General features: G+C 41.6%; 6 protein-coding genes across 6 annotated transcripts; all 6 read left to right on the top strand.

Annotated features, from left to right (window-relative positions):
* Positions 1-4,675: 4,675 nt before the first annotated feature.
* LOC125114993 (olfactory receptor 1A1-like) lies at positions 4,676-5,605 on the top strand. The gene has a single exon (XM_047758694.1). The coding sequence runs from the start codon at positions 4,676-4,678 to the stop codon at positions 5,603-5,605; it is 930 nt and encodes a 309-aa protein (XP_047614650.1).
* Positions 5,606-22,007: 16,402 nt separating this feature from the next.
* Positions 22,008-22,937, top strand: LOC125115095 (olfactory receptor 1A1-like). Its single transcript, XM_047758875.1, has one exon. The coding sequence runs from the start codon at positions 22,008-22,010 to the stop codon at positions 22,935-22,937; it is 930 nt and encodes a 309-aa protein (XP_047614831.1).
* Positions 22,938-37,394: 14,457 nt separating this feature from the next.
* Positions 37,395-38,333, top strand: LOC125114638 (olfactory receptor 1A1-like). The gene has a single exon (XM_047758031.1). It carries the CDS (start codon positions 37,395-37,397, stop codon positions 38,331-38,333), a length of 939 nt encoding a protein of 312 aa, XP_047613987.1.
* A 6,399-nt stretch (positions 38,334-44,732) lies between these two features.
* On the top strand, positions 44,733-45,668 carry LOC125114640 (olfactory receptor 1A1). Its single transcript, XM_047758032.1, has one exon. It carries the CDS (start codon positions 44,733-44,735, stop codon positions 45,666-45,668), a length of 936 nt encoding a protein of 311 aa, XP_047613988.1.
* Positions 45,669-60,797: 15,129 nt separating this feature from the next.
* Positions 60,798-61,847, top strand: LOC125114641 (olfactory receptor 1G1-like). Its single transcript, XM_047758033.1, has one exon. It carries the CDS (start codon positions 60,906-60,908, stop codon positions 61,845-61,847), a length of 942 nt encoding a protein of 313 aa, XP_047613989.1. The 5' UTR covers positions 60,798-60,905.
* An 8,843-nt stretch (positions 61,848-70,690) lies between these two features.
* On the top strand, positions 70,691-71,656 carry LOC125113892 (olfactory receptor 1D2-like). The gene has a single exon (XM_047756823.1). It carries the CDS (start codon positions 70,706-70,708, stop codon positions 71,654-71,656), a length of 951 nt encoding a protein of 316 aa, XP_047612779.1. The 5' UTR covers positions 70,691-70,705.
* Positions 71,657-72,089: the final 433 nt, after the last annotated feature.

Here is a 72,089-nt window from a genome sequence, read left to right as displayed (position 1 = left end):
ATGCTTTTTAGCTGTCATATAGAATTCATCAATGAAAAAGTCACAAATAGCTCGTCCATTTCTAAGCTTTCTGTGTGAAGTGTACATGCTTGAAATGTTTTCTGCAACACATGTGTTAGAGATTCTCTTAGGTCCAAGCAAGATGCGGTATTGCTGATTGAGTTAAAGCTGTGAGAGTTTTGCACTTTCCTAGGTATGGGATAATTGGTCTCCAAACGATCTTACTAAGTTTTCCATTTCTTCCCGACTATTTAACATTATCAGACCTTACACTCGCTCCAAGACTAAGCATATTACATTAAATTTTTTTTGATCTGGTTGAATATCTCCTCTTTGGCTTATTCATTCATACCAGTGTTTTCTATGACTTGCCCATTTAAGTCTGTTGTCCATTATTTCCCATGGGTATTGGTCTTCCTTTCAGTGGGCAGTAATCTTCTGTTTTCCGAATACAAATCCCCTACTACCATGTGCATAGCACATACTTCTTTAAGTCTGTGATGTGTCTTCCTCCTTCTTTACATTGTCTATTTAGCACAAACGTTTTAAATTCCAAAGAATCAAAATTTACAATACTTTCTGTGATGTTGTGTATTTTGTGCCTGGGTAAAGAAATAACTTCCTGGAGTTCTTGTCATGGCTCAGCTGGTTAAAGACCCAACATTGTCTCCTTGAGGATGCAGGTTTGATCCCTGGCCTTGCTCAGTGGCTTAAGGATCTGGCATTGCCATGAACTGTGGTGTAGATCACAGATGTGGCTTGGATCCCACGTTGCTGTGGCTGTGGTGTAGGCTGGCAGCTGTAGCTCTGATTAGACCCCTAGCCTGGGAACCTCCATATGCCACAGGTGCAGCCTGGAAAAAACAAAAAACAAAAAAAAACAAAACAAAAAACAAAAAACAAAACCACTAAATACATAAATTCGCGCCTATCATAAATGTATTTCCTTCTCAAGTTGTTGACATTTTGATTTCCACAATTAATCCATTAAGAATTGTTTTTCATATTTTTAAACATATCCAATTATCCTAGTGCTCCTTACTAAACAGTCAGTCCAACTGTACCCTGCTTACTTCTACACCAACCAGTGTCAGGCAACAATTTCTAATAAATAAACTCATGTGTTTGTAGGCTCTCTGGAGGGTCACATAGCTGTATTTGTCCGTCGCTATGTCAGTACTGATCTGCCACATTAAGTACCTGAAGAAACCACTTTCATACTTGATAGTGCTCTTCTTCCCTCTTTACCTTCCTAAAAATTGTCTTACGTCTCCTTGGCTCTTGGTGCTTCCACACGAGTTGTTGACTCAGTTGACTACATTCCATGCTTAAAAGAAACCTGTGGTATTTTGACTGGGATTGTGATGAGTTCATACCTCACCTGGAGGAGAATTCACCTTTTCACCACATCGTCTTTTTAATGTCTTGGGCCCTGGTTATTAGAATTGTCTCTGGATTCCTTAAATTCCTGTTCTTATTGAGAATAGGAAGTCTTTTAAAATGATAGTGTGCAATTTAGTGTACCAATATTATTGAGGTGTTTTGTTGTTGTTGTTGGGTTTGTTGTTGTCTTGTGCTTTCTAGGACCACACCCACGGCATATGGAAGTTCCCAGGCTAGAAGTCAAGTGGGAGCTGCAGCCGCCAGCCTGTGCCACAGCCACAGCCACGCAGGATCTGAGCTGTGTCTGCGACCTACACCACAGCTCGCGGCAACACCGGATCCTTGACCCACCGAGCAAAGCCAGGGATCAGACCCGCATCCTCATGGATCCTCGTCGGGTTGGTTAAACCCTCAGCCATGAAGGGAACTCCCACATTATTGTTTTAATATTGATTTATACCGAACAAACTTGCTGAACCCTCTTAGTTCATCTCAAGAGCCTGCTGGATTTCCTTTATGGACAACGTATTTTCTGTGAATTCTATCCATTTTGTTCTTTCATTTCCAATTCTTATATGGCAAAGATTGCTTCCAGTGCTCAGGTGCTATGCAGAAGGCTCAAAACAAATTCCCTGCTTCATTTGAATATGTAGCCACATCTCCCAGGGTCCACCACAGCATCACCTCTGGCTTACAACTCTGGCTCTGAGGGGGTTTTTCCTTTGTTTTTTCTCAAGTGTACGTGATTCCATTTCTTTCCTTTAGGTTGGCTATGTACTTTTTCTTTAATAATTTTTGTAGTATTTCTGTGTGTTTTAATACGAAGGGGACATGTCAATATCAGCTAAGTCTGCCATGTGGCTAAGCCTCGGTCTCTATTGTACTCTCTACTCTGTCAGCGAACCACAATTTCTAAGCCCTTCTGTTTACTGAACCTTCTCAACTCTGAGATACTATGATTCTGTGTATAAATGAAAAAGGGAATTTCAAGAGAGAAAAATTCATTCATTTAGGTGCAGAGATGGAAGAGAATACATCATATTTAGGGGAACGGTATTCTTACCTGCTTCCTCTGTGCCCAGCACATAATTCCAATGTGTACTACTGGAGACCCTGAGAATTGGTAGTTAACTTAATTACAAATAGAAGTAATTATTGAGTAGATGTCTCTCTAGAAAAAACAGTGAATTATTTAGGATGTTCTGGACTATAGTAACAAGTATGTGCACAGTATCTAATGCTTTAAACAGAATAAAGTGTATTTCTCTCTTATGTAATAGTCCTAGTGGGTGTCCTTGGTGGTGGGTGGCCTTCCTGGATGTAGAGGGCTAGGGACACAGGCTCATTCCACCCTGCGACTCCACCTTCCTATTCAGCCTGCTGGCCACTTGCATCCAGCTGGTGCAAGGGGAAAGGGAATTTAGAGGAAGACCAGAACTGGAACACATGAATGGATTGGCTAGGCTTCAGTCACGTGCCCACACCTCAGCACAAGGGAGGCTGGGAAATGTAGTCAAGCTGAGGATCCAGGAAGAAGGGAACAGAGTGTATTTGTGTGAGATGCTAGGAGTCTCAGTACAATTAGTACACTTCAGATTCAAGGTGGAAAAAGGAGGGCTCCAGAAGTAAAGTAGTTAAGAGAGCATTACAATAGTCAGGTAGAAAATGATGGTGGTCAAAGCTAAAGCACAGAGACATTAAGTAGGAAGTCTATGTTCGAATTATTCCAAATGAGGAATCAACAAGATCAGATCTAGAGGTGAGGGACAGGCTGTGTGGCAGTGCCTGATAGCCCCTGACATGTGGGGGGAGATGAAGTAAACATGGATATATTCAAACTACTGAGTGTAAATACATGGGTCCATAGAATGAAAACTACTCCAATCTCTGCACAGGAGATATAAATAGACAAGATATTCTTTTCTGTGGAAAGGTTCCTTTGTGCCATAAATTAGATTCCAGATATGAGTGATATCATATGGTATTTGTCTTTCTCTTCCTGACTTCACTGAGTATGAGAGTCTCTAGTTCCATCTGTGCAGCAATAGGAACTATATCCAGTCACTCATGATGGAGCATGATAAGGGGACAAAAAAGAATGTATACATGTAAGTGTAACTGGGTTACCCTGCTGTACAGTACAAATTTGACAGAACACTGTAAACCAGCTATACTTTAAAAAAATTAAAATTATATATATATATATATATATATATATATATATATATAAATAAACAAGATATGCTTCTCAAAAAAAGCTTGCAATCTGCTTAGGTTGAATGTTCAAAGTATGGCGCTTGGTCAGACATGTTGGCAGAATGACTGAATGACGAAATATGGGGAGGGGAGATCAAATCTACAGATACTGACCAGACCGTCTACTAAGCAGCAATTGAAACCACGATGGAACTGGATGAGTCCTCAAAGGAACTACTTAAAGAAGGTAAGGTAAGGTAAGGTCAAAGCAAAAAATATTATGATTTTATATATATATATGTATATTACACATTATTTATTACACAAAATACATATATATTTAAGTGTTTGAAATAGAGGTGAAATCTATCCAAAGAGGTGGTGATATCTTCTTTTAAAAAGGGACACCTAAAGTAAATACTGATCTTGTTTGGTTACAACCTAATCCCAATTATCTTTGTGACTTACAATCTTCTGAGGCCAGTCTAGACACGTTACCTACTGGGCTCTGGGCTCATTCTGAGTTTGGCCAGTGGAACAATTTCTACTGTCCAGGGGGCTCCTGGTACTAGCCATCCTTTGCACTAGAGTGTTTTTTAAAGACTCCAAAACACTATCCTTTCCTTTTCACAGGCAGTAAGATTAGCATGTGACTATGGCTTCTCCATGAAGTTGTAAGGTTTTTGAGAACAAAGACTATGCCATGGAGGAACAAATGGATGAAAAAACTGTATTTTCCCAAATTTATGATTTTGCCTCAAAGTCTAACAAAGTTTCTAGCACATCCAATTGAACGTAATTGTTAAATGATTGATCCCTAGGTGTTTGGGTGATGGGGCTGGGTTTGGAGAGGATGGGCATTTCTGATACACCCATTACTCACATTTTAGACGTGGGTGTCCATCACTAATTGTCAATTTGTTCCACTGACCAACAGGGATATTCTCCCCCCAATGTTCTGCCTGTCTTTGGCTTTAGGAAGCCCAGGTATAGACACAGCAACCACAGAAGTCCAAGGTGGTGGCTTAAGAAGGTCATTACGCACAGCAGTTTACAACTACTTCTGGATTCCTCTCCCTTTTCTGCTAAAGGATCCATGAGAGAAGACAACCAGTCCTCCAACCTGGATTTCATCCTTCTGGGAGCTAGTGGTCAGAAGGAACAGGAAAACTTCTTCTTCTTCCTTTTCCTGTTCATTTACCCCATCACATTAATTGGAAACCTGCTCATCATCTTGGCCATCTGCTCTGAGATTCGCCTTCACAACCCCATGTATTTTCTTCTCGCCAATCTCTCGCTTGTTGACATCTTTTTCTGCTCTGTAACCATCCCTAAGGCACTGGCCAATCATCTTGTAGGCAGCAAAGGCATCTCCTTTGGAGGATGCCTAACACAGATGTGTTTCATGTTAGCCTTAGGTAACACAGATAGCTACATCCTGGCTGCTATGGCATATGATCGTGCCATGGCCATCACCCGCCCACTTCATTACACAACAATCATGAGCCCACGGGCTTGTGTCCTGTTAGTTGTTGGGTCTTGGGTGATGGGAAATGCCAATGCTGTCCCCCACACCCTGCTCACGGCTCGTCTGTCCTTCTGTGCAAACAAGGAAGTGGCCAACTTCTACTGTGACATTGCCTCTTTGCTCAAGCTGTCCTGTTCTGACATCCACTTCAATGTGAAGATGATGTACCTAGGGGCTGGTGTTTTCTCCTTGCCATTACTATGCATCGTCATCTCCTATGTTCGGGTCTTTTCCACGGTCCTACGAGTTCCATCCACCAAGGGTGTGCGCAAAGCCTTCTCCACCTGTGGGTCCCACCTCACAGTTGTTTCTCTGTATTATGGGACAGTGATGGGCATGTACTTCCGCCCTCTGACGAGTTACAGCCTCAAGGATGCAGTGATAACTGTGATGTACATTGCTGTGACTCCAATGTTAAATCCTTTCATCTATAGTCTGAGAAACCGAGACATGAAGGCTGCCCTGGGGAAACTCTGCAGCAAGAGAATCTCCTCGTGAGCATGTGAGGCCACATTGGAGACTGCAGTCACTTGGAAGTCCATCCCCAATGTCCTCCCCCTTACCAGAAGCCCCCTTTCATCTCTCAGGGCAAGCCCACTCAGGTCTGCTGGCTTCCACTAGATCTTGTCATGTCCAAAAGCAGCCATGGTATCAGCAACACGTGGTTTCGCCCTTTCAAGCATCTGGTACGATGGTGCTACGAGGCAACATCATCTTTTGCTCTGTACCTTGTAACCAGTCAGGACCCTATGGGGTCCTCCCAAAGACAGACCCCGCAGGTCCCCCAAGTGCCTCTTGTGTGTAGAAGAAGCTTGGCTCCTCTGACTCCCTTTTGTATCTATCTCTTCTGCTCCTTTCAGCTCTGAGTCACATGCTTCTGCTGAGCCATGCACACAGACATGTTAACCACGAAAAGAATTCTGATTACTGCTTAACTTTATACAAATACCCCCTTATCCAAAACCTGTCTCCCACAGGGAGATAGGAGGTAGCAACAAAAGTAGCAACTGTCAAGATTTAGAGGAACATCGTGACCAGACTTATGTCAACTGACCAAGAACAAAGAGGTTCCACAACCCTCCTCAGACACTTGGTGGTGCCCAGGTGTCTGTGGTTGTCAGTCATCTTCTGACCTTAACCTCTTTGAGGGTCCCCCTTCCCTAGCATAGAAGAAGCTTGAACTCTACCCCAAATTGAAATGGTTCTTCGGGACATTGGTCCTCCCTCTTCTCCTTTCACTGCCTTCCTGAATAAAGTTGATTCTCCTTTCTACAACATCTTGTCTCGCAACTTACGGTTGACCATTGTGCAGCAAGGAGTGTGACCTTGGACGGGGTCACACCTCTTTCCAGGTGTTAATGTCATGTTGGATTCCCTCACTACATAATCAATGTGTTCATGCCTTCTTATCTGCTAATATTTCACCTTCCCTCTATCATACCCTAACGTACCCACCTTTGAAAGGGACATTAGGTTACGCCACTGTGTTGGTTCAGCTTGTAGAAAGCAACACTAGTGTAGCAAGTCCCTCCCCCTCAGTCCACTTCTATTCAGACAGGGTAAGGTTACATAGGCATAGAACGAGTGAGCTAGTCTGATCACTTAGACAATCCGTGTTGCCAGATCACAGTACAATCCACTCTATCAGACTCTTAGAAATCCTAACTTCAGACTTTAGCATGTAGTTGCTGGCACAGGAATTATCCCTGCCTCGGGGCCTGGTACTTGCAACCCTGGTCCTCGGACCACTTATCACGTTGGGGTGGGGGTGGGGGGAATCAAGGTAAGGTGGGAAAGAGAGAAAAAAGCATCATCATTGTACCAGAGTACACCTCCTTTGTCAAAAGCTGCCTAGGCATACTAGCTCACCTCCTGTTCCCCAGATCCACCAGGAAAGCAGAAACCTATCCAGCACCCACACTCCTCTAGCCCCATTCATTTTCACACTGAAGGCGAACACACACTCATGAGGGTGTATAAGCCAGCCCTTCAGCCCTTTATCTCCCCTCATTCTGGACAACCATTGCTTCAGCGGCCCATTCCAATTCTCCATGAACACAGCACTCCGAGAAGGACACCCCTCTGCCCATTGCTGAGCAGCATGGGCTGTGAAATGTGTTCATCCGTCTGAGGAAATAACAGCTGGCTGTCCAAAGTGGTGCTACAGCTTCTGGACCAGTCCTTTTATGACACGATGAATATTTGCCTCGATAACTGGGAAAGCAAATCCCAGACCGGACAGAGTCGGTGTCCACTCCTGTCAAGACTCAATGGTAGCCCCTCTCAGCTACCGGCATCAGGCTCACTTGCCAGCTAAGATCAGGACCTTCCCTTCAGGGACTCTACCACATAGCCATCTGCCGCCTCTGTCTCTTTTGCTGGCAGACAGAACAGATCTTCTTCACATTTTGTGCTTCAGGGGTGGGTGGGAGCAAGAGGAATATGTGGAGAGTCAACTCATTTCTGCATTGCCGCAGTATCCCATGTCCACTCATTTCACGGACCCAGATGGCCACATCAAGTGTGGTCTGTTTCTCTCTTCAGACCTCTTAGCATTTGCTTAATATATTTAGAAGCTCCAATGTTGGGTGCATGTATATTTATGACTGCTGTATCTTCTGGATAATTGACTTCCTCAGCAGCATGCAATCACCTTTTTCCTCCTGTTACCATTTTTGTCTTAAAGTCTATTTTTCTGTGTAAATGTATCTATCTCTGTTCTCTTTTGGTTTCCATTTGCAAGGAAGAGCTTGTGCATCCCTTCATGTGGAACCTATGCGTACTCTGAAAGTTGAAGTGGGTCTCAGCATACAGTTGAATCAGGTGTTTTTATCCACTCAGCGTCTCCTGGCTTTTTGACTGGAGAATGCAATCCATTTATATTTGGAGCAATTTTGATAGGTAAAGATTTATCATGGATTGTTTTCTGGCTATTTTGTAGTCCCCTTGTTCCTTTTTTCCTCTCTTGCTTCCTTCCGTTGTCAATTAATGATTTTCCATAGTGGTATACTGTTATCCCCTCCTCTTTATATCTTGTGAATTTACTATAGATTTTTACCATGTGGTTATCAAGGCCTACGTAAAACATCATACAGATATAAAATATATATAAATGTCTCTTTTACACTGATAACCATGTAACTTAAATCACATACAAAAACCTTGTTCTTTTACTCTGTCCCTTTATGTATTTGATGTCATAATTTCTCTCTTTTTAAATAATGTACCTATTAACAAATTATTTTGCCTATAGCTATTTTTAATACTTCTTTTGTTTTTTGTTTGTTTGTTTGTTTTTGTCTTTTAGGGCCACATGACCCACAGCATATGGAGGGTCCCAGGGTAGGGATCAAACCTGAGCTGTAGCCACTGGCCTACATCACAGCTCATGGCAATACCAGATCCTTAACCCACTGAGCAAGGCCAAGGATCAGACTGGTGTCCTCATGGATACTAGCCAGATTTGTTTCCACTGACCCATGATGGGAACTCCTATTTTTATTTTTAGTTTTATCTTTTGTCTTTTTTCCTTCTCTAGGGCCACTCCCACGACATATGGAGAAACAGGCTAGGGGTCTCATCAGAGCTATAGCCGCCGGCCTATGCCAGAGCCACAGCAATGCAGGATCTGAGCCACATCTGTCACCTACGCCACAGCTCACAGCAACTCCAGATCCTTAACCCACTGAGCAAGGCCAGGGACCGAACCCACAACCTCATGCTTCCTGGTCGGATTCGTTAACCACTGTGCCACGATGGGAACTCCCGGGAACTCCTATGTTCAATACCTCTGTCCTTTAACCAGCATTAAGTGGTTACCACACCACTGCATTACAGAATTAGAGGATTCTGAATCTGACTCTATGCTTACCAGTGTGTTATATATTTTCAGGTCACTACTTAGTGACCGTTCATTTCTGCTGGAAGAATTCCTCTCAGCATTTCTTGGAACGCAGGTTAGTGGTGATAGAATCTCTCAACTCAATGTTTGTTAGGGAAAGTCTTTATCTCACATTCACTTCTGAGGAACAAATTTGCTGAGGAAATTATTTTTGGTTGGCAGTTCTTTTTCATTCAGGCTTTGAGTATGTCATTCCCCTCTCTCCTAGCCTGCAAGGTCTCTGCTGATCAATCTGCTGATAGTCTTAGAGGAGTTCTCGTTCATGAGAAATGCTTATCCTTTTACTTTTCCTACAAATATATTTTTCTGATGTTAACTGTCTAAAAAAATGTCAATTGAAATCTCTTTATTTTGTGTGTGGGGGGTGTCTTTATTCATTTATGTCTCTGTGTCCAGGGCAGTTTCATTTTCATCTAAATTTTTGTCTGACTCACACTGTATTTTTCTTATAGTATCTTAAGAATGTGAAAGATAATTTATTTAAAAAAAATTGGGGGAGTTCCCATTGTGGCTCAGGAGTAACAAACCCAACTAGTATCCATGAGGACATGGGTTCGATCCTGGGTCCCTCTCGGTGGGTTAAGGATCTGGCGTTGCTGGGAGCTCCAGTGTAGGTCACAGATGCAGCTTGGATCTGGCATTGCTCTGGCTGTGGTGGAGGCCAGCAGCTGAAGCTCTGATTCAACCCCTCGCCTGCAAACTTCCATGTGCTGAGGGGGCAGCCCTAAAAAGACCAAAAAGAAATGCTGTTCACTTTCTTAGGTTATTTGCACAAACACATTTTTCTTCCAAACACTTGAGGTGTTGCTTTCTTTTCTTACTCTGAAAATATATTGTACCTATCATTTCTTCTTTCTAAAATGTCTTTAATGGAGAACATTACGGCAGTACCTTAGAAATCTATTCATAGAACTACCCTATGACCCAGCAATCCCACTCTTGAGCATATATCCGGACAAAATTCTCCTTCAAAAAGACGCATGCACCTGCAAGCTCATTGCAGCACTATTCAAAATAGCCAAGACATGGAAACAACCAAATGTCCATCGACAGACAATTGGATTAGGAAGATGTGGTGTATATATACACAATGGAATACCACTCAGCCATAAAAAGAACAAAATAATGCCATTGGCGGCAACATGGATGGAACTAGAGACTCTCATACTGAGTGAAAAAAGTCAGAAAGAGAAAGACAAATACCAGATGCTATCACTTATAATTGGAATCTAATACACAGCACAAATGAACATTTCCACAGAAAAGAAAATCATAGACTTGGAGAATGGACATGTGGCTGCCCAGGGGGAGAGGGAGGGAGTGGGAGGGATTGGGAGCTTGGGGTTAATGGATGCAAAGTATTGCTCTTGGAGTGGATTTACAGTGAGATCCGGCTGTGCAGCTATGAGATTGAGAACTATGTCTAGATACATACATCGCAACACAACAATGGGAGGAAAAAATATGTATACATGTAATATTCTTAGATAGATAGATATGTATGTATGTATGTATGTATAACTGAACCCCTGTGCTATACAGCAGAAATTAACACTGTGTCAACTACACTTCAAAAAAATGAATTTAAAAAATAAAATAATATGAAATGTCTTTAAAGGAGAAGGGATTTAGCCGTGATTAGAATTTTCCAATAGGCAGTTCAATTTAACCTCTCTTTCCATTCAGAGATTTTTTTTTCTTTTTGGGAGGAAAGGAATGGTCATATATCCCTTGGTAAGCTAAAGAAGCTGTAATCACTGGCCTTAGATAAGAGTTGCAAACATTTGAGGGTTAAAATATTCTCTTCCTATTTCTCATACATTACTCCACAATTCCTTGACCCCAATGGTACCAGTAAATAAAATTGGGAATAACAGTAAATTCCAAGAATGGCATCAAGAGCAAAATGTGGTTACTAAGAAGAAAGTACACCATGGGAAGTCATTTTATCCAAACACAAGAGCCCATGATGTGGACTTTGAAACACGATCGAAACACGGGGCGAGGAACAACAGAGCACCCAGGATGTATAACCTGAAACTTGTCTAAAAGGAAATGTAATTAAACAAAGCTCCTTTCAACATCTACAATGGGCAGCCTCGGATGAAGGAGTTTGGAGAGTTGTACCATTAGATGAATAAAGCCAGAATTAGTAAAATAGCAGTTGACATTTCCTAACTGCTACCTATGTGCTAGGCTTCATTTTAAAGACTTTTCAGATATTCCTTGGTTTGATCCTCATAACAACCTCATGAGGATGTTCTCGTTGCCACATTGTTACTCTCGTTATACAACGTACATTTAATAACGATCCAAAGTCAGTTGCAACCAACAAGAGGCAGAGCCAGAACGGGTACGCAGCCAGAAACCACAGGCCTCACCATGGCCCTCTGCAGAAACGTAGTGACCGCTCTGCCACAAGAGGGGCTAAGTCAGAGCATACGACCATCAATCAGGGTTCGTATAAAGGTGACAGGTACATGAAGCCGACTAGATAACATTTAGGTGTTTTCTAGCTCTAAGAATCTGAAAATGTAGCAGACCCACCATCCGCATGCTAGGTAAAATATAATGACCAGCATGACGCCCCTCTATCAAATGGTAGAGGAACGATAAAACACAAGTATTATTCCTTGCCACACTTAAAACCAGAAACACTTCCCAAGGGGTGGTTCCAAGTTTGTGCTGAAGCAGAGAAAGGCCCACATTCTAACAAATGAGATAGAATAGCCCCGCCCAGCACATGGACCCTGGAGGCCTAGTCTCTGGGACACCACCTCGCCCAGCTTTCCTTCAAGGAGAACTCTAGGCACAATCACTCTTGAGAGCCACTCTGTCCCCTCAGGCACAGCTACAGCTCTCACCAGTTTTCTGACTTTGGCCTGAATATAAGGACCTGCAGGAGTCATGTCTCAGGACTTTATAACCTGGGAAATAATCACATCATTTTCTCTGCTAAAACACACTCTACTTCCAGGAAGCTAGAGGCCTCAACTTGAAGCCCCGTCTGGGACAGACCCTTCTGCCTTTTCTGCTCTACCCCTGGGAAAACTTGGACTCTTCTCTGCAAACCATCCCAGTCCTGGCTCCCCTGCCTCAGGGACACAGAGCCAAAGACTTGCTCTCTAGGCCGTTGACTAGCACTTTTCCCAGCACGCCTGCCCTCCAAAAGGCATGCTCACAAATGCTACATCAGACGCCGTTAAGTTTCCCATTCATGGAAGAGGCATGAAGGCCACAGAACCAGGACTCTTTTGGACAGCATCTGCGTGGACTCCCCAGTAGGAGCTGCATGTGTTGGGGAACAGACTCTATGTCAGACACATCAAGAGACAGATAGCCAGCAACAAACACAACAGGCATCTTCTTTTCTGACCCTCACAAAATTTCCAAGAGGTAAGTAGAATTATTGTCATGTTATCACTTGGAAAATGGTGAACTGAATCGCCTGAGATCACACACAGAGATTGGCAAAACTAGGACTCCAGCTTGGCCTGAATCCAGAATGTAAGGTTCTAAGATCAGAAAGTCAAAAGGCAGGGAAGAGAAGAGAGAGAGACAGAAAAAATCCCTTCTTTTCTGATACGTTGTTATCCGGGTTCTTGTCCATGAAAATAGGATCAGAAAGGGGTACTTCTGATTTGGTGTTCTCAGGTCTGAGCTCTTCCTAATTCCTGAACTCTGTGTGTGTGTGTGTATGTGTGTGTATATGTGTGTCTGTGTGTACACAAGTCTTAGAGAGGAGTTACCAAACCAACTTACACTTCCACAGTCAGTGGTGCATGCTAACAGGCCCCTGTACAAAATGATGTTATTTTATTGTCTAAGCACAGATGGCTTCGACTCTTAGGGAGGGAATCTGGAAACACTCAGAGGACATTTTTTTGGCCTTGTCTGTTCCCTTCATGCCATAGGGTGGCTTTCTGTACTTGTGTCCCTGAAAAACTGTCTCAACTCCTGCAACGGATATCGCAGAGCACCAGCACTTCCCAGGAAGGCTGTGTTAGTGGCCAGCACAGCCTGGGACCCCTGGCTTCTCTCCCGTAAACGCGAGGCTCTCATCCTGTCCCTAGCATGTACGTCGATGCACCTCCTGCTCCTCTTCTCGGAAGGATAAGTTTTCCCCACCTCTTTCTTCGGGGTTTCTAGAGAAATCATCTCTCCTCATCATGACGCCCTATATCTCACACTTCCTATCCGCGAGGCCCTCTGCTCAGAAACCTCTCCTCTCTGGTTCTCTTTCTTCACTTCTGCAAGTATTACACCAACCTCATTTCATTTTCTGGTGCTACATTTTTTTGCATTCTTCTTTTATCATTTCATAAGATTTAACAGGTGGCGATTACCAGAAGGAGCTGAAAGATTGGGGAACATTTATGAATGACCAAAAGATCTACGATATTTACTAGCTAATGATGGAAACGCTGGTGCTGAGGTAGAAAGTGGGGGCAGAAAATACCACAGCTGAAAGAGGGGTGGAGTTTTATCGCAGAGGAAACGGAAGAAAATAAGGGTGTGAATATACGGACGCATCGACACTGCTCTTCTCAGGTTTTGGAGGAAAAGAACAGGATGGAAGTAGGTGTATTGAAGCGATGTCCTGGGGCAGATGTTGAGGGAGGATTCTCTCTCTCTCGTGCGGGTTTGTTTCTCAGTGAACAGGGACATGACGCCTAGGTTTCTCAGAGAGTATTGGTGTAGGAGGTATGGTGGATTTGAGGGGAATGGCAAAGATTTTGATAAACTGCCATGGATAAGGGGGAGAGTGAGGCTTGTCAAAATGTGTTGAGGATCCAAAAGGAATTGATCATCATAACTTCTAGCCTACATTTGTATGATTCCTCCACTGCCCTGGCTATGCAGGAAGAGGGAAATTAAAACATGGACAGATTTTCTCAGGGTTGAGGTTGTGTTGGCAGCCTGCAATGCCTTGGATGCCTGCTGGTGCGAGAGGAGAGTACCCAAACTAGGCTGACAACGTGAAATGCAAGACAGAGCTTAGAGGCTGGAGATGACCCTTGGATCAAAGAGCAGTTATACACAAAATGAGTGAGCTGGGAGGGGCATGGACAATTAAATAATATGAGCAAAAACAGTGTGAATTAAAGTAGCTTAAACAAAGCCTATTTGCATCCACTAAGTTTTGCTTCCTCTAGCCTGAATCTTTTCTCCATTGCATTTTTGTTCTCTCCCAGCATGATATATTGCCCAAGGAACACTCTTCCTAGTGTAAATGCCGGCTTCTTTCCTCAACCCATTTACACACAAGACTTTATCTCCTCCCCTTAGTGAAAATGGACTTGACCCACCCAGGCCCATTGCCACATTCTGTACACAGTTATCTCCAGACCTTGAAATCTTTATGTTAAATTTAATTCTTTATTTTAACATTGTTAAAAGTCAGAGAGACAAGGAAAATAATGTACCAAGAAGTCTTCCTCTAGATTTAACAGGATAATATATGCTCCACATTTCTTAAGGAAATAATACACTTGAAACTCTTCTGGTGCCTATCCAAAATCTTCTTTTTCCCACTATCCTCCCAGAGACAACAGCCATGCTAGAATGCGTAATATACTCCCATTCGGGATGTAAACTTTTACCACATAGACATGCATTATTTTATATGCTAAAATGTACTTGTACTGTGTGATGCACCTTACGTTTTATAGCAACTTTTTTCCCATCACATTGTGATTTTTAAAAATTATTCCATGTTCACAATCATTTTAATCGTTGTACAGAATTCATTCATAAGACAACTCCACAGTGATTATTTTTTTCTAAGTTTTCTGTGTGACAATATATATCCTTCTGGAATGCATGTGTTAGAGGCCTCTAGGGCCAAACACGAAGTAGAATGTAAGAATTGTCAACTTACCTAGATATGGGATAACTGTTCTCCTAATGGTAACAGAAAAATTTCCATTTCTTCCCTAACATTTGCAACTGTCCGACTTTTTATCTGCTCCAGAGGTAAAGGGTTTTTTTTATTTCCCCAATACATTATTTTTTTCCTACTGTACAGCATGGTGACCCAGTTACACATACATGTATACAGGATTTTTAACTGAATTTTGTTTTAATTTGGTTGAACATCTCTTCTGTTGGTTACTGTTCATCCTAGTTCCTTCTTCTGTGACTTGGCTATTCAAGCCTGCTTCCTATTATTTCCTTCTGGATTTTTTGTCTTTCCTTATTAGTGTGTAGGAAGCTTCTGTACTCTGAATACTAAGGCTTTTTTATGTGATTATGTGAGCAGCACATACTCCTTCCAATCCACGATTTGTCTCTCCCCTTTCTTTACCCTCTGTTTCACACAAATGCTTTCAAGTTGTCAAATTTTACATTTTTGCTTCTGTGTTGTAAATTTTGTGCCTGGTTAAAAAAATCATATTCTATCCTGATACTATAAACACTTTTCTTCTAAAACTTCTGAAGTTTTGCTTTTTACATTTATTAGAAATGTTTCTGTATTATTCTTATGTATTGGTGTCTAAGAGTCCCAACTCTCTTTACCAAATAGCCAGTCCAACCGTGCCCTAGCTATTTCGAAATCGACCCATGTCAAGTATCAAATTCTAATAAATAGAAATGTATTTATATGGATATTTCAAATTTCTATTTGTAATAGAATTTTGTTTATAGGCTCTCCAGAATGTTACATAGATGTATTTGTCAGTTCCTGTGTTAGTACTAATCCAATGTAGGAAGGGCCAGAGTAAGTCATTCCCCCTTAATAGCACTATTGAGTATAAAAATGACTTACTCTGGCCCTTCCTACATTGGATTCTTTTCCCAATGTATTCTTTTTCCTCAAAGTGTCTTAGCTCTTCTTGACTCTTTATGCTCCCATACGAATTTTACTAAGCTTACTAAGTTCCATGCTTGGAAAAAACTTCTGGTGTTGTATTTAGGATCACAATGATTTCCTAGATTAATAGACTGGTGGAGAGTTGACATTTTTATAATACTGAGTTCTCCATTAATATTGCTCACCTCCACATTTCCTAGGTATTCTCTCTGCCACTCAGTAACATTTAGTCATTTTTTCTAGCTTTATTGATATCAGTTGCCCTACAGCACTGCATAAGTTTAAGCTATACGGCATAACGATTTGAGTTACATGTATTGTGAAATGATGATTTTACAATATTTAAAGTCAGTCTTGGACCTCGTTTGTTAGGGGTACTTCTAGATTTCTAAATGTCTGCTGGCACTGGGAATAGAGAGTCTTTTTTTTTTTTTCCTTTTCTTTTTGCCATTTCTTGGGCCACTCCCGAGACACATGGAGGTTCCCAGGCTAGGGGTCTAATCGGAGCTGTAGCTGCCAGCCTATGCCACAGCCACAGCAACGCAGGATCGAGCCACGTCTGCAACCTACACCACAGCTCACGGCAACGCCAGATCCCTAACCCACTGAGCAAGGCCAGGGATGGAACCCGCAACCTCATGGTTCCTAGTTGGATTCGTTAACCACTGCACCACGACGGGAACGCCTAGAGAGTCTTTTTTAAAATCAATTTATTTTTTCTTGATATAGGAACATTATGGATTTTTTAATATCAATTTATATCACACATATATGCTCAAACTTCTGAATGATCTAGAAAGTGTCTTTGATTTTCTTTGAAAGCAATCACATTTTCAATGAATTCTATCCACTTTGTTCTTTCCTTTCCAAATCTTACATGGCCATTTTTTGGTGCTATTTTCATAAAGAGGATCATGCTTTAACTGTTTTACATGGGGATTCAAATCAAATTTCCTGCTTCATGCAGATTTGTGGCCACATTTTATCCATGGGTCATTAACACCCCAGATCCCAGCCTTTGGACCTAATTCCTACTTGAAACCCCAAGAGTCCATCACAGCATCAGCTCTGGTTTACAGCTCTTGTTCTGAGTGTTCTTTTTGTTTCTCATACCTGCATAGTCCCATTTCTTTCTTTTAGGTTTAGGTATGCATTTTTAATTAGTTATCACATTTATTCATAATTTCTATGTGTTTTAATTGGAATGGGACCTGGTGGCATTAGCTAAGGCTGCCATGTTGCCAGAAGCCCCTCCTCTAAAATATTTCATTACCATATGAGCTAACCATAGTCTCTGAACCCTCTGGTTTTACTGAACCCTCTCAACTCTGAGAGATTATGATTTCACGTGGACACAGGGAAAGTCATTCAAGAGAGAAAATCAAACTCATCTAGGTACAGAGATGAAAAAGTGTATCATATTTGAGGGAAATATAATTTTATCTGCTTTCCCTGCACCTAGCGTATAATTCCCACATGTACTATAAAAAAACACTCGGAGTTGGTGAGTGAATATTACACACTGAATCAATTATCGAGTAGAGGTCTTTGTAGAAAAATTAGTGAATTGCTTGGGATAGCCCAGACTACAGTAACAAATAATGACAAAGTGCACAAGGGTTTAGGAGTTCCTGTCATCACTCAGCGGAAACAAATCCGACTAGGAACCATGAGGTTGCAGGTTCGGTCCCTGGCCTCGCTCAGTGGGTTAAGGATCCAATGCTGCCATGAGCTATGGTGTAGGTCGCAGATGTGGCTTGGATCTGATGTGGCTGTGGCTATGGCTATGGCATAGGCCAGCAGCTACAGCTTGGATTCGACCCCTAGCCTGGGAACCTCCATGTGTCATGGGTGCAGCCCTTAAAAACAAAAAAGAAAAAATAAGTGCACAAGGGGTTAAATAGGGTAAATTTTGTTTCTTTCTTATGTAAGAGCAGGTATCCTTGGTGGATGATGGTTCTCCTGAGGACACAAGCTCATTCCACCATGAGACTTTGAATGGGTAACTCCACCATCCCATTCAAAGTCTCCTGGACATTTCATTCAGTTAGCACGACAAGAAATGGTGTGGAGGAAGCCTGGTACCATAAACATAATCTCCATCTAAGTTTTCTGAACTTTGGTCTTCACAATTCATCCTTTAAAATTATTTTCCTCTATTTTCACAGAGAGGAATCCAGCTGTCTTAGCACTCTGTCCCAAACATACAGTCTATCCTTTTCCTGCCTAGTACTAAACCATCATGTCATATACGAATTTCTGATAAATCTTTGATCTGTTTCTAAGCACTCTAGTCTGCTATATGGACCTATTTGCTTGCCCCCATGCCAGGACCACTCCACTCTCCTCCTTATTCTCATTCCTAACACTATCTTCTTGGTTCTTTATTCTCCTACATGAAGTTTTGGATCAGTTTACTAAGTATCATCTTTTAAGGAAATATGTGGTATTTTGAATAGCATTGCATTGAATTCATAAAATAATTTTAGGTGAATTGATGTTTCTATAATATTATCTCCCTGGTTTTAGGTACTTATTTTTTGTTCAGTAAAATTTTGTTATTTTTGCAACCAGACTGGACGTTTTAAAAAAGAATTATTTCCATATTTCTTAAAATTTATCTTGCTCTTGTGGATGGGGATTCTTTATTTATTTGTCTTTTGGTCTTTCCTAGGGCTGCGCCCGCGGCACATGGAGGTTCCCAGGCTAGGGGTGTAATCTGAGCTGCAGCTGCCGGCCTGCACCACAGCACAGCAACACAGGATCAGAGCTGCATCTGTGACCTACACCACAGCTCACGGTAATGCCAGATCCTTAACCCACTGAGCAAGGCCAGGGATCAAACCCGCAAGCAACCCATGGTTCCTAGTCGGATTCGATAACCACTGCACGATGACCGGAACTCCCAGGGATCCTTTTGTTAAATTATAATTTCTAATTTATTATTGCTTAAGTATTAGACAGTATTGATAGTTTAATACTGACTCCTATTCAACTAACTGGCCTAAATCTTTTAGTTTATCTAGAGGGTCTCTTGAAATTTCTTTGAAAACAACTCTGTGAATTCTATCCACTTTGTTCTTTCTATTCTTTTTTTTTTTTTTTTTTGTCTTTTTAGGGCTGCACTTGTGGCATATGGAGGTTCCCAGGCTAGGAGTCAAATCAGACCTACAGCTGCTGGCCACAGCCACAGCCACAGTAATGCCAGATCCAAGCCACGTCTGTGAACTACACCATAGCTCACGGCAATGCCAGACCCTCAACCCACTGAGAGAGGTCAGAGATCGAACCTGCATCCTCGTGGATTCTGGCCAGATTTGTTTTCACCGAGCCACGACGGGAACTCCTATCCATTTCTTTTATGGTAAAATATTTTCTAGTGTTCTTTTAACAAATAAAGCAACACTTCGAGTGTTTTGGGCAGAGGGCTCAGGATGAGCTCCCTACTTGATGCAGATCTGTGTCCACATCTCATGAACAAAGGGCCGTTATCACCCCAGACTCCATCCATTAGGACCTCATTCTTGGTTGTGAACATCAAGGGGCCACCAGAGCATCAGCTTTGCTTGACAACAATTTCTTTCAGCTTTTTAAAAATTTCTCATATCGAGGTATTCCCATTTCTTTCTTTGATGTTTGGGCACATGCATTTTTTTATTTTGCCTTTATAAACTTAGAAAAAATTTTTTAATGGCCATACCCATGGCATATGGAAGTTCCCAGGCCAGGGAGCGAACCCACACCTCCACAGTAACCCAAGCCGCTGCAATTAGATTCTTAACCCACTGTACCACAGCAGGAATGCCAAACTTCAGAATGTTTATGTATTTTAACAATAACGTGGCCCGTCTTTGTCAGCTTAGTTGACCATGTTCCCAAGAGCACTCCTCTTAATTTTCACTGCCTTACCAGATGAGCTAACCAGAGTCTCTAAGTCCTCCAGGTTTCTGGAACAATCTCAATTCCACCATATTATGATTCTTTGGCAATATAGGGAAAGGCATGTCAAGAGAGAAAACCAAATTTATTTAGGTGTAGAGATGAAAAAGCAAATTATATTTCGAAGGAAAATAATTTTACCTGCATTTCCTGTGCCTTGGATATAATTCCTAAGAAACTACAGGAGACATTGGTGGTGGAATGAGTTAAGTCATTCTTTGAGTCAATTCTACTCAAGAATTAGTGAATTACTTAGAAAATCCTGGACTACGGTAATATACAGGACAAAATACGTAATGCCTGAAAAAAGAATAAAAGTTTATTTCTCCCCTGTGTAACAGTCCCAGTGTGTCTTCCTAGTGTGTGGTGGCTGTCCTGGACGTGGAAAACAGGGGACACAGGCTCATTCCACCACGTGACCCCACCATTCCATTTAGCTTCCAAGCCTTTTGCATCCAGCTGACAAGACCTGGAAAAGAGGGCAGAGGAAGCCCAGAACTGGAACACAAGGATGGATTGGCTGAATTCAGTCACATGACAACATCCCAGGGCATGGAACTTTGGCAAATGGAGTCTAGATGAGTGCACAGGAAAAGAACAATATGGATTTTCATGAGCAGCTAGTAGTCTCTGCCACAAATAATACGCATCAAGATAGATCAAAGAGTAGGAACCATTATTGTGAAGGAAGCATCACAATATTTTGTGTAGAAAGTAACAGCAGTCAAAACTAAAGCACTGAAACAATAAGTAGGTCATTTATATACAAATTACTTTAAATTGAGTCAATAAGAACAGATATAGAGGTGAGAATAAACTGAGTGTGCCTATGAGTATCCTACATGTGGGAAACCCTTAAAATAAACCTGAATATAATTCAAGAACTGGGAGTTCCCATTCACAGCACAAATGAATCTAACTAGAAACCATGAGGTGGCAGGCTTGATCCGTTGCCTTGCTCAGTGGGTTAAGGATCTGGCATTGCCATGAGCTGTGGTGTAATTCACAGACGTGGCTCAGAATCGTCATTGCTGTGGCTGTGGTATAGGCCAGCAGCTGTAGCTCCGATTCAACCCCTAGCCTGGGAGCCTCCATATGCCACAGGAGCAGCTCCCCGCCCCAAAAAAAAATCAAGAACAATTGACTCTGTGTGTGTGTGTGTGTGTGTGTGTGTGTGTACCCACATATACATATAAGGAATAATATTCCAAAATAGTCCCTCTCGAAGAGATAATAAATAAACACGCTATCGTTCTCCTCCTCACAAAAGGGTGTAATCTACTTAGATTGGATGTGCAGGGTGTGAGGTTTGGTCAGATATGTTTGCATGATGACGAATGAGGAAATTGAGGAAAAAGAGATCAAGTCAACAGACATAGACCTTAGATTCTACTAAGCCACAGTGAAATTGGGTGAGTCACTGTAGGAGATATTTTTTCTAACATAAGGTGAGATCAAAGAGAAAAACATCATGATTATACATATTTCAGAGTTGGGAATGTAGATGAAGCCTATCAAACGTGACTGTTTACCTAAAAAATGAGATACCCAGCAAGGAAACTCACTGTTATCATTTTGCTATAACCCAACCTCAGTGGTCTTTATAATTGGCAATCTTCTGACACCAGTCTAGACAACTATTAACATTCTGGACTCTGGGTTCATTCTGAGTTTTGTCCGTGGAACAATTTCTAATTGTCCAGGGTGTTCCTTGTGCTAACTATCCTTGGCACTGGAGTTTTTCTCAAAGACTCCAAACTACTGTCCTTTCCTTTTCATATTTAATAAGATTAGCATGTGATTGGAGCTTCTCTGTGAAGTTGTAAGGTGCTTGAGAGTAGACGTTGCCGTATTTGAATAAATGAATGCATACATTGTATTTTCCCATACTTATGACTTTGTGTCAAGGTCTAACAAAGCTTCTAGTGTGTCAAATATGGACTTTAACTATTTGTAAAATAATTATACCGTAGGTGTTTGGGGGATGGTGCTAGGGTTGGGTAGGATGGGCACCTATGATTCAAGATTCTTCACCTCTTCGAAAGAGTGTCTAGAGCTAACTGCCGATTATTCCCCATGACCTCTAGGGATTTTTTTAGCCCAAATGTATTGCCTACCTCAGGATTTAGTAAACCCCGGATTGACACAGCAACAACAGGAATGAAAAATGGTGGCTTAAGAAGATCATTCTACACAGTACTGCACTACTCATGCTGGATTCCTCTCCCCTTCCTGCTCAAAGATCCATGGGAGAAGGCAACCAGTCCTCCAACCTGGATTTCATCCTCCTGGGAGTTAGTGGTCAGAAGGAACAGGAAAACCTCTTCTTCGTCCTCCTCCTATTCATCTACCCCATCACACTGATCGGAAACCTGCTCATCATCTTGGCCATTCACTGTGACTTTCGCCTTCACAACCCCATGTATTTTCTCCTGGTCAACCTCTCCTTTGTCGACATCTTCTTTTCCTCTGTAACCATCCCAAAGGCTCTCGCCAACCATCTCTTAGGTACCAAAGCCATCTCCTTTGGGGGATGCCTAGCACAGATGTATTTCATGCTGGCCTTGGTGAACACAGATAGCTACATCCTGGCTGCTATGGCATATGATCGTGCCGTGGCCATCACCCGCCCACTTCATTACACAACAATCATGAGCCCAAAGACTTGTGTCCTCTTAGTTGTTGGGTCTTGGGTGATGGGAAATGCCAATGCTGTCCCCCACACCCTGCTCACGGCTCGTCTGTCCTTCTGTGCAAACAAGGAAGTGGCCAACTTCTACTGTGACATTGCCTCTTTGCTCAAGCTGTCCTGTTCTGACATCCACTTCAATGTGAAGATGATGTACCTAGGGGCTAGTGTTTTCTCCTTGCCATTACTATGCATCATCATCTCTTACATTGGGGTCTTTTCCACGGTCTTACAAGTTCCATCCACCAAGGGTGTGCGCAAAGCCTTCTCCACCTGTGGGTCCCACCTCACAGTTGTTTCTCTGTATTATGGGACAGTCATGGGCATGTATTTCCGCCCTCTGACGAGTTACAGCCTCAAGGATGCAATGATAACTGTGATGTACACGGCCGTGACCCCAATGTTAAATCCTTTCATCTACAGTCTGAGGAACCGAGACATGAAGGCTGCCCTGGGGAAACTCTTTAGCAAGAGAATCTCCTCGTGATCAATGAGAGGTCATATTAGAGATTGCAGGTACCAATTAGGATACAATCAATATCGATCCCTAATGTCTTCCCCCTCCAAGAAGCCACTTATTGTTTACAGCCATTAAATTCCCCTTCTCAGAAATCTTGTGAATTGGATACACACAACTCATGCAGTACAATGTACCAAAAAAAATTAAAAATAAGCAGAAGATCTAAATAGAAATTACTCCAAATAACACATATGGATGGCAAAAAAAAAAAAACCCACATGAAAAGATATTCAACATCACTAATTGTTAGAGAAATGCAAATCAAAACTACTATAAGGTACCACCTTACACCACCAGAATGGTCATCTTCAAAAATTCTACAAACAATACATGCTGGAGACAGTGCGGAGAAAAGGGAACCCTCCTACACTATTTGTGGCAATGTAAATTGGTACAACCACTAGTTAGAAACACTGGGAAAGTTTATCAAAAAACTGAAAATAGCACTACCATATGATCCAGCAATCCCACTCCTTAGCATCTATCCAGAGAAAACCATAATTGGAAAAGACATACCCACTCCTATGTTCATTGCAGCACTATTTATACATCAAGACAACTTGAAAACATGAAAAATAGGGAGTTCCCATCATGGTGCAATGGAAACAAATATGACTAGGAATGATGAGGTTGCAGGTTCTATCCCTGGCCTCGCTCAGTGGGTTAAGGATCCTGCACATCCATGAGCTGTGGTGTAGGTCACAGACGTGGCTCGGATCTAGTGTTGCTGTGGCTGTGGTGTAGGCCAGCAGCTACAGCTCTGATTGGACACCTAGCCTGGGAACCTCCAAATGCTGCGGGTGTGCGGACGTTAAAAAAAAAAAAGGAGTTCCCGTCGTGGCGCAGTGGTTAACGAATCCGACTAGGAACCATGAGGTTGCGGGTTAGGTCCCTGCCCTTGCTCAGTGGGTTAACGATCCGGGGTTGCCGTGAGCTGTGGTGTAGGTTGCAGACACGGCTTGGATCCTGCGTTGCTGTGGCTCTGGCGTAGGCCGGCGGCTACACCTCCGATTCAACCCCTAGCCTGGGAACCTCCATATGCCGCAGGAGCGGCCCAAGAAATAGCAACAATAACAACAACAACAATAAAAGACAAAAAAATAAAAAATAGATAAATCATGAAAAATAAACCTTATGAGTTAGAAGACATTCTATCATCAAAAAAAAGACAAAAAAATAAAAAATAGATAAATCATGAAAAATAAACCTTATGAGTTAGAAGACATTCTATCATCAATTCATACACATCACTTCTCCCTGTGGCAAAGTGGCAGCAAAGTTGTTGGGTTCCTGTCCCAACTACGCTGCTGACGGGCAGAGTCAAGCTGAGAATGTCTGAGCCATGGTTTTTACATTTACATAATGGAAAGAAAAAACTGTCTGCCTTGTTGCTGTCAGAGAGGGTGAGGATCATCGTACTTCATACTTTGAAGTCTATAAATCACTACCTGAATGTCAACTTGGGGCATTTTTATATCGCCGGTACTTTGCTTGCAAACCTTGAGGGCAAGAGTTGTCCTAATGCTTCACTCGACTTCTACCAATGCTGGTCATTGAGGTGCAATCAATAAGTATTGGTGAAGGGAGAAGGAATGAATGTAAGTGAATAAGTGTGATCTGATAATGATGAGACAGGAACAGACTTGATTTTATTTCCCACCCATCCCACACCCGGTATGTTACAAGTCATTTTGGAACCATTCAGGAAATAGAAATTTTAATGAAGATACACAGACACAAAGGTGTACACTGAAAGTGGCTTAGAGGATAAAAGATAAATGCTGGAGTTCCTGTCATGGCTCAGTGGTAACACTTGACTAGTATCCATGAGGACACAGGTTCAACCCCTGTGGTGTAAGCCAGCAGCTCCAGCTCCACATTGGAACCCTAGCCTGGGAACTTCCATATGCCATGAGTTCAGCCCTAATAAGATCAAAAAAAAAAAAAAAAAAAAGATGAATGCTGCTGTAACTCAAAAGTTTTTAACTGCAAAAAGAAGTTACTTTCACTAGGGCTGGAGGAACGAAAGGGAAACGTGGTGGTACCAGAACCTAGGAATTCAGAAGAGGGATGATCACACATCTGAAGCTCAGATGTCTGAGAGGAGCTGCCAAGATGCTTCTACTTGGTCCCCACATACTGAAGTGATGCAAACGGTCATTCCTCGGGGGCTTGGGATGCTCAACAATTCTGCCTATTTTTTTTTTTTTGGTTGATGTTATTTTTATGAATCTTTCCTATTGGACATGGAAACACAAACGTATCCCAGAAGTAGTTGTAGGCATGGGTCCTCCTGGAAGCCCTTTTTGTATTATCAGTAGAATGTCCTAATTGAGCTCAGTCACTCTACCCAGGAAAGAAATCCTTTTTTTTTTTTTAATTTCCCTGAATGGCCCAGAGAGTTATGGTACAATTTGGTTGATCTTATCATAATAATATTAGCTGAAAATGTGTAAATTCCCAAAGATTATTATTGATAACTTTTTCATAAGATTATAAACAACCACAAACAACCACAAAATACATGTCGGGGAACAGAAGTAGATGCCATAAAAGTACATTAAAAATAAAGCACGACAAAAAAAATAAAAGCAAGAGAAAGATGAACATAGGATTCAGGCTGAGAGGATATGGAAGAAGAAAGACTCAAGGGGATGGAAATGGGGTACCATGTATTTGATATGGATTATCCCCAAAGTCCTAATTTTCAGGTTGGGTGGTGGATCAATGGGAACCTACAACATTTTCCCTTATGAATAGATAAATAGTGATGACAGGTTGGCACACAGGTAGAAATCTATAGGTAAAAATAAGGAGCTCTTTATGAAGCAACAACACATGTTTTTCTTTAATGAAGGATTGGACAGAGACACCAGTAAGAGACAGAAGGGATTGGTGAGACCAGCAGTTTAATTAGGTACACCAGAAAAATCTAGCGAGGGAGTGAGTGAAAATATAGACAAAGAGATTCGGTGTAAAAGAATGTGGATGTACAAACAATAGAATATAGTAATTTTTATGATAATAAATGACACCTTTATTAGTGACAACGGAGAAGAGAGTAATTTACGAAGAGTAGTTCCATCTTGGGCAGATTTTAAAAGTTCCCGTGGCACACTCTCATGGAAGAGAGTATTTAACCATAAGGATATGAAACTTGGCAGCAAAATTAACAGAGCTGATAAGTACAGTTTGGAGAAGATGAAATCATCCAAGAACGTCTGCAGAATGACTAAATTTCGAGAACGGGGGCCAGAGTGGAGAATGCGGATTCTGGTAAGGGATGGGAGGAACCTGGCAATACTGACCTGACGTCCCTGTGAGTCAAGCTATGTGTCTCTCTCCGTTTTCTATCCACCAAAGCTCACAGCACAGTGTGTTTTTTCTGTACTGTCATAACACTGTGGAGTGGGCATGCAAACACTTGTTTCGGAAAAAAATGGAACGATGGCCACACAAGGAAGAAAGTCCTGAGCACTAGAAAGGAAGTTCCAAATGTGCCACACAGTTTCAGAGAAAGTCGGTATTTCATTACCTATCAAATATGCATGTGTGTACTTCACGTGCTTTTACTGCATCACATTCATTACGATCGCTTTTAATGTTGAAAAGAGCCCGGCAGAACAGACAATAGTAACCCTCTTTTCCAGACGAGAAAATAAACTCTCCAAAATGTGAAGTCACGTATTTCACGTGGTTCAATTAGAAAGAGGCACGTGAGGATTTGAGCTCAGTTCTCTTCACGCCCAACGCATTCCCCTCACCTGACAGGAGATATCAGCACACAGGAGATATAAAATAACAGGCAGATAGCTAGGTAAACTGGAAGTGTGAACTAGCAGAAGACATGGCTAGAATTTTTACAAACAGTGAGGGCACTCCGGTGCTGGTAATAGGTGAGCTATGGGACACAGGTGGGAAACATGGGCATAGACGTTGCTGAATTTTAAAGGAGGAAGGAGACGTGATCTTTCCTTTCATTGCCCAATCTCTTCACTATCATTCAGTCCAAGATCCAAGTAGCCCTTGTCACTGAAGAGAATTCCAATTCCAAAAGGAAAAAATGGTAGTAACAAATCCCAGCTCTCTTGCTCCATTTATGCCTCTGGTTTCCCAGGAAGTCATGAAAATTGTTCAATGATGTGGTACTGGGCCACAGGTTTGGGGAAAATAGGAGCAGAGAGAGTATTTCTTCTCTAAAATGGTGCTCTCCCAGGAGGACGTGGTCCAAAGGGGCAGCAGAGGAAGATGCTCCCAGCTCTGAAAATTGAGACTTAGCATTAAGGTGCTAGAAAAGGAAAGTCTAATTTTCACTCTAACCTTTGTTGACATAAAACAAATAGACCACCAGTTATTTCTCCAGGAAATAAAAGGGAAGCAGGCTATTCAGGATCAACAACGAATTATGACTCTGAGTCTGCAAACTCGTTAAGCCACAGTGCAGATGCCCCAGGCAGCAAGAAGAGGAGAACGATGTTAAAGAAGGGGCGAGGGGAGCTAAGAGGGCTATAGGAAACAAACAGTCCTTTGGAGGAAGTGAGATTTCAGTGGTGGCATCTCATTGGCTGAGCTGTGACAATCTCTCACTGGCTGAGCCTTTGCCAGGTACCAAGAGAAAGTCTGCTTGCTGGGCTCTGCTATTGCAGTGGAGTGACAGGGATACCCCTTCTGGCCTCTTGATGCTGTCTTAATTGAGGGTTTTGTGTATTAATTTCTACACTTTCCTAGGTAGAATTCTAGGGAAAGAGGAAATAGAATTATTTTCACTTTCCGCAGTTAACACCAGAAAGACTTCCCTGCAGGCTGTAATCGAGATGAGGCGCTTGATTGTACCCCAGGCTTTGAAGCTCCCGAGGGCTGGGCCCACTTTGTGCGGAATCAGATAGGGGTCCACATTCCAACAAAGAGGCCAGAATAGGTCAGCCCAGACCTTGGACCCTGGAGATGTACTCTGGGAAGCTTTCGTCCCCCTTTCCTTCTAGAGAAGAATTCTGAGAATAATTACTCTTGAGAACCATCGTGTTTCCACAGAGCATAGCTGGAGCAGCATGTACTGAGTGTCAACAATTACTCCGACTATACTCTGAATGAAGTCCTGGGGGAGTCATGTTTCAAGAGACGGCATAACTTGGGGAATAATTCCAAATGTTCGCTTTGCCATGACCACCTCGCTTCCTTAAAGAGGGAACTAGAATCCTCATCTTCAGGCCCCATCCAGGCAGCTCTTTCCACCCCTTCTGCTCCACAGTTGGGAAACTTTGGGCTTTTCTTTCCAAACCATCCCAAGCCTATCACCTTTCATGCAGGAACGGAGAATCCGCTCTCCCAAACTACTGCTGGCACTTTCTCCAGCACACCTACTTCCCAAGAGGCATTTTAATATGCACTAGACCAGCTGATTATAAACATCCCTTTGTGGAAGAGGCCAGAAGGTCACAGGAGCAAGTTCCTTTTTGACAGCATCTGAGCCACCTCCCCAGGTACCGGAGAAGAGACTGTGACAGTGACATCAAGAGATAAATAACGAGCAACTGCACTGCACACATTACCCCCTTTAACCGCCACAAGACCTCAAGAGGTAAGCAGAATTACTACATGCTTTTATCAGATGGAAAACAATAATTAACTGAATTGCTTAAAGTCAAAGAGAGAGGGTGGCAAAACTAGGACTCAAAACCTTGGCTTCAGAACCCAAGTTCTCAAGATCTGATGGGTGACAGTCTCTCTCCTTCACACACACACAAACAGAGAAAGAGAGAGAGAGACTCTTCCCTTCTGATAATTGTTCCCCTTGGGCTTTGTCTGGAAAAAAAAAAAAAAAAAAAACAGGATGAGGAAGGGATAATTCTGATTTGGTTTTCTCAATCCTGAGCTCTCCACCTTCCAAAGAAATATTGGTTGGGAGTTCCCATTGTGGCTCAGTGGTTAACAAACCCGACCAATATCCATGAGGATGTAGGTTCGATCCCTGGCTTTACTCAGTGGGTTAAGGATCTGGTGTTGCTGTGAGCTGTGGTGTAGGTTGCAGATGTGGCTGGGCTCCTGCGTTGCTGTGACTGTGGAGTAGGCTGGCAGCTGTAGCTCTGATTCCACCCCTAGCCTGGGATCCTCCATATGCAATGGGTACAGCTCAAAAAAGAGAAAAAAAAAAAGAAGAAGAAGAAAGAAAAAAAGACATATTGTTTGACTGGGCACATTAGCAGTCATGCAAGTGCATTATTTAAGAAATGGGCTGAGGACATTCCTCCCTCCACTTCCACAGTCAATGGTGCAAGCTAAGAGGCTCCTTCAGGAAATTATGCTCTTTCATTGGCAAGGCACTGATGAGCTGACCTATGGGAGGGCCTCAAAGCACTCAGAGGATGTCTTTTTGGTATGTCTGCTGACTCAGATGACAAGGGGAGACATGTGGCCTCTCTTGTCTTCAGCAACATCACACTCAGGTGACGGCTGTCTCAGAGCACTGCCACTTCCCACAAAAGTGGGTTTTAGTGGCCAGCATTTCCTAGGACTCTGGTTTAACTCAGCAAACTCAAGACTCTTACTCTGCCCCCAGCATTCATGCTGGCGCCCCTCCTGGCTCCTCTCCTTGGGGGCACATGGTTCTTCAGCTCTTTCTCAGGGTTTTTGCAGAAATCACTTCTTCCCATGAGGACACTTGACATCCAGCACTGAGGGTCTCCAACCTCAGCCCCTATGCTCAGAAACCTCTCTTCTCTCGTCTCCTGTTTCTTTGGTTCCCGCATTGATTATACCTACCACTTCTTTCCTGGTGTTATTCTCACACTAATTACTTATCTTTTTCTTTCCTTGTGGTTGTTCTCGCACCAGATTAGCATTCAGAACGTTGCCTTATGGATCAGCCATTTAATATACATGCTCAGATATCTATGCTTATATGAAACGAAAGGTTCCATATCTGCATTATCAGCAAAGGTTAGTTCTGCTCAGATCCACTCTACCACCTTCGAACCAAGGTGGTGGTTGGTCAAAACCCACCACCAAATTACCCACAACTTCCTTTCCTGAGTGAATTCCTCCTATTCCCCTGCCTGTATCCTCAGCTTCTGATAAAGGTAAATGACACATTTCTGCCTGGAGTTACCCTCCATTTTCTGAACAATTTGTCCTTGAGTTTTCCCTCCGTTCTAAGGAACTTGGACTTCATCTTTTAGGTGATGGGTAGACAAGGCGTAAATTTAGAGAGACAGACACAATCACATTTGCATTTTATAAATACAATTTGGGCTCCAGTAAGCAGACATCTCTATAAATAAGTCTAGATGAGCATTGTATTTGGCCTCTGGATCCCCCTTCCCGGTGTAAATAGCTTCCTGTTTTTTTGTAACCTCTTCACAAGGAACACTCTCTTTATCTCCTGCATTCAGTGAAAAATGTACCTGCGTCATCCAACTCCATGGCCACTCTCTAGACCAAATATCACTCCACATGTGAAATATTAATTTTAAATTAAATTTGCTGATGATAGTACTAAAACATCAGAATGACAAAGAGCGTAACATAACCAAAACTCATCATCTAGATTTTAAAAATATAAGATTTGGTCGAATTAGCTCCACACATTTTTAAAAGAAATCAATATTACAGATGCATTCGAAACTACTTTTGTTTCCATCCAAACTTACATTTTTCTCCCTCACAGTCCAGAGATAACTGCAATCTCTTGGGTGGACAGTATATTCCCATTTAGGATTTAGTTTTTACCACATATGCGTGTGTGGTATTTTTATGTATTAAAGTGTGTATATATTGTGTGATGTGGACTATATCTTCCAGTAACTTGCTTTGTTCCATCCTATTTTTAAAATTTGTCTATATGAATTCACTCGCTTTCACTATATGAATTCATTTAGTCTTTACTGCTGTACAGAATTCATTAACAAGAAATGGGCACAATTTACTTAACCATTTCTTTGTGCATAGGCCACATCTAAGTTTCCTATATGATAATACTCATCCTTTTCTCCTTGAACACATATGTCGGAGTTTCTCTAGGGTCTCATCTAGACGTGGAATTGCTGGATCACGGGTGTATGAAGTCCAACTCTTCCAGAGATGGGCTAATTGTTCCTGAAATGGCAATACTAATTCTTCCATTTCTTCCCAACACTTAAAATTATACTTGTATACACTCTGAATGAACAATTTAAATTGATTTTTAATTTAGTTGAATATCCTTTTTGTTTGTTTGCTTATTGACCACATCAGCTTCCCCTTCTATGACTTGCCTGTTCTCATCTTTGCCCGTGATTTCCTACTATATTTTTGGTTCCTTTCTTCCTAGATTATAGGACTCGTGCATATTCCAAATACTAATCCTTTACTGATATATGTGGAGCAAATAACTTGTTCAACCCATGATCTGTCTTTCCCCCTCTTTTGGGTTGTGTTTTCATACAAATGCTTTGGTTTGAAGGTAATTAAATTTTACAGTATTGTCTCATGTTTTGTGTTCAGTATAAACACGTTTTCTCTTTTTTCTTCTACAATTTTGAGGATTTGTTCCTTCAATGAATTCTCTAGATACTATTTTTCAGTATTATTTTTATAAATGGGTATCCAGTCATCCCACAACTCTCTGCTAAAGACACAGTCCATCCTTTTCCTGCTCATATCTAAACCACCCTGTGTCATACAGCAGTTTCTCATAAATGCTGGGTCTGTGCTGAGCTCCCTAGTCTGTTACATAGTCTATTTTTCAGTCCTTCTAACAGGATAACTGTACTGTTTGTATTATCAGAGTAAATCATGTTTATACCTGATAAGGTAGTTCCATTCTTCTTATTCCTTCTTGTCTGAAATTGATTTAGCTCTTCTTGGATCCTCATTCCTCTACACAAATTTTAGGATAAGTTTGGTATATCCTATGTGGAAAGGAAAACTGTGGTGTTTTGATTGGATTGCACCAAATCCACAGATTAACTGGACAGCTGACATTTTTACCACATCAAGTTTTCCTGTTAACAGTGCTTATCTCCACATTACTTTAGGTATTTTTTTCCTTCATTAAATGGAGTTTTGTAATATTTGACACCACTTTTTTTGTTGTTGTCTTTTTGCCTTTTCTAGGGCTGCTCCCATGGCATATGGAGGTTCCCAGGCTAGGGGTCGAATCAGAGCTGTAGCTGACAAGCCTACGCCAGAGCCATAGCAACATGGGATCTGAGCCATGTCTACCACCTACACCACAGCTCAAGGCAATGCCAGATCCTTAACCCACTGAGCAAGGCCAGGGATTGAACTCACAACCTCATGGTTTTTTGTTTTGTTTTTTTTTTAGTAAGCATTAGATATTTATTTTATTTTATTTTATTTTCCCACTGTACAGCAAGGGGGTCAGGTTATCCTTACATGTATAGATTACAATTACATTTTTCCCCCCACCCTTTCTTCTGTTGCAACATGAGTATCTAGACAAAGTTCTCAATGCTATTCAGGATCTCCTTGTAAATCTATTCTAAGTTGTGTCTGATAAGCCCAAGCTCCCGATCCCTTCCACTCCCTCCCCCTCCTATCAGGCAGCCACAAGTCTTTTCTCCAAGTCCATGATTTTCTTTTCTGAGGAGCTGTTCATTTGTGCTGGATATTAGATTCCAGTTATAAGTGATATCATATGGTATTTGTCTTTGTCTTTCTGGCTCATTTCACTCAGGATGAGATTCTCTAGCTCCATCCATGTTGCTGCAAATGGCATTATGTCATTCTTTTTTATGGCTGAGTAGTATTCCATTGTGTATATATACCACCTCTTCCGAATCCAATCATCTGTTGATGGACATTTGGGTTGTTTCCATGTCCTGGCTATTGTGAATAGTGCTGCAATGAACATGCGGGTGCACGTGTCTCTTTTAAGTAGAGTTTTGTCCGGATAGATGCCCAAGAGTGGGATTGCAGGGCCATATGGAAGTTCTATGTATAGATTTCTAAGGTATCTCCAAACTGTTCTCCATAGTGGCTGTACCAGTTTACATTCCCACCAACAGTGTAGGAGGGTTCCCTTTTCTCCACAGCCCCTCCAGCACTTGTTATTTGTGGATTTATTAATGATGGCCATTCTGACGGGTGTGAGGTGATATCTCATGGTAGTTTTGATTTGCATTTCTCTTATAATCAGCGATGTTGAGCATTTTTTCATGTGTTTGTTGGCCATCTGTATATCTTCTTTGGAGAAATGTCTATTCAGGTCTTTTGCCCATTTTTCCATTGATTGATTGGATTTTTTGCTGTTGGGTTGTATAAGTTGTTTATATATTCTAGAGATTAAGCCCTTGTCGGTTGCATCATTTGAAACTATTTTCTCCCATTCTGTAAGTTGTCTTTTTGTTTTCTTTTGGGTTTCCTTTGCTGTGCAAAAGCTTTTCAGTTTGATGAGGTCCCATGGGTTTATTTTTGCTCTAATTTCGATTGCTTTGGGAGACTGGCCTGAGAAAATGTTCATGAGGTTGATGTCAGAGAGTGTTTTGCCTATGTTTTCTTCTAGGAGTTTGATGGTGTCCTGTCGTCTATTTAAGTCTTTCAGCCATTTGGAGTGTATTTTTGTGCATGGTGTGAGGGTGTGTTCTAGTTTCATTGCTTTGCATGCAGCTGTCCAGGTTTCCCAGCAATGCTTGCTGAATAGACTCTTTTTCCCATTTTCTGTTCTTGCCTCCCTTGTCAAAGATTAATTGACCATAGGTGTCAGGGTTTATTTCCGGGTTCTCTATTCTGTTCCATTGGTCTGTCTGTCTGTTTTGATACCAGTACCACACTGTTTTGATGACTGTGGCTTTGTAGTATTTCTTGAAGTCTGGGAGAGTGATGCCTCCTGCTTGGTTTTTGTTCCTCAGGATTGCTTTGGCGATTCTGGGTCTTTTGTGGTTCCATATAAATGTTTGGATTGTTTGTTCTAGTTCTGTGAAAAATGTCCTGGGTAATTTGATAGGGATTGCATTGAATCTGTAGATTGCTTTGGGTAGTATGGCCATTTTTACAATATTGATTTTCCCAATCCAGGAACATGGAATATCTTTCCATTTCTTTACATCTTCTTTGATTTCTTTGATGAAAGTTTTATAGTTCTTGGCATATAGGTCCTTTACCTCCTTGGTCAGGTGTATTCCGAGGTATTTGATTTTGTGAGGTGCAATTTTAAAAGGTATCGTATTTTTGTATTCCTTTTCTAATAGTTCATTGCTGGTATAGAGAAATGCAACTGACTTCTGAATGTTGATCTTATATCCTGCTACTTTGCTGAATTTATGAATCAGTTCAAGTAGTTTTGGGGTTGAGTCCTTAGGGTTTTCTATGTATAGTATCATGTCATCTGCATACAGTGACAGTTTGATCTCTTCTCTTCCTATATGGATGCCTTTTATTTCTCTGGTTTGTCTAATTGCTGTGGCTAGGACTTCCAAAACTATGTTGAAGAGCAGTGGTGAGAGTGGGCATCCCTGTCTTGTTCCAGATTTGAGGGAGAAGGCTTTCAGTTTTTCCCCATTGAGTATTATATTTGCTGTGGGTTTATCATAAATGGCTTTGATTATATTCAGGAATGTTCCCTCTATACCCACTTTGGCGAGGGTCTTGATCATGAATGGATGTTGGACTTTGTCAAATGCACAACCTCATGGTTCTTAGTCGGATTTGTTAACCACTGAGCCACGACGGGAACTCCTATTTCACACCACTCTTGAAGCGCTTTTGTTAGAATTATTCTAAGAATCTAAAATTTCTCTTACTACTGTGGATAGGGATTTTCTGAAATTATAATTTCTAATTCATTGTTACCGAAGTATTGGAACAGGATTGATGATGATGATGATGATGATTTGTCTTTTTGCCATTTCTTGGGCCGCTCCTGCAGCATATGGAGGTTCCCGGGCTAGGGGTCGAATCGCAGCCATAGCCGCTGGCCTTCGCCAGAACCACAACAGCGCAGGATTTGAGCCGCATCTGCGACCTACACCACAGCTCACCGCAACGCCGGAACGTCAACCCACTGAGCAAGGGCAGGGATCGAACCTGCAACCTCATGGTTCCCAGTCAGATTCGTCAACCACTGCACTCACTGCACTCCAGGATTGATTATTTTTAATATTGATTTATATATAGCTAACTTCCTGAAATGAATTAGTTTACCCATGTATTCCCTTATATTTTCATTGTAGACAACCATAATTTCTGTGCATTTGCTCCATTTTGCTCTTTGCTTTCCACTTCCTACATGACAAAGAAAAAATGTTTATAGTGCTCTGTTGAACAGGGCAACTCTTCAGGTGTTTTATGCAGGGGGCTTAAGGGCATTTCAAGGAAATGAGAAAATTAAATTCCTTTGGGTGCAAAGGTGAAAAAGCACATCACACTTGGGGGAAAGTTAGTTCGATCTGCATCCCAAGTCCTCCCATATCATTCATATATACAGTGGGAAACAATGAGAATTAGTGATGGAATTAGTTAGAGATTGAATTCATTGCTGAGTAGCGGTTCTTTAGAAAAATGTGAATTACTTGGACCTAATGGACTACAATAACAAATGGATAAAAAAAAAATGTGTAAGGGGAGTTCCCGTCATGGCTCAGCAGAAATGGATCTGACTGGCATCCATGAGGATGCAGGTTCGATCCCTGGCCTTGCTCAGTGGGTTAAGGATCCAGCTTTACTGTGAGCTGTGGTGTAGGTAGCAGACGTGGCTCCCATCCTGTGCTGCTGTGGCATAGGCTGGCAGCTGTAGCTCCAATCCAACCCCTAGCCTGGGCACCTCCATATACCACAGCTGTAGCCCTAAAAAGACAACAACAACAAAAAAATGTGTAATGGTTTAAAAGAATAAAAGCTTATTTCCCTCCTAGGTGACAATTCCAGTAGGTGTCTTCTTGGTGAGTCATGGCTCTCCCGGATGTAGAGAACTAAAGACACAGGCTTATTCCACCCTGTGACCCCCAACATTCATTCAGCCTCCTGGCCATTTTAATTCAACTGACACGAGGGCAAAGAGAGTATGGAGCAAGCCCAGAACCGGAACACACAGGTAAACTGGCTAGAACTCAATTACATGTCCACAACTTAGAGGCCAGGAAATAGAGTCTAGCTGAGTGCCCAGTAAGCAAACCCAGGAGATTCGGGTGAGCAGCTAGCAGTCTCTCCAACACTTAGCAAGGCCACAAAGTGCAAGATACCAAAGAGGAGGGAACCAGGAGTGTAGCTGGTAAGGCAGCATTTCAATATTTCAGAGAGAAAATGATGGTGGTCAAAACTACAGCACTGAGACAGAAAGTGGAAAAGCTGAGATAGATACAAATTATTTTAAATGAAGAAATCAAGAAGACAGGATGTAGAAGTGAAGGATGAGAGTGCCTGAGCGCACCTCACATGTGGGAAGCCCATATGGTAAACCTGGATATAATTCAAGAAATACTGAGTACAAGCTGATTGGTACACAAAATGAACAGTACTTCACAAGAGCCTCTCTGCAGGAGATGAAAATAAACAAGGTATAGCTTTCCTCTTCAACAAACCTGCCAACTATTTAGGTTGGGTGTGCAGTGGATGGGGTTCGGTTGGGCATGTTAGAGTGTGACAAATGTGGAATGAGAGGAACGAGAGGTTGCATTGACAGATGGAGACCTGACTAAGCAGCAGCTGAAGACATCATAGAACTGAATGACTCCTTCGAGGAAATAATGAAGCCAAGGAAGGGAAAAACCAAAGAGAAAAGCATTCCACTTACATATACCTAAGGGCTTAGAAAAGACACATAGTAAAAAGACACTTTGAAAACACGATACGTGGGGAGGAATGTGACTAGGCTTGCTTTGCTAGAATCCATTCCCAGTTTTCTCTCTGATTAACAATCGTATAACTCCAGTGTAGACACCTAATACTTCTGGGATCAGTCAGTAGAACAACCGAATTCTCCAGGATGCTCCATGCATAACACATTCTCTGTAACAAAGTGCCTTCTTCAAATACTCCAAAATGCTGTCTTTTCCCTATGATGCATAAAAAAAATTAGTGTGAGAACCCGGTTTCGTCATAGCAGAGACTATGACATAGATATTGAATAAATGAATACACAAACTGTATTTTTGATATGTTCATGGTTTTCGCATGAGGCCTAACAACGTATCTAACACTTGCAAATTTAAATTTAATTATCTGTTAAATACTTAAATCCAAGGTGTCTGGCCTCTGGAGGATGGGCACTTCTGATTCACAATGACCATGTTGTAGACATGGGTAAATGGCTTTCTGACAGTGAGTCCAACTGATGAACAGAGATGCTTTTCCACCAGTATTAGCTGTCTTTGGATGCAGCATGTCCAAGTATAAACACAGATGACCTAATGTGGTGAATACAGAAGGTGTTAGACACAGCACGTCACTAATAATTCTGGATTCTTCTCCTCCCTTCTTCACAAAGGAGCGATGACGGAAGAAAATCAATCCTCTGCCCTGGATTTCATCCTGCTGGGAGTCAGTGGTCATCAGGAACAGGAAACCCTCTTCCTCATCCTCTTCCTGTTCATGTACCCCATCACGTTGATCGGAAACCTGCTCATCATCCTGGCCATCTGCTGCAACAGTCGCCTTCACAACCCCATGTATCTTCTCCTGGCCAACCTCTCCTTTGTCGACATCTTCTTATCCTCTGTAACCATCCCTAAGACACTGGTTAATTATCTCTTGCACAGCAAGGCCATCTCCTTTGGGGGATGCCTAACACAGATGCATTTCATGATTGCCTTGGCTAACACGGATAGCTACATCCTGGCTGCTATGGCATATGATCGTGCCATGGCCATTACCTGCCCACTTCATTACACAACAATCATGAGCCCACGGGCTTGTGTCCTGTTAGTTGTTGGGTCTTGGGTGATGGGAAATGCCAATGCTGTCCCCCACACCCTGCTCACGGCTCGTCTGTCCTTCTGTGCAAACAAGGAAGTGGCCAACTTCTACTGCGATGCTGTCCCTTTGCTCAAGCTGTCCTGTTCTGATACCCACTTCAACGTGAAGATGATGTACGTGGGGGTTGGTGTGTTCTCCGTGCCATTACTATGTATCATCATCTCCTATGTTCGGGTCTTTTCCGTGGTCTTACGAGTTCCATCCACCAAGGGTGTGCGCAAAGCCTTCTCCACCTGTGGGTCCCACCTCACAGTTGTTTCTCTGTATTATGGGACAGTCATGGGCATGTACCTCCGCCCTCTGACGAGTTACAGCCTCAAGGATGCGGTGATGACTGTGATGTACACGGCCGTGACCCCGATGGTAAATCCCTTTATCTACACTCTGAGAAACGGGGACATGAAGGCTGCCCTGGGGAAACTCTGCAGCAAGAGAATCTCCTTAAAACCAACATGAAGTCATCCATTGGAGGCTACAGTCCCCAATTAGGATGCGCTTGGAAATGCACCCCCAATGTCATCCCCCTCCAAAAAGCTGCCTTCGCACTTTCCAGCGAGAAATTCCTCTTCTCAGAAATCTTATAACAACTATGAGTCATGTTAGTGAAATTACCACTTTGCACACATTGTTTTGTTTTGGCAGGAATATGGGGTTCATCGCCCAGCTAAGCAAGTGACTGTTACAAGAAAGCTGAGAAGGACTGAAGCTCAGCTTCTACACCCACATATTAAAGATAATACCTGCTCTGCTAGTGTCATAAGGATCACAATGGTTCAGGCTATTAAAGCTAGAAATCACTACTCAAATGTCATTTTTACTGGACGCCTATGTTTAAAATGGCATGCCTGTTAAGTCAGGAGCTGTCTTAACATGTTACCGTACCTTTCACAGTCGTGGTCAAATAAAGTGCACCCAATGAATACTGGTGGAAAGCAAAATGAAGATATGAAAATATTAGTCTCTAAACTGTAATAGATCATGACTATGCATAACCATACTGGATATGACATCTATTACATACCTGGAATGTCAATAAGGACCCACTCCAGAAACAGACATTACGACAGGTATGCTTAAATCAAGAAGATTTAACATAGGGAATTAGATATATAGGTATATCCCCCAAGAGAAAAGGGGGAAATAAAAGGTGAAAAAAGATTCTGAGATAACCCAGAGACTAAAGACTTCAGAAAGAAGTTACATCCTCTCAACTAGGGGAACAAAAGGCAAAAGGAGGTGTTGCCTGAACACTGGAGCTCAGAGGAGGGATGACCACATATTTGATGCTTAGATCTCTGGGAGAGCTGTCAGATCACTGGCATTGGTCTCCACCTAGTAAGACTACCCACATTCTCATTCCTGAGGAGTCTGAGTTCTCACTAGTGTTGCCTTTTTAAAAAATTGCTGTGCTCTCTACTCATCTCTGGTACGGGCAGGGAAATACTAAGTTCACCCCAGACATAGTCAGACATAGTCTTCCTTGCCCTCATGGTGTAGCTGAAACACAACGTCCTTGCTAATTAAAATCTCTCACTCCAGTGGGTAAAGAATTCCCTTTTTCTGAGAGGGCCACAGAGACGTGCTACAATGTGGCTGACCATTAGCAACATAATATTAACTACAAATACCATGTGATACCATTTACATGTGGAATCTACAATAGGGCACAAATGAGCCTGTTTACAAAACAGAAACAGACTCACAGACATAGAGCACAGACTTGTGGTTGCCCAGGGGGAAGGGGGAGGGAGTGCGATGGATGGGGAGCTTGGGGTTGGTAGATGCAAATTATTACATTTAGGATGGATAAGCAATGAGGTCCTACGCTAAAGTGCAAGGAACTCTATCCAAGTTCCTGGGATAGAATATGATGGAAAATAGTACAAGAAGAATGTATATATGTATGTATGACTAGGTCACTATGCTGTACAGAAGAAATTGGCATAACACTGTAAATCAACTATAATAAACACACACACACACACACACACACACACACACACACACAAACTACTAACTATAGCCAGTAAGAGGCAGAGTCTGGACTGAAACCCAACCAGAGCTTTCCGTCTTCACCATGTTTCTCTATAGAAACACAGTAACCTCCACTAGAGCAGGGGCTACGTCCTAGCATAATGACCATTAATCCGGGCTGTTTTGAAGGTGCACATACATGAGGTGGACTAGATCAAGGTCCTTTTCTTCTCTAAGAATCTAAAACATTCAGAGACTTACGATCAAAAGACTAGAAAAAATAAAGTGTAACTTCCACCATAACTTTCCCCAAGACAAATCACAGACCAAAGATAAAATAGAATTCTTCTTCTTCTTTCGACATTGAACACTATACAGGCTTCATCATAGCCTAGAATAAAGACCAGGAGCTCAATTTTACCACAGTTCTTACAGCCCAAGGGTTGGCTTCAGTTGGTGCTAAAGCAAAGGACAGGGGCCCACATTCCGGCAAAGAGGCCAGAATAGTCAGCCTAGGGCTTGGACCCTGGACACACCCTCTCTGGGAAATGCTGTGGACCATTCTTCCTTCTAGAAAAGATCTCTGAGGACAATTTCTCTTGAGAAAATCTCTATCCCCTCAGGGCACAGCATCGCAGTCTCTAATGAGTCTCAGCAAGTACATGTTTCAAGAGACTTTATAACCTGGTGAAGAAGCCACCATTTCCTCTATCCTATGACCCATTCTGCTTCCTTGAGAAGAACGCTAGAGTCCTCGTCTTCAGGCCCCATCCAGCTCAGCTCCTTCTGCCCCTTCTGCTCCATGATTGGAAAATTCGGAGCTCCTCTTATCAAACCATCCCTGTCCTGTCTCTTCTGCCGCAGGAACACAGGACCGGAGACCCACGCTCCGGGACTACTACTGGCACCTTCTCCAGCATGCCTGCCTCCCCCCCAAAACAATGCTAACAGGTGCTAGACCTGCTGGTGGTAGCATCTGAGCTGACTCCCCAGGTAGGAGCTGTGGATGCTGGAGAAGAGACACTTATGACAGCGACATCAAGGGGCAGACAGCCAGTAACGATCCTACAGGCATCACCTTCTTTGACCCTCACAACACCCAACAGGTAAGTTATTTTGTGAGATTAAAAATAATGGTGGATCGAACGGCCTACAGTCACACAGAGAGGTGGCAAAACAAGAACTCAAACCTCGGCCTGAATCCAGAACACAAGATCTCAAGACTGGATGATGGACAAAACAGAATGGGGGTGGGGGGAGAGAGAGAGACTCTCCATCTGACAAGGGGACAGTGGTTATTCTTATTCTTGGGCCCTTATCCATGAAAATAGGATGAAGAAGGGGTAGTATTGATTTAGTAATAAGAGTCCTCAGCTCCCTACTTCCTGAAATAATATGGTGTGTGTGTGTGTGTGTGTGTGTATGTGTGCGTGCGCGCACAGCACATGTGCTCACATAAGCCTGCTGTCTTTTTTTTTCTTTTTCTGTCTTTTTGCCTTTTCTAGGGCCGCTCCTATGGCATATGGAGGTTCCCAGGCAAGGGGTCTAATCGGAGCTGTTGCCACCAGCCTACACCAGAGCCACAGCAACGCAGGATCCTTAACCCACTGAGCAAGGCCAGGGATCAAACCCGAAACCTCATCGTTCCTAGTCAGATTCGTTAACCACTGCGCCACAATGGGAACTCCAAACCCGTTTTCATAGAGAGGAGCTACAAATCCACCTTGCAAACAGACCCCTTCAGAAAATTATGTCATTGTCAAAGAGCCCATGGGTCAAGGCACTTAGAGGACATTTCTTTGGCCTTGACAGCCACCCCTGATGCCAAAGGGAAGCATTTGGCCTCTTCTGCAAAACTATACTCAGTACCATCATACTCATAAGACCAATACCTCAGAATATAAACACTTTCTGGGAATATGGATTTTAGCAGCCCAGCTTTACCTGGAACTCTGGTTTAATAGTGATTCAAGGCTCTCCCTCCACCTGTAGCATTCATGCTGATACACCTCCCAGCTCCTCTCTCTGGGGGCCTATGGTTCTTGTAATTCCCCCTCCAGGTTTCAGCAGAAATCATCTCTTCCTGTGATGCTGCGTTAACACCTAATACTGCAGATGCTGAAGTCCCAGTGCTCAGAAGCGTCTCTCTTCTAGTTCCCTGTGTCTTCAGGTTTCACCTTGAGTATACCAAACACATACCCCTTTCTTGTGCAGCTTTTTCTTAAAATCTTTAACTTCTTTTCAATCAACTTGTTGTTGTCCTCACATCAAATCATCACTTTAAATGTTGTTTTCATCATCAGTCATTTCATATGCCCAAATACCAATATTCATCTTGAACAAACAATTGCCTATCTCTATTATCAGAAGGGGTAGTGCAATCCACATCCACCATACTAATTTTGAGTATGCAGTGAATGAAGCACAAAGGCCTTATGTATGTTCAAAGTTCTCCAAAATATAACCCCAGATTTCTTTTCTGGGCTGATTTGCCACATTTGTGTGATTTCTCCACTATTCCTTGACTATGTAGGATGAGGGACGTAAATGTATAGACACACTATCTGAGAGTAGAAGTTTTCTGGAAGGGTGTATGGCCATGGGATGCATGCTGGTGAGAGACAGAAGTGCCAGAACTGCTGGGCTTTCTACCTGAAAGGCAATAGAGCGGTTAAGAGGCTGGAGATCACCTTTGGGTCAAAGAGCAGGTATACATAAAATGAATTAGCGGGGGTGGGGGTGGGCAGCACCGAACAATTAAATAACGTTAGCAAAACAGGGTTAAAATCCATCCCCACTTGCATCTACTAACTGCTTTGCTTCCTCTAACGTGAAGCATTTTTCCAGTGTAGCCTTCATTCTTAAGCATCATATATGACCCCTGGATCCATCTCCCAGTGTAAACTCCTCTCTCCAGTGTAAATTCTCAGCCTATTCCCAGGCAACACTCTACCTCTTATCTTCAGTGAAATGGACTTCAGCCACCTTGCTCCATGGCCACAGCTATACAAATCTTTGAAATCTTTATTTTAAAGTATATTTATTTGTTTTGATTAAAATATCAGAATGGCAAAGAGAACAACAAAAACCCACTATCAAATTTAACAAATGGAAACTTTGGTCATTTTTTTCTTCAAAATTTTTTTCTTGCCTTTCATGGCCACACCTGCAGAATATGGAAGTTCCCAGGCTAGGGGGTGGAATCGGAGCTGCAGCTGCCAACCTATTCCACAGCCACAGCAATGCCAGATCGGAGCTACATCTGTGACCTCCACCACAGCTCACAGTTGGATCCTTAACCCACTGAGCAAGGCCAGGGACAGAACCCGCATCCTCATGGATACTAGTTGGGTGGGTTACTGCTGCGCCACAATAGGAACTCCATGTATAAATTATTTTAAATGAAGAATTAACCGGATCAGATGTAGAAGTAATGGATAAACTGGGTGAGTGTGCCTGGAAGCATCCCACATGGGGGGACCCCAAGAAATAAACCCTGATTTAACTCAAAAGATATTAGTACACATTTACTGGTTCATAAATAAACACTATTCCATAATGATCTCTCTGGGGGTGACTAAAATATTGTTTTCCGGAGTTCCCGTCGTGGCGCAGTGGTTAACAAATCCGACTAGGAACCATGAGGTTACGGGTTCGATCCCTGCCCTTGCTCAGTGGGTTAACGATCCGGCATTGCCGTGAGCTGTGGTGTAGGTCGCAGACGTGGCTCGGATCCCGCGTTGCTGTGGCACTGGTATAGGCCGGTGGCTACAGCTCCAATTCGACCCCTAGCCTGGGAACCTCCATATGCTGCCAGAGCGGCCCAAGAAATGGCAAAAAGACAAAAAATATATATATATTTTTTCCTAAAATATTGATTGTTTTCCACCTCAAATAAGCTAGCAAACCACTTAGGTTGGATGTGTGGAGCATGGGGCTTGGACAGACACGTTGGCAGGATGGCTGAACATAGAAATATGAGAGAGATCAAGCCTACAGACTCAGACATGAGAGTTTACTAAGATGTAGTTAAAGTGACTGTGGAGTTGAACGAATCGCCAAAAGAAACAATAAAGGGAAGAGACAACCAAAGACAAAAGCTTTCCAATTATCTATGTTATATTATTACATTAGCGTTTTCCAAAAAGATAAAGCCTACCAAAGGAAGTGGTGAAAGTCTTCTTTGAAAATGGAACACTTGGGGAGGAAATTCGCCAGGCTTGTTTCTGCTAGGACCTAAAACCAGTGGTCCTTGGGACGTACCATCTTCCAGTGTCGGTGTAGACACCTCTTACTGAGTGGCCTGGGCTCTGTGATCATTATGAGTTTGGTCATTGGAACAATTCCTCATTTCCTACATAGTCCTTGTACTACCATGCCCTTTGCACCCAAGCATCTTGTCAAAGACTCCAAAATGTTGTCCTTTGCTTATCATGTGTAATAAAGAATTCTTCTGGCTTCTCCATTAAGTTGCAAGGTCCCTGAGAGCAGAGATTATGTCTTACATGTTGACTAAATGAATTAAAAATTGTATTTTCCAAAACTTGTGATTTTTCCATAAGCCTAACAAAGTGAAAATCAAGTACTTGTTAATTGATTAAATCCTACATGTTTGGGTAGTAATTCTGAGATTGGATGGATGGGCAACTTTGAGTTACAGGTTCACACTTCTTAGACCTGAGTGTTCCGGGTTAACTAACAACTAGTTTCACTGATCAACAAGGATGTTTCCCCAAAAGGTTAGCTATCTCCACATTCAGTAAACTCAGTTGTAGAGATGGCTGGACATGTGAGTTCAAAATCGTGGATAAGAAAGATCCTTGCGCATAGTGACTTGACTATGAATTCTGATTCCTCCTCCCTTTTCTTAACAAAGGAGCTATGAGGGAAGAAAATCAGTCCTCTGCTCTGGATTTCATCCTGCTGGGAATCAGTGGTCAGCAGAAACAGGAAGACTTCTTCTTCTTCCTTTTCCTGTTCATTTACCCCATCACATTAATTGGAAACCTGCTCATCATCTTGGCCATCTGCTCTGAGATTCGCCTTCACAACCCCATGTATTTTCTTCTCGCCAATCTCTCGCTTGTTGACATCTTCTTTTCCTCTGTAACCATCCCTAAGATGCTGGCCAACCATCTCTTGGGCACCAAGGCCATTTCCTTTGGGGGATGCCTAACACAGATGTATTTCATGATTGCCTTAGGTAACACAGATAGCTACATCCTGGCTGCTATGGCATATGATCGTGCCATGGCCATCATCCGCCCACTTCATTACACAACAATCATGAGCCCACGGGCTTGTGTCCTCTTAGTTGTTGGGTCTTGGGTGGTTGGAAATGCCAATGCTGTCCCCCACACTCTGCTCATGGCTCATCTGTCCTTCTGTGCAAACAAGGAAGTGGCCAACTTCTACTGTGACATTGCCCCTTTGCTCAAGCTGTCCTGTTCTGACACCCACTTCAATGTGAAGATGATGTACGTGGGGGTTGGTGTTTTCTCTGTGCCATTACTATGCATCGTCATCTCCTATGTTCGGGTCTTTTCCACAGTTTTACAGGTTCCATCTATGAAGGGTGTGCGCAAAGCCTTCTCCACCTGTGGGTCCCACCTCACAGTTGTTTCTCTGTATTATGGGACAGTCATGGGTATGTATTTCCGCCCTATGACGAGTCACAGCCTCAAGGATGCAATGATAACTGTGATGTACACGGCCGTGACCCTGATGGTAAATCCTTTCATCTACAGTCTGAGGAATAGAGACATGAAGGCTGCCCTGGGGAAACTCTTCAGCAAGAGCACCTCACAACCAGTGTGAGGTCATCATACAGTGGAGACTGAGGTTACCATTAGGATGTACTTGGAAATCCATCTCCAATGTCATTCTCCTCCAAGAAGGTGCCTTTGATCATTCCAGCTAGAAGTCACTTTTCTCATGAATCTTGTAGCAATATATGATACGTCTTACTGAAATGATCACTTTGTACACACTACTGTCCATTTGGCAGAATAGCAGCACAGGAATATTGGGTTCTTATTTCCCCTAAGTCAATGACTATCAGAGTAAAGTTGAGAAGGTCTAAGGCTTCTACTTCTACATATTAGTCATAATAATAACATCTGCCCTTCTACAGCCACAGGATGTGAGAATCACAATAGTTCCTGATTTGAAGGATATAAATCACTATTCAAATGTCAATTTTTATGTGGCCCATTGTGCTAATCACCCCTACTATGCCTGCAAACCTCTGAAGGCAGGAGCTGTCTTAACACATCATGTACTTTTCACAACCTTGGTCATATAAAGTGTATCCTATAATAAAATATGTCTCTGGATTGTAATCTGATAATCACAGACAAAATCAGATTAGACATTATGTCCTGATCCTTTAAAACCTTTAAAGGAAATTACTTGAGTAGATATTTCTGTTCTTTCTGTATTATTAATTAAAGTAGACTGCTCCTAAGGAGTAAAAGATTCTCCCTAAAGTCTTACTAAAATGACACTCATCAACAGTTATTGCATTTTAGATTTCTGACTTAATTAATATGATAAAGTGCTTATTTAATTAATTGTAGCATGAAATAAAGTTATAGTGACCAAAAAATGGGTGCCAGATAATAAATGAAGAAAAAAGAGCAGTATTGAAAATGATCTGACCGTGTTTTATCAGCATGGCTCAGGAAAGATGAGACTTTGATTTTGTATGTCCAGCCCTGATTATATAGGTGATATTCCCCCAAAAGAAGTAGTTAATCCGGCAGTTTATAAAGCACCTACTAAGGAACTCTATTACCTGTGATTTGATTCTATTCATGGTAAAATTATGAAACATTTTTATGGCCACACCTGTGGCACATGGAAGTTGCCGGGCAGGGATTGAATCCGAGCCACAATTACAAACTGTGGCAATGCCAGATCCTTAACCTACTGTGCCACAGTGGGAACTCAAAAATTATAAAAAATTTTAGAAAATATTAATAACATATAAGTGATTGTCCTAAAATATCATAATTCCAAATAGGGTAACATATTGAAGAAATAGATTGAGTATATCTTGGAAGAGCTTGCAAGTTTTATTATCTACTATTTTTTTTTGTCTTTTTGCCTTTTCTTGAGCCACTCCCATGGCATATGGAGGTTCCCAGGCTAGGGGTCCAATTGGAGCTGTAGCCGCCAGCCTACACCAGAGCCGTGCAACGTGGGATACCAGCCAAGTCTGCGACCTACACCACAGCTCACAGCAACACCGAATCCTTAACCCACTGAGCAAAGGCAGGGATCGAACCTGCAACCTCATGGTTCCTAGTTGGATTCGCTAACCACTGAGCCACGACGGGAACTCCTATCTACTATTTTTAACTGTCTGTGAAAATATGAAATTTTTATCTTCTATAGATGATTCAGATTGCCAAGAATTTGACCCAAGCTGTTGGAAAATGACATAATTCACCTTTTAAAGATTTCTGGGTCTCTAAAACACCAAGTATATGGAGTTCCCATCATGGCGCAGTGGTTAATGAATTTGACTAGGAACCATGAGGTTGTGGGTTCGGTCCCTGCCCTTGCTCAGTGGGTTAACGATCCAGCGTTGCCGTGAGCTGTGGTGTAGGTTGCAGATGCGACTCAGATCCAGCGTTGCCGTGGCTCTGGCGTAGGCCGGTGGCTGCAGCTCCAATTCAACCCCTAGCCTGGGAACCTCCATATGCCGTGGAAGTGGCCCAAGAAATAGCAAAAAAAGACAAAAATAAAATAAAATAAAATAAATAAAACACCAAGTATAAGAAATACCCAATTATTTTCTTTTTAACCATGAAGGATGTGATTACAAATATGTATGAATCTCTGTAAATGAATGACCAAAACATGAAGGGAATGAAAGTATTTCATGTGGAGAATTCTGAAGGTTAGCCAGTTTAAAAAAAAAAAAAAAGCATAAACTTATTTTCTGCCTTTCCTTACAACACTGTGAAGATCTGAGATCTGTTTTGTTCAATGCTACATCTTCAGTGCTTAGACAGGACTGACATATAGTAACTACTTAATAAATCTGTATCAAATGAGTTAATGAATCCTGAAATATTGTGCAACAACTTTGATGACTGCATAATTTTGATGTTATAGGTAAACTCAAGAAGGCCAACTAGTCCACAACATTTCAAATATTTTCCATAATTAAATATTAAGTGCCAAAGAGAACAGTATAAAAAAAAAAAGCTAAGGATGTAGACTCTTGGAAGAACTCCATATGCCTTAACTGCTCTATCCATCTCACATTATTCTTCGGTTTGAATTTAGACAAGGAAAGTTGACCTCTCCTACTAAATTACCTGCAACAATCATAAGAATCTACATGTATGTTTATAACTTTAAATGCAAATAAAAATTATTGCACTTACATGTCATTCATTGTCTCACCCATCTCCCTTTGATTCAGTCAAACATGCTGTCTTGGAGTCATTTTAACATTATAATTAAAATTATTTCATCATCAATATCCTGAGATTGACTGTCTGGAAAAGACTTATATAACTGGTATGTCAATTCAGGACAGTTAGGGTCAATGCAGGAAATAGAAATCACATCTGGTATTTTTGAACTAAGAAGATCTAAAACAGGGAAGTAGATATACAGGTATATCCTGAAAGACACTAAAGGGGAAAGAGATGGATGCCAAGGTAACTCAGAGATTATAACTGCAGGAAGAAGCTGCTTCCTGTAGGACTAGGGAAATAGAAAGAAAAGGAAGTTTTACCAGAACCTAGGAGCTCAGAAGATGGAATGACCACATATCTGATGCTCAGATCTCTGAGGGGAGCTTCTGAACAGCTGTCACTTGGTCCTCACCTGATAAGATGACCCAAACTTTCATTCCTGAGGGTTCTGAGTCCTCAACAGTACTTCCTTTTGCTTTTGGTGGCTGTAGTTGCTAGTAATCTCTGCTATTGGGCATATAATTAGAAAAGGCATCTGAGAAAGAACCTTAGAAAAGGTTACAAACATGTTCCTCCTTGCCACCCATTTAGCAGCAGCAACACAATGTCCTTGGTATTTGGGTTAGTTACTCCACCCAGTAGAGAAATCCCTTTTCTTCCTGAATGGCCTAGAGACATGCTACAATTTGGCCAAAGCTTAGCCACATAGTAGTAATATTAAAAAGTATAAATCCCTAAAGATGATTATTGATACTCTTTTTTAAGGTTATAAATAGTTAAATTAATCAAAAAATAAACTTTCTGGAATAGATATATATGCAACTAAAATGTATTGAAAACAAAAGCAAGGCAAAGATGGGCATAGCATTCAAGAAGGGAGGAAATTCAAGAGGGCAGAGTCAGGAGAATGCAACTGGGGGTACCATGTAGTTAGATATAAGTTATTACTAAAGTCTAACTCTCAGGTTTCCAGGTGGTCCTAAGACTATTTATAATACTAGATAGATGGATACTAAAAGCTCTGCATGAAGCAATGACGAGCTTTTGTCTTAAATTAAGATCGCGTATGAGAGCAGGGCAGAGTGGTGAGACCAAAAGTTTAATTAGGCAACTCCTAGAACAAACCAGAGGAGAGACAGTACAGTTATACACAAAGGATCTATAGCTTTAAGATGTAAGGTAATGTGGAAATAAAAACAAAAGAATGTGGTAATTTTTATGAAAGTAGTAAGGAGACATCTTCAGTGTTGTGGGATTGAGTCACTAAAAGGAAAATGATGCCTGTAATGAAAATAATTAACAATGGAGTAATTCAAGAAAAATTAGTTCCATTTGGGGTGTGTTTTCAAGGTTCCTGTGGGACATTTTGAGGGGAAAAAAGTGAAATAACAGCTAATACAAGGAAGAAATTGGTAAGTTCCACAAAGGAGATTCAAAATGTGCCATGTAGGATTAGAGAAAACAGATGTTTCATTAAATATTGAATATACTTTTGTTTATTTACTGTATTACATATAGTATTGTCTCTTAATTTTCAAAATAGCCCTGTAACATACATGGAAATAGCCCTCCTTTACAGATAGAAAAGCCATATCTTTGAAAGATGAAGTAACTTACTAAATGTCTTTTTAAGTCTTTTACTTAGTAAGATACTGGTCTAGGATTTGCCTCAAGTTTCTTCGTGCCTAATGCTCTTCCCTTGACTCCACAGCTGACCCACAGAGGAGATATAAAATACTCCTCTTCGAGGGCATCTAAATACGTCAGGATGTGCACACCTGTAGGAGACAAGGCCAGAACTTAGAGAAGCAGAGAGAACAAAACCATCCTCAATAGAGCACAAGCTGTAGGCAGAGAAGGGAAACACGGGCTCATACAGAAGTTATCACACTTTGAAACTGGAGAGAGAAATGATCCTGCACTGTTTCCATCCTCACCCCCCTCAATGAGCCAATCCAAATTTATCCATTGCAGACCAAAGGAGATACCAAAGAATTCCACAAGTAGCATGTGATAGTGAATTAAACTACAGCTGTGATACGCCATGCATGCTTCTGCCTTTCCAGGAAGTCAAGGAAACTTTTAAATGGTGTGGCATTGTGCTGGTGACCTGAAACAAACAGACTGCCTGGTGTTTCTCCGACAAAGATGGGTTTATTTGGGATCAGCAGAGAATTGCAATTTGGCGTTAAGAACCATAGTGAGGTATGTGAACGTCCCCACATGGCAAGTGCAGAACACTTTTATGGGGGAAAAGGAAGCTGGGAGAGTCATAGTAAACAAAGAGTCCATGCTTTTCATCGGCTAAGCTCTTGCCAGGAAAGAAGAGGAAATCTTTCTTCCTGTTGGGCTTTCTATCATGGCAGGGCATGAGAGCTCCCCCTTCAGGTCTCTCAGCTCTATTTAACTGAGGTTTCTATTTTATTTCATTTCATCTCATTTTGCCTTTCAGGGCTGCACCCTCAGCATATGGAACTTCCCAGGCTCAGGGTTGAATCAGAGCTGCAGCTGCCCGCCACAATCACAGCCAGAGCAATGCAGGATCCAAGCTGCATCTGTGACCTACACCATAGCTCACTGCAATGCTGGATCCCTGACCCACTGAGCGAGGCCAGGGATTGAACCCACATCCTCATGGATCCTAGTTGGATTCGTTCATGCTGAGCCACAATGGGAACTCCCTTAATTTGTTTACACACTGCATATATTAGCTTCCCTTATGAGTTAGGTATTACTGTTATCCCAATTTTTTGTTTGTTTTGCAGTCATGAGATATTGTTTCTCACAATGTGTTTTTATTTAGTTTTGTTTTAAAGTATAGTATAGCATGCTTACATATATATGTAAAACATGTGCATGATTCAAAAGTCAAACATTTTATTTAAAAAAGCATACTCTGAGAAATCAACCCTTTTCCTACTCTTTCACCCTATTTTCACCATAAAGGTAATATTATTTTCCTTAATTTATGGTTTATTGGCCCTTTATATCTTTTTGAAAAAATAAGCATATTAAGTATATGAACATATAAAAGTATACATATTTCTCTCTCTTACACAAACTGGAGCAAAGTATATCTACTGCTTTGCTCTTTGATTTTTTTTTTACTTAATAAAGCCTGAAAATTATTCCATATCATTCATAGAAATTTTTATTCTTTTCTTTTTCTTAGTGGCTACGTGGTACTATTGCATAAATGTACCATTGTTTGGTCAACCAATTTCCTCCATATGTTGATTTAGGTTGTTCCCAACATTTTGCTCTTGAAAATATACCTTCTATATATGTTATTATGTATTTGGGAAGGTGTTTCTTTTTTTAAAGTTTCATTGAAGTATAGTTGACATACAAGGTTGTGATAACTTCTGCTGTACAACGAAGTGACTCAGTTATACTGTTACACACATCCATTCTTTCTCAAAATTTTTCCCATGTAGATTATCATAGAATATTGGGTAAATTCCCTGTGCTAAATAGCAGCTCCCCACTGGCCAATCACTCCATATACCACAGTGTGCACATGCCAATTTTGCATATGAGAAACTTCACACCTAGAAAAGTTAATTACCCTGCCCAAGCATACACAGTAAGTAGCAATGCTATGATTCAAACCCAAGTGGTCTGGTTCCAAAATCTATGCTGTCAATCACTATCATTTGCCTCCTATTTAGCTAAGACTGAAAGGATTCTTTATCAATTTCTGGATGTTCACTTTCCATCATCTGCAGGTACAAACAGAGGTCTTAGAGCCAGATCTTTGTGCTCAGCCTCTTAAATAGACACAAACAACAAGTAAGATCTGGGTGACAGGAAGGGCAAAAGGTTCTTTGAGACATACATATCCATCTCTCCTCCAGTCATTATGTTTAAAAGCAACAATCACAGAAATATTTGAGGGTCATGATTTTTGAATATTTAGAATCTTTCCAATATCAAAGGGATGATATTTATCCTGTGTAGCTCCAGGGGGCAGGTTTATGACTAATTCCATATCAACTAATTTTTTTCTCAGTCTATTAGGTGCTATGCTATGCTATGGGGTTTTCATCCAGGATGCCACCAAGCAATGGCAATTAAACAGCATAGATCACAGTATTTTTATTCAAACAATTGTAATTTTAAGTTCTATAATTCCTTTTTTTTAAATTTTCTGCTGAGGTTTTCTACAACTTTATTCACTGCTGCATATTTTCCTTTACTTCATAGAAAATACTTATAATATCTAGTTTAACTCTTTATTTGATGAGCCAGAATCAATATGGCAGAGTAGGAAGACCTGGAGCTCACCTCCCCCAACAAACACATCAAAACTACAAATACATATAGAACGACTCTCACTGATAATGACTTGAAGACTAGAAGAATGACTCTTCCACAATCAAGGCTGTAAAGAAAGAACCACATGGAGTATGACAGCAGAAGAGAAGCAATCTAGTAAGGACCCACACCCAGAGAAGATGGTGATAGCCCGGGGGTTAAGGGGTTTGAGCTACGTATTAGGCAACCCAGGCTTAGAGTCCAACACCAGGAAGATGAACCCCCATATCTGGTTTTAAAACCAGGAGGGGCTTACTAGAGGGCTATCAGAAATTTAAGGTTCTGCTCTTGAAGAGTTTGTGCACAGGCTTGCTTGCTCCTGGTTCTAGCATAGAGGTAGCAGATAGAAAACTGCTTGGTGCTCTGGACAACCTACCAGGATAACCTCCAGCACATCCATCGGCCCACACCAGGCTCCTGCTCTAGCAGTCCCCACTAAGGAGGAAGCCACCATGACCAATGTACACACATTTACCAAAGAGCAGAGCCAGGTCAGGCCCCAGCTTTGCCTCTAGCCAAAGCAGAGACCACAATTGCTGGTACACATGTGCACCCCAGAAGGAGCAGAGCTGGTTCAGCCAGGCCCTGCCACAAGCCAGAGTGGAGCTCAGCACTACCAGCATGGACATGTGTGTGCACATGGAGGAAGAAGCAGAGCAGCCCAGGCCCTGCCTCTAGCCAGGGTAGAAACCGCCGTTGCTGCCATTACACGTGTGCATGCATGCCACAGAGAAGGAGCAGAGACAGCTCAGCAGTGCAGCTCCAAACTTTCCACCCCACCCTACTACATCCAAGGCATCCGCACCAGGGGAAAAAGAAGAACTGGCACAGAAGTGTAGCCCCAAGCCCTCTGGCCCCAGCCATGCCCCCAACCAAGGCAGAGACTGCCATCACACTGGGAAGCTCAACTCCATCAAGGCTCCTGCTCCAGACCCTTGGGCCGCAGAGTCACACCTGATAGGGCTGTGACCACTATTGAGGCTAAGAGAAGCCAAAGCTCACACTTAGCTTCGGCTCTAGCTCTTCAGACTCCAGCCTACCTCCCACCAAGGCAGCAGCTGCCAGCACACCCCAAAAGAAGACATGACCCCTGCTTACTTCAGATCCAGCTCTCACACCAAACCCGCTGGGCACATGCAGGCTGCAGATGGATGCTCTAACACAGGGACACATCTTCAAGACCAGACTAGGTAACTATTTCACCTAATTTCATAGAGACAAAACAGAGAAATTTAAACAAAATTAGAAAACACAAGAATATGTCTCAAATGAAAGAACAAAATAAAACCCTGGAAAATGCTAATGAAACAAATAAATTATTTACCTGATAAAGGGTTCAAAGCAATATTAATAAAAATGCTAACTGAAATTGGGAAAACACAGTGAGAATTCAACAAAGAACTAGAAACTATAAAAAGAACCAAATAGAGCAGAAGAATACAGTAAGTGAAATGAAAAATACACTAAAAGGACTAACAGCAGATTTGGTGATACAATTGTAAATGAGATGGTTTCTCTGATTTCTCTTTCTGATCTTTCATTATTAGTATAAAGGAATGCAATTGATTTCTGTGTATTAATTTTGTAGCCTGCAACTTTGCCAAATTGCATCAAAACGAACAAAACACCTAGGAATAAACATACCTAAAGAGACAAAAGACCTATACTCTGAAAACTATAAAATGCTGAGGAAAGAAATCAAAGACCACACAGGAGTTCCCGTGGTGGCGCAGTGGTTGACAAATCCGACTAGGAACCATGGGGTTGCGGGTTCAGTCCCTGCCCTGCCCTTGCTCAGTGGGTTAACAATCCGGCATTGCCGTGAGCTGTGGTGTAGGTTGCAGACGCGGCTCGGATCCCGAGTTGCTGTGGCTCTGGCGTCGGCTGGTGGCCACAGCTCTGATTCGACCCCTAGCCCGGGAACCTCCATATGCCGCAGGAGCGGCCCAAGAAATAGCCAAAAAAAAAAAAAAAAGACCACACAAACATATGTGAAGTTATACCATGCTCTTGGATGGGAAGAATCAATATTGTCAAAATGACTATACTACTCAAGGCAATCTACAGATTCAAAGCAATCCCTATCAAATTACCAAAGACATTCTTCATGGAACTAGAACAAAATATTTTAAAATTTGTATGGAAACACAAGAGACCCTGAATAGCCAAAGCAATATTGAAAAAGAAAAATGAAAATAAGGAATCAAGCTTCCTGACTTTAGACAATACTACAAACCCATAGTCATCAAAACAATATGGTACTGGCACAAAAACAGAAATATAGACCAATGGAACAGGACAGAAAGCCCAGATATAAACACAAGTAACACTATGGGCAACTAATCATGACAAAGGAGGGCAGTACATACAGTGGAAGAAAGATAGCCTCTCAATAAATGGTTCTGGGAAAACTGGAAATCTACATGTAAAAGAACGAAAGTAGAACACTTCTAACACCATATATAAAAATAAACCCCAAATGGATTAAAGACCTAAATATAAGGCCAGACACTATAAAACTCCTAGAGGAAAACATAGGCAGAACCCTCTTTGACATAAAGCACAGCAACATTTTGTTTGATCCACCTCCTAGAATAATGATAATAAAGACACAAATAAACCAATGGAACATAATAAAACACAAAAGCTTTTGCACAGCAAAGGGAACCATTAAAAAAATGAAAAGACAACCCACAGAATGGGAGAAAATCTTTGCCAACGATGCAACAGACAAGGGCCTAATCTTCAAATTTTACAAACAACTCATGCAACTCGATAACAGAAAAACAATAACCCACTTGAAAAATGGACAGAAGACCTAAATATACATTTATCCAAAGAAGAAGATTTTTCTAAGAATTTATTCAGTTCTTCTAGGCTGTCTAATACATTGGTGAATAACTGTTCACAGCATTATCTTATGATCATTTGTATTTATGTTATATCAGTGGTAAAAGGTCTATTTGAGTCCTCTCTCTTTTTTCTTAATGAGCCTGGTGAAAGGCTTATCATATATACATAATGGAATATTACCCATAAAAATGAATGAAATTTTGCCATTTGCAACAATATGTATGGACCTGGAGAATATTATGCTTAGTGAAATAAGTCAGAGAAATACAAATACTTTATGTCTTCACTTACATGTAGAATATTTTTAAAAAATGAATATAACAGAATAGAACAAATATAACAGACTCCCAAATACAGAGAACAAACTAGTGGTTTACCAGTGGGAAGAGAGGTGCAGGGAGGGGTAAAATAGGGGAAGTGGATTAAGAGGTACAAATTACTAGGTATAAAATAAATAAGATACAAAGATGCAATGTACAGCACAGGGAATATAGCCAATATGTTATAATGACTTTATATGGAGTATAATTTATAAAAAATACTGAATCACTATGTTGTACACCTGAAACTAATATAATAAGTCAACTATGCATCAATAAAAAAGAAGCAAATATAAATATAAATGATTGGGAGCTTGGGCTTATCAGACACAACTTAGAATAGATTTACAAGGAGATCCTGCTGAATAGCATTGAGAACTTTGTCTAGATACTCATGTTGCAACAGAAGAAAGGCTGGGGGAAAAATGTAATTGTAATGTATACATGTAAGGATAACCTGACCCCCTTGCTGTACAGTGGGAAAATAAAAAAAAAATTATTAAAAAAAATAAATAAATATAAATGAATAAAATAAAATCCTTATCTGGTAATTCTAACAAGTACATCATCCCATGATTAGTCTCCATTGAATGTCTTTTCTTCTGAGGATTTTCCAGTTTCTTCATATGTCTAGTAATTGTGCTTGATTCCTGGACTTTGTGAACACTGTATCATGGAGGTTTTGGATTATGTTTTGTACCTCCAAAATTATTGGGGTTTGTTTACTTGTTTGTTATGTTATGTTCTTGTTGAATACAGCACATAACTTGGCTATAATCAAACTAGAACCTCTTTCTCTTGGGTAGCGACTCAAATCTCAGTTCAATTCTTTCATCCTTAGCTGGAAACTGTCCCATTCATGAGTGACTCAGAGGTTATTAAGATGAGAAAACTGAAGCCTAGAGAACTTGATAAACTTGCCCAGGTCCACACAGGAAGAATTCAGTCCCAGGCTATCTGACTCCAGAACTTTCAATCTTTTGTGACCATGCTTTGCCTCTCTAGATATAGGACTGAGAAAGAAAGACAAAGCAAGACTTTGGAGATATTAATCTACTCAAACTGAGAAAACATGTCTTGGATTTGGTCTCTCTATATTCTGCCTCTCCAGATTCTAAGAGGAAGTGGTATAGGAGAAAGGACTCAGAACAAATATTTCTAGCTCAACATATGCATTGCTTTCTTTCCAATTTCTGCCCATTCAGCTGTGCTAGCTGCCATTCCATCCTGGTCAATGGATTCTGAACATCAAATATCACACGTTCCAAACTGCATTACATTCCTTCTTAAAGGACTAGTTTACTATTTTGCTTTTGCCCGTGGTAGGAAAAAAAAATTAAACTATATTTTTTTAAGCCTGGAATTATGTGGTTATTTTATTCCATAAAATGGAATAATGTACTGAAACCATTCAAATATTGATGGAAGGGTATATCATGCCAGCACTTCTAGCACACACATGAACTTGTTCACCGTTCCAAAGAGACTCCAAGAATAACGTATATTCCCAGGTCATCCATATTCTATGCTGCTTTATCCTTTGTGTTCTTAATTAGATGAACCTGGAGAAGAGGGACTATTATGTGACCATTTCTAAAGAAAAAAGAAGAGATGCTATTTGCTAGGTGTCATTTCAGCTTCCACCTGCCCCACAGATCTGTTTGTGAAACTTCAACAAAGATAGGATTCAAGCTGTTGGCACCTGCCATGATAAGGAATGCCTAGCTTCTTACCTCTGGTCTGTCTAGCCCAAAGGAGGTATAAACAGTACAAGTGGGGCTGCTCTAACACAGCCTCAATCTGGACTAGGATTATCAAGTCTAGAAGAAGATGAGATGGTAAGGTACTCTCTGAGTCAACAGTGGTTCAACTCATCTGGTCTTGTTCATGGTATAAAAGCCTCTGTCTGCATCTCCCAGAAGAGTCCCAGAAAAAAAAATCCCAAGGCTAAACGAAGCCTCTGCTTCGTTTCTCTGCTGATGAATGGAATGCTAGGATCCTGTTGGGATCAGAGAGATGTCATTGACAAGTCCCCAGTGCCTTAGCCTCTCTTGAACCAGCTCACAGCGGGGACACAGCAGTGGATTTTCAACTCTCTTGGGTTCTGAGGACCTCATAGAATTAATTATCTTTAGTTTAACAGATCTTGAGATCGGTCCATCCTACAGCTAAGAATAGCAGGACCTTAACTCCAGGGCTGAGATGAAATAGCAAGAATACACTTCTCATGAGTTTTATGAATAAATAAAAGGGCAAACATTAGCAGAAAATTCTGAACTAAATAGAAAAGGAATGCTAATGTTGTTATTAAGCTCTATGTGGTGTACTGTGAATGCAGCTTCCTGGGATGACATATGCTGGCATGATTATAATCTTGGCCTGCAGCTATTGTCCATTTTTCTCAGAATGGACAAAAATAAGAAATTCTCTAACACTGTGAGACAAAAGGAGAAATTTGAGCAGATACGGCAATGGCAAGAATCATTATTCAACACATCTAGAGCATAATGCAAATTCCCTCTTGGTGCCTTTAGAAGGACATCCTATCATCTTCTTCTGACCGTCCACAGTGAGAGAGATGTACATGAAGCAGACAGGAGCCTGCCAGTGACACCCTCAGTAATTGGTGAGAACAGCCAGGTAAGGACTAGGAAAGGAAGATACACAACTCCATATTGCTTCTTTTTTTCTCCTCTTTCTCCTCTGCCTATCCCATCCTATGGTCAGCTAGGAGCCTATCTCTCACAAACAGTCCTGAAACAACAATGATTAGACTGGGCTGCTTTAGCACCCAAAATGGGCAGAGACCTGGGTGCTCAATCTTATGGACACTAAGAGTCATCGTGCTGTAAGACCAGAGCACAGGAATCAATGGTGACTTCTCTCCAAATAATTCTGTGATGATCCTTTTTACTCAACCTCCAGCTTCTGCAGGAAACACACAGACACTCACCCATACACATGTACAAACTTAAACACTCATGCTCACACACTGCATTAAGGCATCATGGCTTCAACCAAACAGGTTTTTCTGCTATTCATGGAATCCATCAAAGAGTGGCTGCATTATACTGCATTGTCTTACTTTCATAGATTTCATGAGCCCATGGTTTCATTTTAGGGAAAGGCTTCCTTAATTCATTTATTTACTTTTTAATAAGTAGGACATTCATATGACTCAAACCTCAAAATCTGCTAAAATGCACACATGGAAAATCCCTCTTCTCTTGTGTCTCATTCACTCAATTTCCATACCTCCAACAAACAGCTACTGTTATTGGTCTCCTATTCATTCTCCTAGAGACTTTTACCAGACATACTGGACAGCTGTTTGTTTGTTTGTTTTCAGAGCTGGGATTAAAATGTTTATATTTGAGACCACTATGAGGATATGAGTTGAGATACGTCCTGATCACTCCCGTCTCCCACCACCACCCACTTCTCTCTGTTTTTAACCGTATAAGGTTTTACTCCTTTTACTCCTTTTCTCCCTGGATGTTTTTTTTTTTTCCTCATCAGTGAGGGAACATGGGTTCTCTACATTTCATTTTCATTCTCAAACTTGAACTTGAATCCAGAGGACATGCAAGTGAAGTCCACCAAAAGCACATTTTCTTTCTTTGACATCTTTTGTCTCTGGAATCATAATGTTTCCTGTGTCTTCCTACGGCCAGGACTTTACTCAAAGCTAAGGATGAAACCACTAACAGAAAAGGTTCAGGCTGTTCCCTATGACTGATGTTACCTCTATACAATCTCCCTGTCCATTCTTTCTGTTCTTGGAGGTTTGTTTATTCACACGATGGATTCTTACTGATCACCTACGTTGTACCATGCTTGGGGCTACTGCTAGATTCCCAAGATGAACAAGATAGGCATCTTCTCTGCCTGCTCTGAATGGTGCTCACAGTATATTGGAGGACGTAAATAAATAGATGGCCACAATCCAGAGTGACACATATTGTGATGGGTGAGGCACAGGGGCAGGGAGGGCATGAGCCTGAATTTTTTTGTGAGAGGGTAAGTAGAGAAGGCTTCCTAGAAGAAAGGACATTTAAGCTAAGATCTGAAGCTTGGCTAGTCTGATGAATGAGAGAGGGAAGACCATTCCAGTCCAAGAAAATAAGATGGGCAAAAGTCCAATGGTGAGACTGCATCTAGATCTTTTAAATAATTGTATAATTGGTGCATAAGGTGTGAGGGGGTGGGAGGGTGGTCCATGAGGAACTGAAAACATCTATAATAAATGCCAGTATGATCAAGGGTCTTCAGGTCATGTTAAGAAATTTAGTTTATCCTGAGAATAATGAGGAGACACTGAAGGATTTTCAGTTGAGGCAACAAAATCAGATATGATTTATAGAAAGCTCACTCTTTCTGTGGTGAGGAGACCAGATGATAGGTGGGTATGCCTGGAGGCAAGGGGAACCATTGCCCTAATGTATGAAACAAATAATATTGTCCTCAATGACAGTAGTGGTAGCTGGCACTGAGGAAGTGGGTAAATAAGAGAAATGGGTCATTTTAGCTATATTGAGAAAGTAAAATTGTCATAATTTGGTGGTATTTGCATGCAGACAGGGTGGAAGGAAAAATGATTCAATAATGATATCCAGGTTTCTGGCCAGATGAGCTGTGTAGATAGCAGTGATAATGATTTCAGCATTAGATACGCCTTTAACCAATTCCAAACCCCTTCTCCTGTAAGCTGTGCTTTTTGAAGTATTGGGAAAATATGTTGAAGATTTTTTGGACTCGTGAAATCTCCAGATGGATTAATGTCATACTGTCCACTCAAATACCACAAGAGTTATGCCAATAATTACCTCCAGCCTAGCTGCAAAAGTAAATGTACTGGAGTAACACTTACATAATAAAGTTTAAAAAATTTCTTCTCCCACTACAAACCTTCTCTTTCCCATGGCACCAAGCACAGGCACTTGCAAGTATTCAGTTGAACTATTTGAAACTGCCATTTTTGTAGGTCCCAAGCTATTAAATATCAGAGATTTTATATAATTCAACCCCACACTAGAAGATCAACATTGGCATATTGCATAATTTTCAGAGTTCACAATGCAGGGCTTACCAGTTCCATTCGATTAATCCAACTTTCTGCTTACAGACAAATGGAATGGGAAAACCTGACCAGTGTCTCAGATTTTTTCCTTCTGGGGCTCTCCCAGCAGCCAGAGCAGCAGGGAGTCCTCTTCGGGTTGTTCCTGCCCATGTACCTGGTCACAGTGGCAGGCAACCTTCTCATCATTCTGGCCATCTTCACTGATGCTCAGCTCCACACTCCCATGTACTTCTTCCTGGCCAACCTTTCCCTCGCTGATACCTGCTTTGTGTCCACCACAGTCCCAAAGATGCTGGCAAACATATGGTTCCAGAATCAGGTCATCTCATATGTGGGATGTCTATCACAACTCTATTTTTTCATGCTGTTTGTGATGCTGGAAGCATTCATCTTGGCCGTCATGGCCTATGACCGCTATGTGGCTATATGCTACCCACTCCATTACCTCATGGTCATGAGCCCTGGTCTCTGTATCCTCCTAGTGTCTGCATCCTGGATCGTGAATGCCCTCCACTCCCTCCTACACACACTCTTGATGAACAGCCTGTCCTTCTGTGCAGCCCACGAGATCCCACACTTCTTCTGTGACATCAACCCTCTTCTGAGTCTGTCCTGCACAGACCCCTTCATCAATGAGCTGGTGATTTTCACTGTAGGGGGTCTTGCAGGCTTGGTTTGTGTGCTCTGCCTGGTTATCTCTTACGCATATATCTTCTCCACAATCCTGAAGATGCCCTCAGCTCAGGGGAAGCGGAAAGCCTTTTCCACCTGCAGCTCCCACCTCTCTGTGGTCTCTCTATTCTTTGGGAGTTCCTTTTGTGTTTATTTCAGTCCCCCCTCGGTCCGCTCAGCACAGAGGGGCACAGTGGCATCAGTGATGTACACAGTGGTAACCCCAATGCTGAATCCCTTTATCTATAGTTTAAGGAACAAGGATATCAAGTCTTCCCTGAGAAAGCTAATGTGGGCTAGGAAAATTCATTCCCCTTAGTGGTAGTGACCTCACATCCACTCTGTGGGTCCCCACCCAACTACATTCACCATAGTCAAGCAGTGAAGAATGAGAGAGGAAGAAAAGTAGAGACCTTCTTTCCAGGACTCGTGATCTGAACTTGGAATGTTCATGCCTAAGCTACAGGATGGCATCAGGACAAACCCATCATCAGGTCAATGTCATTAGCTTAAGTTCATATAATCATAATGTTCTAAAATTATAGCCATCCAGTTGTAGAGTATAATAAAGATGTGCCTGAATCTTTCATAACAACAGGGGACAGCACACAACCAGAATAAGGGAAGAGCGGATTGTGCTATTGCATTTGGCCAAGAATAAACTCGAGGGAAGCAGGACTTTCCCCCACCATCAAGAGGACCTTGGTGACTTGGCTCCCTATCAATAGTGTTTTAACACTGGAACTCCCCAGGTCTGTGAAACCCCCGGGCTGAAAGACGAGGCACTGGGACTGGGAAGGGTTTGATGGGGGTGGATTCTTTAAATAGACCTACTGCAATATTTTTATCCAACATCCAAAACCTCTGTTCCTCATAACACCTTAAATTTCATTTGGAAACTTTACTTTTATCTTTGGGGAAATTTGTTCCAAGTCAGTTTCATCACACCACTTGGTGTAATGCCTGGCACCACTAACGTGTGAAATCCCACTGGCACAGCTGCAGTCGTAAAGTTAGGGATCAGGAAAGAATGATTTTATAAACACTTCGCATCTCTTGCCTGAATGATTGAAATCACTCCTAGACATTCCCTAGTCCCCAGTTTCTCCCCATTCCATCCATTCTGCACACCACTATCAGATGAATCTTCACAGAATATAATTATATCACCAGGACCTCAACCCTATTAGAAATCTCAAGTAGTTTTTATACTGCCTGCAGAATAAAGTTCCTACTATTTACTCTAGCATTTAGATCCACCAATACCAGTGCAAAACAATACGGCCACAGTTAGCCCACACAGTTCTATATTTCTCCCAAGATCAATTCAGGCCAATACATTGATTATTATTGATGGTTACCAAAAAGTTACGTCAGTAAAAGCTGAGACAAATATATGTACAATAGGGTACATCAAAACCAATTAGATTCTGGAAGAACATAAAGACTACTACAGGGTGATATTCTTTCATTCTTGTCTGCTTCCCTTAAGGCATCTGGGTTGCAAACTTTGAGAATACAGATTGTGATTACTATAAATAATACCTTCTCCTGTGGAAATAAATTGTTGATAGCTCACCTGCTCCCTCTTCATCTTACAGTAAGCTCACACACTATCTCCTGTCAATAAAAATAATATAGCAAAGCGGTAGAGAGCATTGGCTCTAGAGTTAGACAAGCAAGTCCAAAACTTGGCTTTGCCATTTTTAAGCTGTGTGACCCTAAGAAGTTCCTTAACCTTTCAAAGTAAGTATAACCTACCTCACTGAGTTGTCAGGAAGTTTGAATGTGATAATATATGGAAAGCATTGTTCGTGATAACTTAGATATGCATGTAAGCATGGAAAGGGATAATTCTTAGACTACAGTATATTTTAAACAAATGCTAGCTATTGTGGTAGTTCTTATTAAAATTAAAGGTCAGTAAGCAGCAGATAATGTGAATTCACTCTCAAGCTCTGCTGATAAGGAATCACCTCATCAGTCTGCCCTGTGAAATTAGAAGGCATTCTGTGCTGAAATCATTCTTTTGGAGAACATGATGGGATTTTAAAGTAGGATTGCTTTCTTATGGGATTTATGTGCAGGGAAGAGTTCAGTCTACCTTTGAAATCAAGCTTACTGGGCACTTCAACTTAAAGTGAAAATTTACCTACTTAAATACACAGGTTTGTACCATCCCATATTCCCTCCTAATTTATTGACAGACATGCATCTTTCACTGTTTAAATTAATATTCATCAATACTTGAGTTCTACTTTTTAAATTAAAATTAAGTGTTACTCTTTCACATTTATCTTTTGTATATGAATTTCCATATATCAACACAGTTTTCATGTTTGCCACAGTTATACATTCTGAGGTGTGCCAAGACACCCTTACACCAAGTTCTGTCAGTTTGTTTCACTGTACTGTTTGGAGATTAATTGACATCTTTAATATATGAAAAAAATCACTTCCACAGGCATTGCTTTACTGTGTGATTTATTCTCCTAGACTATATTCTTTTTTTTTTTGTCTTTTTTGTCTTTTTGTCTTTTGTTGTTGTTGTTGTTGTTGTTGTTGCTATTTCTTGGGCCGCTCCCGCGGCATATGGAGGTTCCCAGGCTAGGGGTTGAATCGGAGCTGTAGCCACCGGCCTACGCCAGAGCCACAGCAACGCGGGATCCGAGCCGCGTCTGCAACCTACACCACAGCTCACGGCAACGCCGGATCCTTAACCCACTGAGCAAGGGCAGGGACCGAACCCGCAACCTCATGGTTCCTAGTCGGATTCATTAACCACTGCACCACGACGGGAACTCCTAGACTATATTCTTAAAAATAAATTCATCCACCTATACTTATGAATAGTTTTAGAGCTCATATTCTATACTGCCAAATTGCTATGAAATAAAACTGCTTCCCCAAGGTCTCATCGACATACCATCACGGTTGTTATTTATTTTACTAGCTTAACAAATACATAAAATAATAAAATAATTGGTAAAGATGACAATTTTTCCATAAGTATTGAAAATGGAAAATTATTCCTATCATCTAGGATTACAGCAAATCTTCTATATTGTTACTTCTTACCCACTAGAGCATTTTTTTTTATGGCTGCACCAGCAGCATATGGAAGTTCCCAGTTTAGGGGTCAAATCAGAGCTGCACCTGCTGACCTACACCACAGTCACAGCCATAGCCACACTACATTTGAGCCACATCTGCTAGCTACGCTGCAGCATGCAGCAATGTCAGACCCTTAACCCACTGAGGGAGGCAGGGATTGAACCCACATCCTCACAGACACCATGTCAGGTTCTTAACCCACTGACCCACTACAGCATTTAATAGAGACATTTGCAAGTGAAGTATATGGTTCCCTCTGACATCAGAGAGCCATTTTCTGAACATGTGTCCCATGGAGAAGCATGTAGCTTAGCTGCATCAGCAAAGAACAACGATTACCTTGCTTTTTTCTTACTTCCAATGACCTCCATGCTCCCTGCAACTCAACTTTATTACATTAATATCTTGTGCCTCTATCCTTGGAGGATGTGGATTTGAGATTTGTTCTCCTCACTTTGCTGTCTCATCAATAAACCCTTCTCTGCTGCAAACCTCAGCGTCTCAGCATTTGGCTTGCTGCACATCAGGCAAAAGAACCTGGTGACATAGAGAAACAACCTAAGTGTTTGTCGAGGCATGAATGGACAAAGATGTTATGGTATATACATACAATGAAATATTATTTGGCTTTAAAAAAAAGGAGATCCTCCCATTTGTGAAAACCTAGATCAACCCGAAGGATATTATGCTAAGTGAGATAAGCCAGATACAGAAAGAAAAAATGCTGCATGATTTCCCTTATAGGGGGACTCTTTAAAAAATTAAATGTGTAGAAGCACAAAGTAGAACGGTAGTTACCGGGGGTGGGGAAGTAGGGGTAAGGGGTGATGTTTTCAAAGGGTACAAAGTTGCAGCTACGTAGGATTAATGAGTTCAAGAGATCTGAAGTACCACATGGCGGTACCTATGTTAATAATACTGCATTAGGTACTGGAAATTTGCTCAGAGAGTAGACCTCAAGTTTTCTCAACAGGAAAGAACATGCTAATTAAACGAGGAAATGGACACGTTAGCTTGACTGTAGTAATCATTTCAGTATGTAAATGTATATCAAAACATTGTTATAACCTTTAAGTATATACTATTTTAATTTAATAAAAGGCAACAAATTGTAAACGTTTATCTAGCAAAAGATATGGAATGTGCTTACTCTGATGATAACAAAATGTTACTGAGGTAAAGTAAACCAAAGATAGAGAAAAATACCATGTTTAAGATTTAGGGGACTCGGTATTGCAAAGATACCCTTTCTCCTCCAAGTTAATCTCGTTTCAGTGCAATAAAAATCAAAATCCTAGGAGGTCTTGTTGGGAAAACTGACAGGCCAAAATGGAAGGGGAGAACCCAAAAGAGCCAAAGAAGTACTAAAGAAGAATAAAGAATTTAAACCATATTACAATGCTCTTAAAAGATACAGTAATTAAAGAGCAGAGTATTGATGCAAGGATGAGCAGCTGACAAAGAGAATCGGATAGAATCCAGCAACAGATTCATATAGGTACCTTCATCTGGCTAATGATAAATACATCAGGGAAAGGATGGTCTTTTCAATAAATGGGACTGACCAGGAGGGTATCAACATTTGTGGAGGGAGGAATGTATCTCAACCTCTACCTCACCTAATGCCATAATCCACTCTAGATTAATAAGAGATTTAAATGTTAAAAGTAAAACAATAATTCATTTAAGAGTAAAGTATAGGAGACCACTGTGAAAGATTTAGCAGTGCTTTCTTAGACGAGATACAAAAGGCAATAACCAAGAAAAAAACTGAGGAGATCCTGTCTTGGCGCAGCGGAAACAAATATGACTAGAAAGCATGAGGTTGTGGGTTCAGTCCCGGGCCTCACTCAGTGGGTTAAGGATCTGGCGTTACCATGAGCTGTGGGGTAGGTCGCAGATGCGGGCTCGGATCTGGCGTTGCTATGGCTCTGGTGTAGGCCAGTAGCAATAGCTCCGATTAGACCCCTAGCCTGGGAACCTCCATTTGCCATGGGTGCAGCTCTAAAAAGACAAAAAGACCAAAATAAATAAATAAATAAATAAATAGAAAACTGATAACTTGAACTACAATTGAAGATTTTTAAAATTAAAAGACCGTTTCTCAATCATGAATTGAGCAAAACCCAAATCACAAGCTTGGAGAAGATATTCTTACTGCAACATCTGACAAAGAACTCATAGTTGCAATATAGAAATAATGACAAACTAACTTGAAAAAGACAGATAACCTAATAGAAAAATGAGCTAAAGACTTGAATAGACAATTTACACAAGCAGATATACCTATTGCTAGTACCCATATAGAAAGATACTTGACTTCACTAGTCATCAAGAAAATGCACATTTAAAATATAATGAGATAGCACTATGCACACACCAAAACAGCTAAAATGAAAAGAACAGAAAAATACGAAGGCATATTGTTAAGAACTCTCATACTGCTAAAGGGAAAAAAAAACTGGCACAAGTACTTGGAGAAATTGTCCAGAGCTTTCTATTCAAACTAGACATCAGACAGACCAGTGATCCAGAAACTGATCTCATAGGTTATACGCCCAAGAGAAATCTGTAGCTGCCCTACTACTACTAATAATAATAAAAAACAAAAAACCAGGAAACTACTAGTGCCCATCAATGGAGAATGGATGAATGGATTTTTAATGGTATACTGACACAAGCGAACATTATATAACAATGAACAATCTACAACTGCATACAACAATATGCAGATATACAACCTCAGATATACAATGCTGAGAGAAAGAAGTTGACACAAAAGTGTATAAACTACACGTATTCATTGATGAAAAGTACAAAGTGTGTAAAACTAAATTACACTATTAGGAGTACGTGCTATCACAGGAACAACGACTGCAAGAGAACATGAGGAGAGTTGTGGTGTGCTGAAAATGTGCTTGTCATTTGAAGATTGGTTACTCACATTTTTCTCATTTGTAAACATTTCTACCGAAATTTTCAGACTTGATTTTATTTCATAAACATTTTAAACATCACTGTGTTTCATTCTGTGTCAGATTATTTTATTACCTAGAGTCCCCATATGTCTTTCATCTCCTGTTTCTTGCTTTTGGTATCTTATTTCCTTGTGTATCTGCTTCTCCTTGGTCTTGTGCTTGCGATTCTGATTGAAAAAAATTACTGAGAGAAATAATTTGAAGACCAGGGTGACATTAGTGTCCTCTAAACATAAGGGTTTCTTTCTATCGGTTTTACTTAGTATTTGGAGTCACTACCAACATGGGCTCATCCTAATCCAAATTTAGGGCTCAAGATTTTCCAGGCTTTGCTGACTCAAAGCCAGGCAAGAGAATGTGTGTGTGTGTGTGTGTGTGTGTGTGTGTGTGTGCGCGTGTGTGATGTCTTCCTTAATTATGGTATACTCTTACTCCTACGACCCTTTTAAGAAGGCTTTTGGGAGTTCCCGTCGTGGCGCAGTGGTTAACGAATCCGACTAGGAACCATGAGGTTGCGGGTTCGGTCCCTGCCCTTGCTCAGTGGGTTAAGGATCCGGCGTTGCCATGAGCTGTGGTGTAGGTTGCAGACGCGGCTCGGATCCCGCGTTGCTGTGGCTCTGGCGTAGGCCGGTGGCTACAGCTCCGATTGGACCCCTAGCCTGGGAACCTCCATATGCCGCGGGAGCGGCCCAAGAAATAGCCATAACAACAACAACAAGAAAAAGACAAAAAAAAGAAAAAAAAGAAGGCTTTTGACTATGGAGTTATTTTATTCCTTATAAATAAGACTCATTTCCCAAGACTATTTCTTAGAGATATTAATGTTGGAGCAATTATCCAGGTTCCTCTCAACAAGCTGTCATGGGATGGCTTCCCCAAGGCCTCATCAAAACTGGTAAACAGGCATGATGTGCTCCTAGTTCACCCCCTTTTTCTTCATGAACCTGAGATCCAAGCGTCAGTTCTCTAATTCCCCGACCTCATCGGGGCAGTTACAGCCTTTCATTCTGTCTCCTCTTTCACAGGGACTGAAGATCCAGACACCAATACCTTCTCATCTTTAGCCAACGGGACAAATCTCTAAGTCCCATTCAGGAACCAGTCCGTGTCTTAGGGTCCGCTATGTCCTGACTGAATTTTTATTCTAAACAGGAGGAAGGAAGCTAAAGGCAGCAGAACCAGGCAGCTCCCGAGAGCAGCGCAGAACAGTGAGTAAGGTCAGGGGTCAAAGGCTCATGTTCTCTCTCCCTTCTCCCTTTCTGATCTTCCCTCTTCTCCATTTTCTCTTTCTCAGAAAGATGCTCACAAACTTCAGAAGAGTGTTCATACCATCTAATTCCCTAGCTTTTGAAGACAAGAGAAAAATCCAATCCGATTCTTACAGCACTCTACAGGTTTCAAAGGGCTGTCCCATGCCCTCCATAATTTCCATGAGATTATATTTTAAAATTCCCTTCCTCCTATTGAAAATCTGGATTTGACATGGAATTGTCATTATACCTTCTTTTACTTCTTTAATCACGTTCTCCTTCAGGTCTATCAACATATTTTAATGGCTCCTTTGAAGCCTTTTTCAGTAAAGCCTGTCACCTGGTCGTTCTCACAGGCAGTTTCTCTTGCCTACTTTTTATCCTGCTGTATAGGTCATACCTTCCTGTTTATTTTTAATTTAAAAAAACTGTTAGAAATGGCGTTTTAGATAATACATTGTGTCACCTCTGGGCATTGGGCTTCCCTTCTGGATCTTGTAACTGTTATGCACACATTTATTTGTTTAGTGTTGGCTGGATTATTTTATGATAGTCACTTTTACCTCCACAGTGGTAAGCCTCTGAGGTTGCCCCCAGGGCAGCACCACCTTGGGTCACTGTGAACTGCAAGTAATGTAGAAAACTCTTCTTTGCTTTCCTGCAAAATTCTCAGCTTTTAAATGCTGCTTATTGGCAGCTGGATGCTCTGTTATTTTCAACAGTTCTCTAGGGCATAAATTGCTCTACCAATTAATCCAATCAGGTTATGACCGCTTTGAAGAAACATTATTTTAGGTCAACGTGAAATATCTGTTCTTCCACAAGAGGGTTCCTCCCAGCTGTCTTCTTCCTCGTTTTTCTTTTGCACATTAGCTGGCTGTATCACTATTAAGTCCATGAATTGCCTCCCAATTGCCTTTTGCCACATCTCAGCTGCTCTAGAGAGCATCTTTTGGCTTGAACTTCCATGCACTGTTGCAAATAAAGTTGGTTCCTGATGGAAGAGATTAAGAACTATTTTGCAGGGCCCCTTCTTCATCCAGGCAAAATCTCTAAGCCATGGCTCGAGCTGGCGGGTGAGGAGATTAGCCATCTCCTCTCCGAGTGACCCTACAACCCCTGGAAGCCGAGCACTTTGCTGAAGTGTGGTGGGACTGTTTCACTTTACATTTCAATCATTATCGATTACTTTCAGTATATAATAACAATTTTCTGATAGTGGGTGTTCCAACAATATAGTCTTAATAACTGCATAAAACGACTGGGGGAACGGTATTAGTTTCAGGTCCATGTACTGTGTGAACCCATCCAGTTTAATGTGAACCCTTTTTATTTCTAATGGCATTTCCATTGATTATCTTAGATTTCCCAGAGAGATTATTCTATCAGCAAATCCTGATAATGTTTTCCTTTTCCCTTTCAATAGTTCTACTTACCCTTTCATTGTCCACTTGCGCAATACTTTTCCTAATGTATACACCTATTTTAAACACTACTGAAACACTTCCGTAGTATCATAGAACAACATACTAATATTTAAGCACTTCAAGAGTATTCATGATAAGAGGATTCCAAATATGACATAGACATGATGCCTGTGTATTGAGTATGCCAAATCAGAAGCTGCTGGAATGATTAAAGTGCACACAGATTGTCCATGTTCTGTTCCCGTGTCTATTATTACCTTATTTCTCATGCACAAAGAAATTCTAAAACTAAATCTAACACATTGTAATGCTAAGGAAACTGAGGATTTTGTTTGTCTGAAAGTCTCTATTCCATTGAGGGCACTTAGTAGACATTTGTTGGTGCTGATGTTGCAGACTCTTGGGAAAATGGATGAAATGGATGGAGGCAACCAGACTAGGGCCTCTGACTTCCTACTCCTGGGGATCTCAGAGAGTCCTGGGCAGCAGCGGGTCCTGTTTTGGGTGTTCCTGTCCATGTACCTGGTCACGGTGGTGGGAAATATGCTCATCATCCTGGCCATCGGCTCTGACTCCCGTCTGCACACCCCCATGTACTTCTTCCTGGCCAACCTCTCCCTCACTGACCTCTTCTTCGTCACCAACACCATCCCCAAGATGCTGGTGAATCTTCAGTCCCAGAACAAAGCTATCTCATATGCAGGGTGTCTGACACAGCTCTACTTCCTGGTCTCCTTGGTCGCCCTGGACAACCTCATCCTGGCCACAATGGCATATGACCGCTATGTGGCCATCTGCCAACCCCTCCACTATGTCACCGTCATGAGCCCTCGGCTCTGTGTTTCACTCCTCGCCTTGTGTTGGGCACTCTCTGTCCTCTACGGCCTCACCCTCACCCTCCTCATGACCAGGGTGACCTTCTGTGGGTCCCGGAAGATCCACTACATCTTCTGTGAGATGTATGTCCTGCTGAGGCTGGCCTGCTCCGACACCCAAGTCATTCACACAGTGCTGATTGCCACAGGAGCCTTCATCTTCCTCACCCCCTTCGGGTTCATGATCACGTCCTATGTCCGGATTGTCAGAGCCATCCTCCAAATACCCTCAGCCTCGAGCAAATACAAAGCCTTCTCCACCTGTGCCTCCCATCTGGCTGTGGTCTCCCTCTTCTACGGGACGCTCTGCATGGTCTATCTGCAGCCCCTCCACACCTACTCCATGAAGGACTCAGTGGCCACAGTCATGTACGCGGTGGTGACCCCCATGATGAACCCTTTCATCTACAGCCTGAGGAACAAGGACATGCATGGGGCTCTGGGAAGACTCCTTCCAGAGAAAGGCTTTCATCGGTGGATATGAGGGCAATAGTATAAAAGGGGCATTGAGTAGATCTGAGAATTTCCTCCTCCATGTATAAGGCATCTTGTGAGATACACAGCATGACTAGGACATAGCTTTAACGCAGAATGAGTTTATACATCTGGGAAGGAAAGATGTACATGTAAACCAAAGTCCCTAACCACAAAATTCTTGGAAATAGATAGGTCGCACTAACAGTAATACTGGTTTCGTAAGACCAGATCCTTCAACTTATCTGACCACAGTACCACAATCCCATCCAGCTAGCTGAAATCTATGTAAATGGAATAACCTCACTAGCTAAAAGATAGGCAATGTCTGCATGATATATTCATATGTATAACGCTTCTATCAAACAAAGAAGACTTTAAGTCAAAACTGTCACAAGAGTCAAAGAGAGATACTACGTAATAGTAAAAGAGTCAATCTAACA

This window comes from Phacochoerus africanus, chromosome 14 (assembly GCF_016906955.1).
Source record: "Phacochoerus africanus isolate WHEZ1 chromosome 14, ROS_Pafr_v1, whole genome shotgun sequence".
NCBI classification, from domain to species: Eukaryota; Metazoa; Chordata; class Mammalia; order Artiodactyla; family Suidae; genus Phacochoerus; species Phacochoerus africanus.
Note: the sequence above shows the minus strand (reverse complement) of the source record. Positions and strands in the feature narration are given on the sequence as shown.

Bases quoted from the DNA above. Each gene is read 5' to 3' on its own strand.
- LOC125114993 (XM_047758694.1), top strand. From the start codon at position 4,676: ATGAGAGAAGACAACCAGTCCTCCAACCTGGATTTCATCCTTCTGGGA.
- LOC125115095 (XM_047758875.1), top strand. From the start codon at position 22,008: ATGGGAGAAGGCAACCAGTCCTCCAACCTGGATTTCATCCTCCTGGGA.
- LOC125114638 (XM_047758031.1), top strand. From the start codon at position 37,395: ATGACGGAAGAAAATCAATCCTCTGCCCTGGATTTCATCCTGCTGGGA.
- LOC125114640 (XM_047758032.1), top strand. From the start codon at position 44,733: ATGAGGGAAGAAAATCAGTCCTCTGCTCTGGATTTCATCCTGCTGGGA.
- LOC125114641 (XM_047758033.1), top strand. From the start codon at position 60,906: ATGGAATGGGAAAACCTGACCAGTGTCTCAGATTTTTTCCTTCTGGGG.
- LOC125113892 (XM_047756823.1), top strand. From the start codon at position 70,706: ATGGATGAAATGGATGGAGGCAACCAGACTAGGGCCTCTGACTTCCTA.